This window comes from Acinonyx jubatus, chromosome B4 (assembly GCF_027475565.1).
Source record: "Acinonyx jubatus isolate Ajub_Pintada_27869175 chromosome B4, VMU_Ajub_asm_v1.0, whole genome shotgun sequence".
NCBI lineage: Eukaryota > Metazoa > Chordata > Mammalia > Carnivora > Felidae > Acinonyx > Acinonyx jubatus.
Window position 1 is genome coordinate 44221082 of NC_069387.1, and position 72089 is coordinate 44293170.

Sequence of the window (72089 nt, forward strand, 5' to 3'; positions counted from 1 at the left end):
TGCATCATAAAATTGTTTAAAATGAGCAGGAGCAGAGGGGAAAGGTATAAAACAGCACCAGCTGGGCAGTAAACTTACCCATAGGGTTTTAAAAAGACATTACCTAATGGTTGTCGTTAGAGTAAAAACGATGCCTTCCCCCCTTCCCTGAATTTGCATCAGTTTGCCAATCACACGCGCACACACACACACACACACACACACACACACACAAATCGGAAAGAGATAAAAAAAAAAAATACTACCTGATTGCCTTGAGGGAATCAGAACTTGGATAATGTTTTTCCATAAAATACTTTCTTATACCTTTGAATATTGTCATTTTGTGTCTATTACCAACTTTTTTTTTTTTAACTTGCAAGGCAATCCAAGGTTCTTGAACTATCCACTTCCCCTTACTTGCCATTTCTGAAACAGGCCAAAGTATGCTCCCTCCCTGCGGTCTTTACATCTGCTCTCTGCCTGGATTCTTCTCCCTAGATATTCAAAAGGTTACTGCTCTCCTGCCTCACGAAACCATTTTCATATTCTCTCATTATTTAGAGACCTCCCCGTTTAAAATAAAGGTGCCTCCGGGAATTACGCCAATCCTTATCCCTTTCTGGTGTTTTTTTTCTTTTACACTATTTATTGCCACCTGACATTCTATTTCATGTTTACGTATTGGTTTATTCCCTGTATCGCTAAAATGCAAGCTCGTGGAGATTAGAATCTCTTGTTGGTTTGTTCCCTCCCAGCCATTAGAATAGTGCTTGGCACAAACCTGGGGCTCCAAATGTACCTGATGTAAAGGATCCGTAATTTGTGCAGTGTATCTAAGAAGTAATTGCATAGCACTGATTGACATAGTGTAACATTTCTCAACTTGAAGGCACCATATTCCCCTGCGGGAAGAAATCTGTAATGCGGTTGGAAAGAGCCCCTCTTCCTCTCTTCTGAAAGACCTACAAACATACAACACAGCAGCTGGGTGTTGAAAACCTCAGGCTGGGAGTTCAAGGTTAGAACTGCCCATTCCTTCATTTATATAAAGAAAACTGTTAACCTAAATGCCATCAGGTCACCTCAATGAAGATTACTCAAGAGACAGAGTACCAAACAAAGCACGCCTACTGCCAAACCCCAACGTGAACTTGTTCATTCCCGGCTGTACATTCAAGGAGGAATCTCACGATCTCAAGCTCATTTGCCTACATTTACCAAATGGCACTAACGCACCTTTCCATTTGGCGGAGTTTACTATTACATGAGTCAAGTCGGGGGTGAAAGGGCGGGCCTACGCCAGCCGACTCCATCTTGTTCTGTGTCCTTCACCTAGACCACGCCTCCTCCCCTTGAGTAACCTCCCGCTCGCTCACCCGTTCAAACTTCCTGATCAAAACACACCCGGAGACCTGCGTAACAGGACTCCGACCCTTCCCCAGCCAATCGGCTGAGGCCACAGCTGTTACCTCACCAACTGCCCCTAGGCCCCAATAAAACCTTTGTGCTTTTGAAACTCGCTCTCTCCCCCCCAGGATCTCACCGCTGCGTCGTCGGTGCAGGTAGGGGATTGAGCTCAAGCTAGCTCGAATAAAGGCTCTTTTGCTTTTGCATCGGATTCGGCTCCCTAGTGGTCTTTGGGGATCATGAATTCTGGGCATAACAGGGGGAAGACAAAACATATGCCAAGACAGGAAAACGTACTCCAATTATACATCATTTCCTTTCAAGGGTAAAAATTTTATTTTTGAGGAACTCCATACTGCACATTTTTAGCAAGTCACGTAAGAAAGCAAAAATGTTATCCTCCCCTCATCCTAGAAATAAATAAGGGCATAAAATTTCTTTTTAAATCACGACACTTGGAAGTTTAGCACCAGCATCCAAAATGAACAAAAAAGGGGAAAAAAAAGCATTTACTATATATTTCAGATTTCTTTGGTTGGGGTTCTCCCCATGTGGTATTAATATTTCTTCTTTCAATTTATATTACCAAAACAGTAAAAACCAGGAAAAAAAATATAAACCTAGTGGTTGCTGAAACTGGGGAGGTTGCTCTCTCGTCTTGTGTGCAGGCATTCCCGGATCTCAGCTGGCTAGGAAACTTGGCTGACATTTTCCTTTCATAGTTGTCTGTTTCATAAAGAATAGTAAACGTTCTAATGTCCACATCTTGGTCATGACTCTTCCACGTTATTGCTTGCATGTCTCTTTGGTGTTGGTAAGGTCACAGTCTGCTCTGTGCTTTCTTTTTCTAATGGTCATTAATTTCCTTAGGTCACCTGGAAAAAAAATGAAACCAAACTCAGAGTGACAAAATGACCAAGAGTTTAAGAATAAAAAGGCAAAAAGTATGCTTTTCATGTAATTCAGGAGACAGTATTTCAGAAGGTCTACACATAATCTATTCTCGCATCTACAGATCTATAACCCTACACATTTAATACAACATTTGTGTAAACCAGAACATTCAGTACATAGTAAAAATTTTATAGAATTATATGAAAGCGGGTGTCTGAGGGGCTCAATCGGTTAGGCATCTGACTCTTGACTTCGGCTCAGGTCATGATGTCACAGTTCACGAGACTGAGCCCCGAATCAGGCTAACAGCGCAGAGCCTGCTTGGGATTCTCTCTCTCTCACCCTCTCTCTCCACCCCTCCCCTGCTCATGTGCACTCTCTCTCTCTCCAACATTTCTTTTAAAATTATATAAAAGAAAATTACCATCAGGACGCCTTTTCAAATAAATGATACTACGGCATCCATAATTCTTCATAATTATTTTGGTGGTTGCACAATATCTCCTAACGTGAACAAACCCAACACTGAGCCACTTCCCAACGTTAGACAAATTATAAATAGTACAAATATTTGTTGCCCTGTATTTTGGATTATTCCCTTAGAAGCAATACCCAGAAATAACGTTACTAAGTAGAAGGTTATAGCCAAATGACTGATACATATTTCTAAGTCAGTTCATGCAAGCAAATTTAAATAGGGAGTTTATTTCTATGATACTGTCCACACAACCTAGAGATAAAACTGAATATTCCCAGCACAGCAATGTCAACCTGATGGAAGGCTGTGAGTTTTACAGTCTCTTTTAACTAAAAGCATATTCTTTATTTAATGCAAAGGACAACAACCAACAAATATTCAAAAATTTAAGCCCCAGGAGTTAGTGGGTGAAAAACCCAGAAAGAAAACAACTATGGCTTATAAATTCCTTTAGGAGTGGCTCTACAATTGGGTCAGTCTAGTTCTATTTCTATCTCTATACTGAAAGTTTCCAAGACCTTTACCAAGAAAACAGAAACGCAGGAAACATCAATAAAGACAAGCTAACCTTTATGGGGAGGTTATGCTTCACCACGCCCTGATTAAGCACCTTACACATGTTATCTCACTAAATCTTTGCAACAACACTTGGTGAGTAAGTCTAGTTGGTATCCCTGTTTTACCAGCAGCAGACATTGCTGGGGCAGGGAATAAACAAACTGCTTAGTATCACCCAGCAAATGAGTAGTGGCTCCCGCACTGAGTACATAAACCTCTTGGCTCTCGCTCATTATACTGCACGGCCTCAAAATCAATTATGTTAGTTATCAAAGGGAGAAGGAAGAAAAAAATACTCTAGTTTATTCTGTAGATCAGTCTCCTGTTCAAACTGGCCACTAGGTGTCACAAAAGTAAAACTTTCAAAAGTTAAGAGGTATTAATATTAAAAATTATGTCTATAGAGAAAAAAAATGACCATCAATAACTGTCAAATGCTTATGCCCCCCAAAACCTAGCAAAGTAAGGTCAAATCCCATATTTAACCACTAAAACTGCTCTTTCTCCGGAGTCCTAAAGGAGATGACGGCTGATCCAGATGAACCACAGAACTGGCTCAGACTGAAATCAACAATACTTAAAATATCAGGGGCGCCTGGGTGACTCAGTGGGTTAAGCGTCCGACTCACGTCATTAAGCTCAGGTCATGATCTCATGGCTCGTGAGTTCGAGGCCCGTGCCAGGCTCTGTGCCGACAGCTCAGAGCCTGGAGCCTGCTTTGGATTCTGTGTCTGCCTCTTTCTCTCCCCTTCTCTCGCTCATGCTGATTCTCTCTCTCAAAAATGAATAAACATTAAAAAAAAAAAAAAAAATCAACTCAAGGCCCGGGCTGCCCGAGCTCTTACCTGCTGATGGTGAAGGTGCCTGGGGAGCCTGGTGTTACTCGGCACTGCTCTGCTCGGTGGCTGGAGCGGGGTTCTCAGATGGCGCTTCGCCTGCCTTGGTCTAAGTAAGCCACGAAACAAAACCACAGTCCGGAAATTAATCGACCCGGATGACAATGGAAAGTTCAAGACTAAAAGGTCTCAAAAGTTGGAATCTTCCTGCTTACGAAGAGAAATCACTCTGCAAAAGTAACTATTCTTAAGTGGGAGTCAAAATTTAGTATCAGAGAAGAACGGCCAATAAATGGCAACTAAACACCACCACTCTCCGCAACAAAGTCTCTGATACACAATTGCTTTTAATACTTGCTTAGAGAGAGCATCCTCTCTGTAAATGCTGTCCTACGTTCGGAGAGCCTTCAACATTTTAATTCTGAATCTCCATTAGTATGCATAATCCTTTCAGAGAATGATAACTAGTTGAACTCAAATGTTTGTTTATGTTATGTACAGGGCATTCTTTCTCCATAATATATAGACACATAGATCTTAACTAAAATATTAAAAATATTATATTATCTTTCATATACAGATTATATAATAGAATACCTATAAATGCTATATACATATTACCTTAATATATAAATAGTAGACATTTATATGATTTGTAAATATAAATACATATGTAATATAATGATAACATAAAATGTTATATGATTGCCAGTTGGCAGGTTATCAAACCACACTTAGGATGGAATACTAAATAAAGTTTGACGTGATTAAGGATGATGTGGCAACATCCCCTTCCGGCTGGTTGGATTTACCTCTTTGCCATCTTGTGAAGGAGCATTAGGAGGACGGGGGCGACGCCTGTAGTTGTATGGGCGCCGGTATCCACGGCGAGCAGATGGCTGGTTTGAACCATTGGCCGCTTGTTGGTTCTCTTTATCTTCAGCCTCTCCAACAGCTGGGGCAGGTCGGGGGCGAGGAGGGCCTCTAGAGCAGAGAATGCAAAAGAAAAGAGAACAGTGCAACAGGACAGGGGGCCGCAAGAATAATCTTTACTTTTGAAGTTTAAGAAATCAAGTGATTGGTATCTATTGCTAGAATACACAGGCTTGGGGCGCCTGGGTGGCTCAGTCGGTTAAGCCTCCCTATTTTGGCTCAGGTCATGATCTCACGGTTCGTGGGTTCGAGCCCCATATCAGGTTCTGTGCTGACGGCTCAGAGCCTGGAGCCTGCTTCGGATTCTGTGTCTCCCTCTCTCTCTGCCCCTCCCCCGCTCACACTTTTTCTTTCAAAAATAAACACTAAACAAACAAAAGAAAAAGAATTATACACAGGCTACTGCAGCAAATGGAGCAGAGATTTTGTGGAAAAAAGCCTATTTTTCCACCATTTTCCCTCTTCATCTGAATACCCATTTGTAGTGAATAAACACACTCTGGACACATATCATGGTCCTGCCAGGCACTTGACAGGCACAGATAGTAAAATCATAAAAGAAGAGTGGCTCCTGGTACCTGCCCTCCATGAACTGAGTTTAGTGGAGCCTGGAGGGATTAAACACGGAAGGAACTCTAACATTACTTCGTGCCAGAGTCTGTGCTGGTATGTTTTTGGGTTAAACATTTAATTTCAATGCTAATTCTGTACATTGGATTTCTAGTGAGAAAAATCAAGAGGTGTTGAGAGGTTAAGTATTTGGTTGGACCGTAGAGAAATGCTGCTTTTTACAGGTCGAAAAAAGTCAAATGTAACTTTCCCAAGATCACACAGCCAGGGATTGACCGGGATGGAACCACTGTCTCCTGTTTTTGTTAAGGCATTTCTGTGAAACCTCTTATTTTGGAAGTTCTTAGTATTTAATCATTAAGAGTCATTATGTCTACAACTGGAATGAATCCTGTGAGGAAAAGGACACAGACTGGCATAAATCCTTTCCCAAAATAATATATTCTCCTTTCAATAAACCCATGTTGCCAAACCTCCAGGTGGTATAAATATCGATCAGGAGTGAAGGTCTACTTTCTTCACTTACATCAAGGACCAGGAAAAGGAATAGGAAGGCTTATGATACAAAGAGCTTTAAAAGGTTCTGAGGGAGTCGAGCTCAATTCAGTTTTCACAAGGCATGAAGCACAAAAACCTACTCCTTCACTAATATGAATACCATTGGTGGTGTAGTAACAGTATCTAATATTTACTGAGGGCTTACTATATATATCCCAGGTACCGTTAGCTTAGATTCGTTAGTATTTTTAAAAACTGTAAAATATTCCTTAATGTCCATTTTTATAGACCTGGTAAGTAAGTCTTAAGAGTCCAGGAACCTCCCAAAGGAGACACAGCTACTAACTTCAAGGTGGGAACGGACACACAATTTGATCTGTAGCCTGACTTAACCCCCAGACTGCCTTGGTGATGGGACTATTCAGTACCCCACATGCTGGCTGGCACTCACTTCCTCCTTTCTCTGGCATGGCCACTGAACAATGACCCATCAATTAATTTTCTGTTTGTTTCATTCAATAGAACAAAAAAATTAATATTCATCTATATACCATATCACAGCTAACCCATACAAACCAATGGTTTTGCACAAGAATACCAAAATATTTTGTTAAATAGGGGGGACATGTCCCATGGCCGTTGGAAAACACACTGCAGAGTCCCTCTAATCCTTAGACCTCCAGTCGAAGCAGCCACTTCTTCCAATGGATCTTCCAATAATAGATCCGTACAATAGGCCCCCAACAGTCTCATCCATTATGCTGTCTCTCTCAAGTCCTTCAACTGGCTGTTAGGGAGCAATGTCACATACCTCCGGTACCTTGGGCGGTAAGTTGGGTTTCGATGAACCGGTCCCTGAAGTTGTGTTCCCTCTGGGACTCCCTCCTTCATCTCTCCAATTTCACCAGCCTACAAGAAGGCAGTCAGAGCCAAAAGTCAATGTCATACGACCAGACAGAAGAGACACAGAGCACACAGTTGCATTCAGATTTTTTTTTTTAATGTTTCCTTATTTTTGAGAAAGACAGAGCGTGAGTGGGGGAGGGGCAGAGGATGAGGGAGGCACAGAATCCGAAGCAGGCTCCAGGCTCTGAGCTGTCAGCGCAGAGCCCGACGCAGGGCTCGAACCCACGAACCACGAGACCATGACCTGAGCCGAAGTCGGACACTTAGACGACTGAACCACCCAGGTGCCCCATCAGATTTTTTTTTTTTAAGTAAAAAGTAAAATGCTTCATAATAAAGCTGAGAACCCTCAACTTTAACAGTGAACTGTTCAATGATTTAGATCTTTGTGAATGACAGGAAAGAAAAACTTACTTCTACTACAACAGTCTTTTGTGTGTCACAGAGCTCTTAGTCTTATTTGATAATACTAATTTAAACACTTTGAAATGTTTCATTCATCTCTTACCATGAAAAAAAAGAAAAAAGGACCCATTATTATAAAAGAAAAGAGAATGAGGGGCCCCTGGGTGGCTCAGTCAGTTAAGCGTCTTGACTTCGGCTCAGGTCATGATCTCGCGGTTTGTGGGTTCGAGCCCCACATCAGGCTCTGTGCTGACGTCTCAGAGCCTGGAGCTGCTTTGGATTCTGTGTCTCGCTCTCTCTCTCTGCCCCTCCCCTGCTCATGCTCTGTCTCTCTGTCTCAAAAATAAATACAACATTAAAAAAGGGGGGGGGGGCGGCGCCTGGGTGGCTCAGTCGGCTCGGCGTCCGACCTCGGCTCAGGTCATGATCTCATGGTTCGTGGGTTCGAGCCCTGCATCGCGCTCTGCGATGACAGCTCAGAGCCTGGAGCCTGCTTCGGATTCTGTGTCTCCCTCTCTCTCTGACCCTCCCCCGTTCATGCTCTGTCTCTGTCTCAAAAATAAACGTTAAAAAAAAAATTTTTTTTAAATAAAAAAAAAAGAAAGAAAGAAAGAGAATGATATGCTACATTTGAGCAATGAGAATCTCTTCCCCCTTTCAAACTCAGATCCACTAATTCTATGAACAGAGTATCCCTTCAACCATTAATGGTTTCTACATATAAACGTTTTCCCACACCTCTTAACACCTTCGCTTCTGACTGCTTCCTTCCATCTCTTTGCATTTAATTATAATCTTTTAAAAAATAAAATCATACTTCCTTGATGATAAACTTATTTCAAACTGGGGGTACAAAATTTATTTACTGTGGAACTTCCAAAGGAAAAGACAACTAAAAACAAACAAGAAAACCCACCAAACATCTCCAAAATTCTTTGTAACACAGCCACATCTTAACCTTTTTTTCTCAACACTAACATCTTTTACTTCTCCATGTTACACTAGGAAAAGAAAAGCCAACGGCAAAGGATTTCCACATTCTTTCACTCTCAAATCTACCCACCTACGTGTTTGCTGTCATTTTCTTCACTCTCCTAACCCTGGGTAAGTGGTCTATGCTCATATCCAAAGCCAACCCCTCTCTCACCTCCTAGAACACTTAAACTCTCTATCCCTCCTCCCCTTCACTGTATACTTTTCCCCCCTTCTCTACTCCATCATTTCCATCCAGGTGCATAAACATGCTGAAAGGGCACCCATCTTTTGCAATTCTTACAATATAATCACAAACTTACAAAACAGTTGGAAGTACAAGATCTAATCCTCAGGCCCGGTTCAAGTATCACCAGTTGTCCCAGTAATGTCCCTGATGGCCAAGACCCATTCAGAACCATGCCTTGAATTTAGCTCTTTGCCTGAAACAGTTCTTCGACATTTCCTTGGCTTTTGTGACCTTGACGCTGTTAAAAATTAGAGGCCAGTTATTTTATACGCTATCCTTCAGTTTGGGGGTTGTTTGGTGTTTCCTCATGATTTAGCTCCTGTGTATCTGGCAGGGAAGCCATAAAAGTCACACCGCACCCTTCGCATCGCATCCCGTTGGGCGGCAGATGGTTTCAATTTGTGCCGTTACTGACAACGTTCAAGTTCAGAAGTAGTTAAGGTAGTATCTGGCAAGCCTACTCTGCTGTACGTTTACTCTTCTCCTCTTTGTAATTAGTGAGGATTTGGAGCAGTACGTTCAAAGTGTGTAAATGTTTCATTCCTCATCAAGTTCTCAATATATCCATTTATGTATTTATATCTGCATAGACTCATGGTTTTCTATTTTATTCAATGAGTTATAATCTTGTTACTATCATTACTGGCCAATGGGAACCCTTTCAAACTGGCTCCTGTCCCTCTGACATGTCTCCAACATTCTTTGAGTACTTTCTTGCATTTTGGCACAACAAGATGTTCCGGGCTCATATTGTACTTTCTCTGGCCCAGCTCTGAAATCAGCCACTTCTCCAAGAGAGCTTCTTTTTATTGGAGAATGGTATTTAGAAACAAAACACTGGAGGACAGGTATGCTCAATGTTATTAAGGAATCACTGATTTCAGGCCATTTCTGGAGACAGAAATAAGGAACACACATATACAAATACGTATATGCACACACACAGCATGAGTTCCACATATATAAACGTGGGTATATGTGTGTGCACATAGAGCATACTTGATCTGTCCACCTATAACGGCTTTCACAAAGTTGTTGGTGAAGAGAGGGCTTGGGAGGCCAGGAGAAAACTCACTACATCTCAAAATCAAACAAAAACAAAAACCCTGCTCTGACCCCATAGCCTCCTCCCAGCTACTGCCCCATTTGAGTTCCTTTACAGACAGACGAAAGGAAAACCACCACCACTAACTAACCACCAAAGAAACCTCCTCAAAGGAGAATACGAGACCTCTTCTCCCTCTCTTGAACTCATGCTAATCAGACTTTTGCCCTTACCGGACCACTAACTCCCAAGTTACCAACAACAGGAATCCACTCGCAGTCTAACTCCCTCATTTCCTCCTCAGTATTTGACACGGCATCTCCTTCTGGAAATATGTTCTCCCTATCTGCTCCATCTCATCATCCCAGACTCTTCATCTTCCTCATCTTGGAGGAAGCTGGTGTGCCCAGGACTCAGTCCTAGGATCAGTGTTCCACCTACACCCACTTTGGAGTTCATCCCATCCTGCGCCAGACCTTTCAAACTCACACCTGGTCTCGTCTGCCCTCCTCAGGCTCTCTTCGGCCTCTGTCCCTGCCCTTCCCTCGGCCATTCGTGGCTTCTCCCAGGACCTAAAAGACTCGCTCCCTCGCTTCACGTAGGTCTCTTCTCAAACATGAGCCCAAAGACTTTGTAGCCACCTTATCTAAAATTACACCTTCCTAACCCGAGCCGCATATTCCCTCTTGGCTGTGTTTTATTTTTCTGCCTACTTACTTCACATCTCCACTTGGAGGTAAAATTTAACGTGGGGGGGGGGGAGGACAGGGGTCGCGGTGGGGGGGCAGAGGGGGAGGGAAGATCTCCAGATGGTTTTCACCTTTCCCCTAAACCCAATCTTTATTGTTTTCCCGTATTTGCTTAAATCAAAAACCACAGGGGTATCTTTTACACCTCACACCACACATTCACTCCATCATCAGATGCCGTCACGTCTAGGTTTAAAATATTGCCAGAATGTGACCACTGAGCACACCCCCACTGCTAGTACCCTCATCCACGGCAGGACCATCTCCGCACAGGGGATTATAGCAGCCGGTCTCTCCCACGTCCACTGCTGCCTCCTGTGGTCTAGCTTCCATAAATAGTCCGATGGGCTCCTAAATATGTCTTCCCTGTTGAGATCCCTTCACTGGCTTCTCATCACATTTGGAGTAGGTCAGCAGTCCTTATCAGTCTACCAGACATGCTCTATCTGCTCTAAGACATCGCCCTAATCTCATGTCCTACCCCCCTGGGCCTCGCCCACACTGTCACCACAGGAGCCTCCCTTTAGTTCTCTGAACAGGCCAAGCTGCTGCTTCCTCAGGAACCTTGATCCACAAAAAGCAGACAGGAAAAGCAATTAGCATGTGTGAAGGGCTAGAGTTTACTAGAACTGTGGAACGGGAAGAGCATTAGCAGAGGCTGAGTTTGAATCCAGTTCTACAACTTTCTGCCGCAGGACCTTAGGTACAAGTTGCCCATTTTTTAGAATAGGCAAATCTCTTCATTTGTGACAACACCAACAAAAATATGGAAACCACTGCCAATTTCATAAAGCTACAGGGAAGACTGAACGAGAACGGATTTCAAACGTCTGCCACTTCGTCAGTGCCAAATAATTCATGCTCCCTTTTCTCTATCATACAGTTCTTTTCTCAGAGACGGCAAAATGTTGCTATTAGTTCAGTAATCGATTCGACTTAATTTCCAAGCGGAAATTAAATTCAAATTAAGCTAGATAGGTATTATCTTTGAAAAACCAGAAGTCGTGTGGTCACTGATGTATCATGCTATATCATGTCCTTTGTACAGAAGGGAAATTCTATTGGTCTGTATATAATCATTTTTTTCCCCTGTTGTGTCAGTTTCGGTTTTTATACAGTAAAAAATGTTTCCAAAGACTTTTCTATTTGACCTCAATATTTAACATCCTAGAGATCTCACTATACTTTTAAACCATTAGCCTAGCTATTATGGAAGAGAGTTTTAGGGATTTTCATTTGATGCTCTTGATTGCCTTAAGCAGACTTCTTTAGTGTCTGAACATCCAAGCATGGGATGTATTAGAAAGATTCTAAAAATACTGAAGGAATCTAAGGACAGCTTTTATTTCATATATGGAATGGGTAAGATAGTCAGCTCAAGTTAAAACAACTCCATGTGATTATCAGAATAAGCACATGTTTTTCAAAACTAGTTTTCAACCAGCTTCTGTAAACGATGTTCTACATAGCACTGAAGAATCCCTTTGCTCTGAACCTTCAATTCCTAAGGTAAAATATACTTTATTTTAAACCACATAGAAAAGAATCGTGTTCTCAAAAAAAGATACGTGTGGATGTGCAAAATACTAAGAAAGATTATTTCAGGAAAGTACTACTAATGCCCTAAAAATAAATGTGTATTACAATCTCCCTGACTCTTCCTGTTCTCATTTCCTAGAAGCCCAGAGTGCTGCCCTAAAGAAACCTACTATGCCCCATGTACCCAGTCTCTCCATATATGCAAGTCTACTCGTTATTTTTAGCACATTCGTCAGGGACAGCTGTTAAAGAGTAGAAGAGAAATAACAAGAAGCAATGTAGAAAGAACATAGTCATGCATGATGGGATAAGAGATGGGTAGCAAAGAACAGACTGAACATAATGTTCAGTCAAAACACTTCGTGGAAAAACAGAAAACAAAAACCAAGGACACTAAGAGGAAAAAGTTATAGCTAGTGGTAACAAAAAATCATGTCCTATGCCAAGTTTTCCAAGTTTCTTGGGGAACTGCAGAGTTGTTACAACGTTTATCGATTATAGGTCAGGTTCACAATAGCTCTGTCAGTATTTTTCAGCAAAAAAAGGAGAGTAATAACTCATCAACAATCCCCATCTACAACAGCTTTTCTTACTAACACTATCTCATGCAAATTAAAAACTCTATAGATTTCCTCTATCCTAAGACACCAAGCTAAATATCTTCGCCTTTGATTTAATCACCACGACCCCATGGAAGAGGCATGTTATTATGCCCGTTCAATGGATGAGAATTAACTCAGTTTTTGCAAAAGCTCACAGACTCAAGTTGGCAGAGACAAGATTCAAATCCAAGTCTGCTGACTTCAGAGTTCAAAGTCTTAAAACGCATAACCACCTGTCTCTCTACTTTAAACTGTCCCGTGTTCCCCAGGGTGCCCAATTACGGGCATGGCTCCTGTGGTAATGCTTTTGAAAATGTCACTAGAATGGCTGCTCCGAAAGAGCAGACTAAAGGCCTCGCCTCACAGCTTTTGGAGCATCAGGAAGCCACAAGCAAGGTCTGATTTCCGGCGGCTGGTGTTGGAGGAGGAGGAGGAGGAAGAGGAAGGACGGAGGGGTGAGGACGGCTGAAGAAAAGTCCCAGGTGCAATTTTACCTGCATTCTGTTGGGATGGGGAAAGACCCGTGAGCGACGGTCAAAGGTCTGTCCCACGTGGTAAGGCGGGAACCGCCTCCGGTACTGAGGGCGATACTGGGGGCGGCGCAGCTGACTCCGGGCCCCAGAGAACTGCCCGTCAGTGGCAGGGGGGTCAAATCCTTCACTGCTGCCGCTCCCTTCCTCCTCCTCCTCCCCAGCGTACTAGCAAGCAAAGAAACAGAGATTCAGAAGAAGTTTCAGCAAGGACAGAACCAAAGAATACTGCTCAGGATGAATATCACCAAAGGAAAAACAAAATCTCCCCCAAAGGGAATAATTCCCTCTATTATACGGACAAAATGCATTTAACCCAGGTTATCGTGTGATTACCTGGGATAAACTACATTAAGATTAAAGTAGATCTGGGCAGATAAAATATTAAGAAGCAGAAAAGCAAAAGCAATCAATCTATAATGAATTGACGAGTCATCTCATTAGAATTGGTGAATAACGGTGGGGCTGGGGAGGGTGTCTGGGTGGCTCGGTTGAGCGCCCTGCTCCTGACTTTGGCTCAGGTCATGATCCCAGAGTCCTGAGATTGAGCCCCACGTAAGTCTCTGTGCTGAGTGTGGAGCCTGCCTCACGTTCTCCCTCCCTTCCTCCCTCCCCCTCTGGTCTCTCTCTCCCTCTGTTCCTCTCCCCCACGCATGCTCTCACTCTCTCTCTCTCAAAAAAAGAATTGGTGAATCATCAGTTGAACAACCAAAGAAAACATGTACAAGGTTGTTAACAGTTTAATAGCCCCAGCTAATGTGTGTCTCCCAACATCTGCCATCCAATGGGGCAGAGTCAGGGCAAAGCAAGAAAAAAAACATTGTGTGGTGTTAACAGTTTTGTCCTAAGAGTCCTACCTTCCTAGAGCCGTTCTCAAAGTGTGGCTGGGGTCTCCAAAAACCTTTCAGAGGCGGAGGGCAGGTACCCAGTTCAAACGATTCTCATAATGGTGCAAGGATACTATTTGCCCTTTCCACTCTTATTCTCTCATGGGTATATGGAGGCTCCAAACAGCCACAGGGACACAGAGCCTCTTAGCTGACTGAATGCAGAAGGAGATACGAAAGCCCAGCTGGCTTCTATTAAACCAAGTAGAGACCTGCAAAAATATGAAGCAACACCACTCTTCTCACTCAATTTAAAAACCTAGCTTTCAGGGGCGCCTAGGTGGCTCCGTCGGTTAAGTGTCTGACTTGAGCGCAGGTCATGATCTCACGGTCCGTGGGTTTGAGCCCTGCATTGGGCTGTGCTGCTTCAGATCCTCTGTCCCTCTCTCTGCCCCTCCCCTGCTCTCTTTCTCTCAGAAATGAACATTAAAAATATCAAAAAATAAATAAAAATAAAAGCCTAGTCTTCATTAAAAATGTTATTTATATTTATGTGTAATGAGCTTATTTACAACCAATTAAATATCTCTTAAATGTCTGCTCTAATTGCTAACAGATATAAACACAATAAAACCTCTGGGATCATCGATAATAATTAAATATACAAATGGGTCCAAAAACCAGTAAGTTTGAGAACCACTGACTTACAGCATGATTTTCTTTATAGGCTTTGGAATAAAGTTTTAATGGCACTTTTATAGTAGTAAGTAATAGATACAGGCAGTTTCTAAATATAGGCCTTATTAACAAAGGAAACTACCGACCCCACATTTTTTCCTACATTTAAGCTACTATATATCACATACTAATATTTTATATAAAAACATAAATAGCCAAACGTCCCTCAAAGAATTTATTTCAAATTTTACACTAAAGGATATAGATATGCGAATACAAAAGGCAATCAAGGGAAGTAATTATAGTTTTCAAAAATGAATAAATTAAAAACTAATAAAATAATGACCCATTTCTTTTGGGGGTGAGGGTATTTAAGATTTAGAACACTCCAGAATCAGCCACACGGGCAACTAAATTCCCCAAAGGTGAAAGTTTCAGCTATCGCCTCCAGTAATTTCAGAAAAATCCAGCCATTGTATACTTCATAAAACCTGTACCAGCTACAATCTACAACTACGTAACACATATTAGCATAAAAAAGTAAAAAAGAAACATTAGCATAGAAATCATACACCAAAATAGTAAGTGTGAGACTGCATTATTCTTCTTTTTAGGCTATTCTATACCTTTTTGAGTTTTAAACAGCCAAATCTTTCATTAATTATCTTTCCAAATAGGAATAATGGCACCACCCTTGCCAAACATGCTCTTGAGAGATAGTCAATAAGCTGTCAGGATGTCAGGACATCCCAATTAAAAAAAAAAACAAAAACAAAAACAAAAACAAAAACAAAAACAAAAACAAAAACAACCACCTTCATTTACACGTACTTTCAGAATTTTGAAAGTTTTCTTTCTAAGTAGCTTTCACACGCAGGACTTTGCAATTTCCAGCTGAGGAGGACCACTTTTACTTCTGAATTCACGTAATAATCAAAATCCAGTTGCCCCTTGAACAACGAGAAGGTTAGGGGCACCAACGCTGTCAAAAACCCATGTGTTCGAACTCCCCCAAAACCTAACAACTAAAAGCCTGCTGTTTCCTGGAAGCCTACTGACAACATACAGTCAATTAACACCTATTTTGTATGTTACGTGTATGATACACTGTATTCTTACAGCAAATTAAGCCACAGAAAAGACAATGTTATTCAGAAAATCATAAGGAAAATACATTTATATTCATGTACTGTATTTACCAAAAAACACCTGCTGTCAGTGGACCCACACAATTCAAACACGTGTTATTCAAGGGTCGACTGCCATCACAACCAGAGTTCTGTGAATGTGATGAACTTGGAAAAGTTAACATGCTATATAATAAATGCTACAGTAGCTCATTCCTACTCGCCACCTCCAGCACAGGTTTTTATTAACAATCAAACAGGAGGGGCGCCTGGGTGGCTCAGTCGGTTAAGCGTCCGACTTCAGCTCAGGTCATGATCTCGCAGTCTGTGGGTTCGAGCCCCGCGTCGGGCTCTGTGCCGACAGCCTGGAGCCTGGAGCCTGTTTCGGATTCTGTGTCTCCCTCTTTCTCTGACCCTCCCTGTTCATGCTCTCTGTCTCTGTCTCAAAAATAAATAAATGTTAAAAAAAAACAAAGAACAAAAAACAATCAAACAGGATAAGGGGGGCACCTGGATGGCTCGTCGGTTAAGCGTCCAACTCCGTTCAGGTCATGATCCCAGGGTTGTGGGATCCAGCCCCACCTTGGACTCCCCACGTTGGACTCTTCACTGACTGTGGAGCCTGCTTAAAATTCTCTCTCCCTCTTCCCCGTCCCCACGCATGTGTGTGTGCTCTCTCAAAAATAAATAAACTTTAAAAAAAAAATCAGTAAGATAAGCAAAACATGGGTATGAAAAATACAAAATTAGATGAGGGGATGGGAAGAAGGGTGAAATAGGTGATGAGGATGAAGGAGGGCACTTGTCACAATGAGCACACGGTGATGTATGCATCTGTTGGATTACTAGATGATATACCTGAAACATGTTAATGTAACACCTATGTTAACTAACGGGAATCAAAATAGAAACTTAGAATAAAAATAAACTAGCAATAAAAGAAAAAAAGAAAAATACAGAAAGAAAAATAAGAGGTCATCAGGTAGCTGATAAAAAACCAATCTGGAGGGCGGGGGGGTGGGGGGGGGCGCGCCTGGGTGGCTCAGTGGGTTAAACATCCGACTCTTGATTTCAGCTCACATCATGATCTCACAATTCATGAGATCAAACCCCGTGTCAGGTTCTTCCCTGACAGGATGGAGCCTGCTTGGGATTTCTGTCTCCCTCTCTCTCTGCCCCTCCCCGACTCATTTGCATGTGTGCGCACTCTCTCTCTCAAAAGTAAATAAACAAACATTAAAAAAAATCAACTTAGGCAGGGTGTGAAGATGACAGAATGAAGAGGGAAAGCATTAAGGTAAGTGGAAAGATATAAATCTATCAAAGCATAATAATAAATCATTCTCATTTTGCAGACTTTCTTTTCTGGTGACATTTTTCAAAAGGTTTCCTCGGATGATACGCAAAGTCATAGTCTAGGGCTCACAAAGCATCTCAAGTCTTATTCTGTAAGTGCCAATCCCAAGTACTAATTCTAGAAACCTCAAAAAATGACTCAAATTTAAGAGGCTCCTCATGACTACAAATGAATGGGATTCTTTTTGGGTGCCTTGAGCGTGCTTCAAACTGAGCCTTCTAAGTAAGCTCCAGACAGACCCGGTTGTAAACCCTTTCGCCTGGATTGTTACCAATCTAGAGAACTAAACATATGGAGTATCACTTACTGCTTCTTTACTTTAAAATAATGGGAAAATGCTACACTGAATAAACCAGCTACTTAATCGAGGTAAATTAATACTTCTGCGGTCAGTGCTGGGTTTTTTTGCCTATTCCTGAGCTATCCCCCATTCTCCTTGCCAACCAAACACTTCTTTTCTTAGAGGTCAACAGTGCTCATGCCAAGAGATGAACCGCTTTGGGCCAATCATGGAAATCCCGTTCCCCTTTGCCAGTGAATGTCACATGACCAGGTTCTGGCCAGATAAAAGAGCCAAATAAAGAGAAAGCCCTTTTGACAACCCTGGCACAGCCTATCTTAATTAAGCCCTCCCTCTTAAAAGATAGTTGTCTGTTACTTGCAGCCAAATACATACAAACGGATACAACTTCTGAATGGCAAGTTTCCAAAGAGACCCGCGGCTGTGGATGAATTCTGGGTACTACAAATTTCCCTTCCCAAACCAAATCATTCTGTGCCTCCGGGAGGAGATACATTTATCTGCTGCAGGTATGTATACTTCGTTTTACACGTGAAAACTCTTTCGGGCACTGAGACAACATACATTACGGGGAGGCCCACGGCGTCTGCCATAGTAGCCACGTCGGTAACGGCGCCGATCAGCAGCGTAACGGCTCCCTTCCACGGGAACGCCATCCGGTCCAGTCACATTGGCTGCTTCTGCACCCTGAGAAAGAAGACAAACACAGACGGCCTCAAAATCAAAAGAAGCTAACTCAACTAACCCCTTTCACCCATGCCCCCCATAAAAAACCAGCCTGGGACAGTGAGAATGTTAAAGCTGGCAGAACGTACCCACAATTCCTACCATGATCTCAAATACACACCCAAGTCTTAATAAGATCAGCAAGGTGCTTGGTGTCCTGATTATAAATGTAGTTTCTTTGCTCACACAACCTAAACTCTCCCTTCTTGTTTGGTTATGCTAACTTCAAAAACGGTATGTACCTCTTTAAAGAACACACACCGGTAAATGTAATGCGATTGTGAAAGAAGTAATGCTAGACCAGGAAGAATATTTCTCCATGGGAAAAAAATTAGATGTTATCATCCTAGAACAACGCTGAAACCTAGATTATTCTAAGAGGCACTAAGAGAACAGCTCTTCATGGGCTCGAGTGGCTCTGTCCAGCACTGAGCTATTGAGAGGGAAACTTCTCCCATCTCGGCAGCAACAGAAGAGTCCTGGATTGAGTAAGACATCGTTTCCACCAATGTGGTGCCGCTTTAGACCGTCTTAGTATCCTTCAAACACACTCAGCGTTCTTAATCTCTTACGGACAAAGAGATAAAATAATGCTTCAAAAACATAAAAAAAAAATCAGACAAGAGAGATTCAAAAGAATATATTTCACATTCAACATCTATTTGTAAAACCTCAAGTTCTGAAAACATATGAAGGTGAAATTAACCTGGCAATACAAAATTTTAAGAGTTGGATGGGATAACAGAGATCATTACAGGTCAGCATTTGCTGGTGGAGGATTTGAAACTCCAGGTTTGCAACACAGCTGAGGGATCACATTAGTAAAGAAATCATTTAAGTTTCTGTATTAAATAAATGTGCAGCCTGGGTGGTTCAGTCGGTTAAGCATCTGACTCTTGATTTTGGCTCAGGTCATGATCTCTTTCTGCACTTTCATCGTGGAGCCTGCTTGGGATATTCCCTCCGTCTCTCCCCCCACCCCCCACCCCACCCCACTCGTGCTCTTTCAAAATAAATAGATAAACTTAAAAAAAAGATATCTTTTTCCCCAAAGCAACTTTTATCTGTTTGTAATACTATAAGTGTTATGGGGCACCTGGCTGGCTCAGTCTGTGGAGCATTTGACTCTTGATCTCAAGGTCATGAGTTGGAGCCCCATGATGGGTGCAGGGATTAAAAAAATACTATAAAATTTTAATCTACACTGGAATATACATTTGGTACCGAAATAAAATACGTCCTTTAACTTTTGAAAAATTAGCTTCTCCCTCTATAACTAAATAGGGCTCTTCATCATTTATTAAGTGAGAAATTACAACCTCCTTTTATAATCAATCAAAGAACATTTATAGCGGTATTCAGTAATCAAAAATTTTCTACTTAAAAGTCACTTCTGTCAAAAATCCAAAATAAGGTTAATTCATAAGGGGCTGAGAGACCACTCACTATGCAAGAAAACCGTATGCTAGCACACTTCGATACCCAGCCACGATAGTCTCACCTTCTCCCCCTCAACCACATCAAACTCTACAGTTTCTCCATCTCCTACACTGCGCAGGTACTTCCGTGGGTTGTTCTTCTTGATGGCAGTCTGTCAAGAGAACAGAAAATTCTAAATGAAGAGTATGTCAATATTGGCCACAGATTTCATCTCGCAAGTTTACTGCATACAAGTTTATTGCTTTTTGAAATTACTCTCCCACTCACCTGGATCTTCAAAACAGTAATAAAAAACGAAACAAAACAGAACAAAAACACGGTAAAACTATGTTCCGCGTTTTCTTAATTTGTGGTATCCTTTGAAATTCATCTTGGTAGGTGGATTCAACGGGATGTGCAGTTAGTACCCACCTCCGTTACAGCCTGATCATGAAATTGGAAATATTAGTTCCCTCAAGCTATTAGGCATCTAAGATTTAGACTGTACCTCTATGGGTGAGGGGAAAGGGGGGATGCCTTCATGAAGTCCTGCTTAACACACATGTATTTTTTATTTTATTTATTTTTCTTTTTAGGTGGAGAAACTATCTACAGACAAGAGAATCTCAAAAAGAATTTTAAAAGGAGCGAAGGAGAGGAGGGATGATGAAGACTAGAGAAAAGGAATTTTAAAATGCCAGGGGGGATAAATACACCTGATGGAACACACAAAATTACCTCAGGAACGAAACATTACTGATAATCATAATCTGGCCTCTTCTCCCCCTTCTTCCATTTTATGGAGAAGGAAAACAATGAAGCTGGTAAGGGATTTTGCTGAAGACATAAAGATACAGCCTGCGGGGGGGGGGGGGGGGGGGGGTAGGCAGGGTGGGTAGGGGGAATCCATATCCCTGCACTGTATCCATATGATATTTATCCAATACTTTCCCCATCACACCATTTGTATCTCACTCATCCCTACACATTCTGTGATAATACATTAAAAGTTTAATGGAGATGCTCTGCTGCATGAAACACCTGCACCTCAGTATCTGCGTATGAAAAGGCCTCCCCTTTTCGGTCAGTGTTGGGGAGAATAATTCCTGCAAAGAATTTCCATTTCTTTAGCTGGTATCTCTAAATAGTTAAAGGGGCTCTGAGTTTCTATGGAACTAGGTCAACCTTATTTTATAAAGCGATTAGGCATGTGTAATCCAGCCCTTCCCTTACTCTGAGTGGGAGGGAGGAGGGAAAAAAAAGGAGCCAATGCCACAGAGACCTCACCCACGGAGGAAGAAAGGCGGCTCAGGGCAGGATATCGGTGTGCAGTTAGCACATTCAGCCATTCCAAAAACAGCCCCTCCCTGCCGGCTCGTTCCCTTTTTCCTGTTCAACGGGGCAGGCCTCAACACATGGAGGTGACTCACCACGCAACCTCATGGGGGCTGGAATCAGGTCATAGACTCGCAGGCTAATGATGCTGGCCACCAGGACACAAACTTGTGAGGTCCCTATAATGTAGCTGTCAAACACAGACTGCTTAACCCCAAAGGTCTACCTATTAACCTCTAGGTATGAGAAGCAACACTTTCTTTCAGTCTGTTTTAACTTTAAAGGTCACTGGGTCTCAACAACAACAACAAAAAATCTCAAATTATCTAGGCACAACCGAAATACATCCAGTCAAGCAGAAACGTAAACAGCAGAAACCACAATAGAGAGCTTAATCTTAGATATTACTCTCCCCAGTCACCACTCCCACCCCAATTCGCCCACAACCCAAAACAGAAGGAAACAAAACCAAAGAAAACCAGATGCTGCTTCACAGAACCCTGCAGGTAGGTACTGGTCTTAGTACCTGACTCTGTATTTTCCTGTTACACACTAAGCTCCCCACAGACTTGAGACAATTGGCTGGAAATTAAATAAATATACAAAAAGAACAACGAGGGCAGACATCTCTTCTTTTAACCTGTATTGTAAAACAAGTCCAGGCTGCATAATGAAATAAAGAGCATCCTAGGCCAGGAATGTAAAGAAAGACAAAGACATCAATAGCCAAGAAGCCCATGGTTCCCATATTTTACCCATCTCCTATATCTCCGAATCCAAAGGGATGTGGACCTTTTGACCCAGACATGTGCTAACCATGCCTCATTTTTACAGGAGTGAGGATTATCCTGGGCATTGGGGAGTTTTCTCATGTCCTGGCTACACACACCCTAACCATCTGCCTTGCTGCGCTATTTACTTCAAGTCAGAGCCACTCGGGGAGAAGAGCTTTAACCAACACCCACCCAGGCAAAAGCCACATCAGTTCCAGCCAAACACGGAAGGGGAACCACAAAATCAGGAAAACAAGATGGTAACACGGGTACAGAGTTCTGCTAAGGAGTCAAAGGCTTTAAAAATTAGCAACTGGTCTGAGTATTACTTCGTTCGACTGCAAAAATAAAAGGCTAAAATGATGGGACAGAAGAGTTTATCTGCCGATCTTAAAATGTGCAAGTGTGCTCTCTTGCCAGAATAAAACCGTGCAAAACGTTTAGAGTGGAATGATGGTTTACAGGACTTCATCTTGGAAAAGGGACACGAGCAGATCACAGACACCCATCTCTTCACACAGCAAACGTAGCATTTATTATCCCTCTTACCTGATGTACAAATACATCTTCTTTGGTGTCATTTCTGTTAGAAGACAAAAAGTTCACAAATGAAAGTACTAGATATGGGGAAAAACTTAAAAGAACAGATGTTTTATGAGTTTAGATCCCAAGACCTCAAAAAAGGCAACATACATCTTTGTTTCTCCTCAACTTAACTCAGAAGCCCAGAATCGGTCCCTGGTAAAAACTTCCAAACCTGCAAGATCCCCGTCATACTCCTCCATATTACCACAGTGCTTAGATCCAAGTGTACGGAATCTACAGAAACATCCCTTCCCTCTCATCGCCTCCTAAATCACGTGGAATGTAATCAGAGCCCGAGATTTCCTTCCCAGTAAAAAGCAAAGCAAGACAGTAAAAGGACAGGGCACAGCTGTGAACTAGGCTCTCCTTACACTGAAACCTAAAACAGCACCCTCCCCACCACCCTGCCCTAACTCACCCCACCCCCCCACCAAATCAGATAAGGAAGAAATTAAGGAATCTTTAAAGGGGGGGGGGGAGGGGCAAAGCGAATGACTGTATCACGTAAAAACATCACCAGACTGCCAACAGTCCACAGCTGCGTTCTCCTTCTATAAGGTTAGAAGCTACCGTCGTTTAAAGAAAACACTATATTTTCTACGCAGGACTTGGGCCAGACCTGGGTTACAGATCTAGCTCAATTACTCACTAGTTGTGTGACCCTGGGGAAGTTGCTTAACCAGTCTAAGACTCCATTTCTCCATCTGTGAAATTACAGATAGGGTCTCAATTGTCCTAAGGCCCTTCCCATGTCTCTTTTATCTCCCTCACCTTCAATTTTCTTTTAATGACTGGATGTTTAAAAACATGTCATTTATCCATACTCTGGAAGTGTATTTTAATTAATATTTAATAACCACTAGCTTAGAAAGGAGAATGGTCACAGTGCTTACAAATCTTAAAACTTACTCCAGCCATCAACTGAAAACAAAATGAACAAAAAAACTTACATAAGCCATTTAAAAAGTCTGGTCAAGGATCTATAAACTGCTGGTGCCACAAAACAAGCATGAATTTAAAACACATACGGAGATACAAGCACGTACCGATTTATGAATCCATATCCATTTCTGACGTTGAACCATTTAACAGTGCCAAGGACTTTGGTGGCTAAAATAAGATTAAGCAGATAAATTAGTATCTGACCTACAAAGAGATAAAGCTCATATCGCTAAGGTCTTGATAGCATTATATAAAGCCTAAACATACCCGAGGAAACCATTAAAGGCTTAATTCTAAAATATATTAGGAAAAGAAAATGGAGCAAGGGAAGACACCATAGGAAAATGCTTTCCAGAAGCCTACAGCTTTCTTCCTCGTTAAATGTTTCAGTACCGTCATAAGGAGTGGTCGGAAAGTCTATACATTTCTGCAATAACTCAAATTGAAAGACATCACGGAAAAAACAAACAACGTTCTTTACGATTAAAGTTTTCGCATGGAAAAGTTTTGCCGGTGCCAAAGAAGGGTCTAATGAAATGAGAATGTAGACAGACGAACAAGGTCAAGTACCAATGACCCTAACACATCACTTTTGCACTCTGAGATTAGGCAAACTTTAGTAAGTGAAATAGTAGCTCCCTGTTACTAGCTAATCTACAAAGACGTAAAGTAGCTTGTCCAGCCGCCAGATGGGGGCCTATCAGAGGAGTCAAGAGTAATAATAGAACTGATGCTGTCTCAACCCGTTCTGTACTCACCACCCCAAGACAGGAGGTAACAGGCCTTTCCAAACCATAGTGATGAATTTGGGCTTCTGTTTCATTGTTTACCCTGCTCCCTGCAGTTGGGGAGAGTCAAGCTCATCCTTTTTTGGGTGTTTTGGGTTTTGTTTTTGTTTTTACAAAATCTCCCTCTTTAACTTGAATGTCTCTACTTTCCATCGCTGAGTAGGGCCCTTTCTGTACCATGCCAGACTTCAACAGAATTGAAGAGAAGGTATCTAAATGAACAGGATGGTCCTAGAACTTGTACTTTGTACATTCATATTTATGTCAGCCGTCGAGTATGATTTGAGAAGACTCCTTTGAATCACTTGTGAATGTCAAATTCAGAACCTCTAGGAAATGCCTATGTCTAAATTCAGGAAATGCATAAAGCGATTATCAAGACTCAATGAAACAGGAAATCTGACAATACAGTACCTAACAACAACAACAACAAAAAAAACGCTTAGAAGAGAATGAAAGCAACAGCATTAACTGTTACTAGGGCTGCTTCTCTATGACATACAAACTTTATAACTTCCAAGGATAAACAATGAGGATTCAGTTTTCAAATTTAAGACTAAACTAGTAATTAGGACTCGTTTTGTTGTGGACAGAGCCAGTTCTGAGTTTCGCTATATTGATATGCTTAAGGAAGTATTTTAGCTCTCTTTATAAAAAGAAAAAAAAAAAGTTAAGAAAAAAAACCCAGCTCTATCTATGCCTCCAAAGTCATTCAGAGCCCATCACTGACTGAGCAATCTCCAGCTCTAATTCCAAGTGAGGAAGATCTTTCCAACGAAGAGACTGAACCTTTGGAATGTTTGGTTTTAAACCATTTAATTAGAAATTAGAAGGTCAAGGAAGAAAGAAAAAAAAATTATGTTTTAGATCTAAATGTACACAGAGGAGCCCATTTTTGATAAACCATAGGCTTTTATGTCACACTTTTAAGTTATTTCAAGTGATAGAGTTTTTGTGCCTCCTGTCATTTGCCCCAAAATTAATGACCTAGGACACTATAAAGACAGGAACTCTTAAAGGAATAATCTTGATTAGAAAGGCAATACTAACAGAACAGCAAAAAAAAGATGAAAAATGGTTTTCAAGTCTAACTTCAAACCAGGCTGAAGGCTATTTTGACTCCTCAGTGTAGGTTTTTAAATTTTCCTAAATCCACCAACACTCCCAACAATTTCACAGGGTCAAACACATTCATGCACACTTCTTGCTTTAAAACCATACCCTCACGTCACATACACAAGGAGGAAGGGGGGACAGAGGAAGACCATATGGCTTCCATAATGTTTATTAGAAGGAAAGTTTTCTTTCACCCGGGGAAACCACTTTCTCCGGCCTATGGCTATCCACTGAGGCTAAGGGCTGTTTGTAGGAACTCAAATGAAGACTCCAAAACCAGAATTCCATTTCAGTCAGCACTGTGCCTGGCACATTTTAGGCACCCCTGTGTTTGCCTGGCAGAGGGAAGGAGATGGCAGGACACTCTGGGCAGGGACAGCCAGTGTTGAAATGTCATGTAGAAGGCCATCCTTCATTTTAAGAGTTGGGAGTTACAGCAGAAAGATACAAGACCTCCAGACTCATCACCTGGGATGCGGGAGAGGCTTAATAGCAGTTGGTGGTTAAGAGAATTAATTTCTCTGTTCCTTTCATCTTTCAAGATGCCTGCTTTAGTTTAAAATCCAGCAGTTCAGTTGAGATCCAGAAGGGTACAAGGATCAAGGGAAAACCTGCAAAAGTTCCTGTCCACAAAATAAGTTACCGTTAAGAGTATATCTTAACTCTGCTTTGGAAAGCGGGAGGCTGTCTCACTCTGCACAGAAGTGCTCCCAGAAACATTTGTTGGAAACAATAATCAGAATACTGACTAGACTGAAGTACCCCTTTAGTCCAGCAAAATAAGAGCAAGTTGTGTTTTTTTGTTTTTTTTTAATTACTATTATTTATTTTTTCTGAGAGAGAGAGAGCTGGCGCGCGCAGGGGAGGGGCTGAGAGGGAGAGAGAAAGAATCCCAAGCAGGTTCCAGGCTGTCAGTGCATAGGAGGGCAAGTTTCTCTCTTAACCTACACAGGTTAGTTTTAGCATGCCGCTCCCCAGCAACTGAGAAAAAGCCCCGGGAAAAAAAAAAAACAAGCAAACCGGCCTCTCAAGGTAGGGAACATGGAACTGTTGTATTACACGCTGTTCACATTATTTGCTTTCCTTCCCACGAAATTGGGCAGGCAAAGCTCAGATCAAACCCGCCCCGCCCCAAACACTGGAAATGTCTCCGAAGCATCCGACACCATCTCTTAACTTTCCTGTTTAAAAGAGCGACTGACATAGACACGCACCCTTTGGAGGGTTTCTTCACCACCCACCTGCTTCATAAACCCGCTTAAGGCCTCACAGGGCGTTCCAGAAAGGCTGAAAACGCTGAAGCAAGACGACGAAGCCAACAAGGACCACAGAAAACCATTCGAAGGCTCTGCCCGCACAAACCTGAACGAGACCTCTTCCCACCTGCTCTGCTAAGTTACAAGTCCCAAGATAAGGGTGTTCTGAACAAACGTCATACCCGCGCTATCGACCAAGTTTTTTCAGCTGCTGCACCGAGCGCGTTCCCACAGTCCGGGAAGGAGAATACGCGTGAGCGATTGGTGAGCGCAGCAGTGGGCACGGGGAGGGAGGAGGACGTGGGACCGAGACCCAAGTTTCCCGGAGAGGATTGCAACACCCCTTCGCCGGCATGTGGCCGACAGAAGCATGGCGTCTTTCCCGTGCCCATGTGGGAAGGGCGTCAGGGACAGACACCTGAGCCTTCTCAGCAAGAAGCCTTTCCACCTTGCCCTGCCCGTCCCCCGGCCCCCACTTCCCCCGCTTCCCCCCCCGGGGGAAATCCTCCCCTCACCCCCGATCCCCAGCGAGGGCTCCACGGCGCCCGTCCCACGTGTCTGTCCCTCCCCTCCATCCACGGCCATCCCTGCCCTGCGTCCTCGTTCCCAGACCGCCGCTCCTTTCCTCTTTGGACCGAGGTAGCCCCCCCACTACGGGAAGGTGCCACAGTGCCTGCGCCTAAGGTGACAAAAGTCAAGACCCCAGCTCGCCGGCCCGGGACCGGGAGAGGCGCGCACCGGGCGGGGAGGAGCGCAGGGCGGCGCGCGCGCACCCGGGAGCCCCACAGGGCGGGCGGGCTGCGGCCCCGGGCGCTGGGGACCCCCTGCTGTCACTCCGGCGCCCCCGGTGGGAAACTCGGCGGGCGCTGCCCGCACGTGCCCGGCCGCCCGCCCCACTCGGAGCGGTCCCCACCCTCCGGGGCCTGACTCACCGAGAACTTTTTTCTCCGCGTCTTCACTGCCGGCGGGGGCTGAAGAGGCGGGGGCCGCGGTGCCCGTGGCTGCGGGGGCCGCGTCCCCACCGGGGTTTCCTGCGACGAGGGCGGCGGGCGCCGGGGCCGCGGCCTGGGGCGCGCCGCTGCCCACCGGGCTCTTGGGCGCGGGGTCCTGGGGGGCCGCGGCGGCCGCCTCCGCCGGAGCCTGCGGGAGAGTGGTGCTGGTGGAGGTGGTGGTGGTGGCCTCGCCCGCCTCGCTCATGCCGCCTCCTCTGCTCTCACTCGGGCACCTCGGTGGCGGTTGGTCGGCGGTTGGCGCGGCTGGAGGTCGCGGCGGCCGGGGCTCGCTCTCTGGGAGGCCGGTGGCGGCTCTCGCGGCGCAGGCGGCGGCGGCCGAGGTGGGGTCTCGCGGCGGAGGCGGCTCGAGCTCTCGGGCTGCGCGCTCGCTCTTGGGCTCCTCGCTCGATCTTACTGCCCCAAAAATGGCCCCGCACAAGTTTTTCTAGGCGGCGCACCGGCCGGGGAGGGAAGAGGGTGGGGAAAGTTGGCCTCGGAGTTGGGCACGACTCTCATTAGCATTTAAAGGCGCCCGATGCCCTTTCCGAGCCACCAATCCGCCCGGGACGAGAGCGCAGGGGCCGAGTCGAGGAGTCCAGGAAAGCCAGGCTAACTCCGCGCCTTGCACGGCAGCCTGGACTTTTCCGAGGAGCACGCGCCGCCGGCCCTTTGTTGGAGCCGGGCAGCGGGGCCCCGCCCCGGCAGCATCTTGACGCCTGAAACTGACCCCTGCGCGAAGGAAAACGCGGCTTCCAAGTTTCGCGGCGCTTCTCGTCCCCCAAACCCTTGCTTTTAAGCCCTTGCTGTGTATTCGTCCGACGTTTACGAAGCACCAGGAACCATTTCCGACACGACAATACAGAACTGAACCAAAAAAACTCTGCTTGGCCGTTTACCCCTGGAGAATAGCTTAGGGATAATTGCACCTGCAATCCCCAGGTGAGGAAACTGAGGTGCAAACGTCAGAGAATCGGTGTCCATATCAGAGCGTACCCCAATTTCATGGCGATAAGTAACGAGCCGCTGAAATGTGTTTAATACTATACTTGGGGAAGACTGAATAAATTCACATCCTACCGTCTGTTCCAATTGCATCTCTCAGCTGGCGAAAGCTTAAGCAACTGAGCCCTCTTAGTCTCAGGGATGAGAGGTACGGAGAAACAGATCACCCAATAAACGATATTTCCAGTTTGAGGAGTCCCCCCTGGCTTTTAGAGAATCAGGCTAAACACACGGCCAGAGGGACAATGACCTGGACCCAGCGCCTATTTGGAATTTAGGAGTATTTCGTGTTCTGGGCCTATAGGATGCAGGCACACCTAGGTCTACATTCTAGTACTGCTCTTTCTTGAGGGAGTTTACTAGGACTAGGTATGCAGAGTGCATTTCCTCCTTTGAGGGAATTTCTCAAAGGCACTCTGGGAAGTAGTTGAGATTATCCTATGTAACTCTCATGTCTAGTCCAACAAAAGCTCATTTTCTTCAGTTCCTAATCTCCTGAATCGTTTACCAATGGTTCCCCCCCGGAATTGTCTGTTTTGTGGCTACATCAAGAGGGTTGCTGGCGAGTATGATTCGCCATTGTATCCCCGAGGGCTAACACAGTGCCTAGAATAGAGCTAGAACACAGGGAATGTTTACTAAATGAAAACAAACAAAAAGACCAAATTTTCCCAAACCTATCAACACGTGCATTATCCATAATTGTGAAAATACCCTGCCTTGTTTCTTTCTTACTCCATTCATGAAAAAAATACAAATTAAAGAAAATGAATTCTTAGAAAAATAGCAGAATATGGAATTTTTTACTTTTCCATGTACTGCTATATTTAAAAAATTACAAACATCTAAATGTTAGATTCATATTTTAGTTTGACTTCAGTAAGTAGCATTCGGTATTGTTAATGCGCGTGTTTGAAAAAATCCTGGTCAAATACTAAGCATGACTAAAGTATTTCTTAATTTTTTTTTTAATTTTTTTTTTTTCAACGTTTATTTTTTGGGACAGAGAGAGACAGAGCATGAACGGGGGAGGGGCAGAGAGAGAGGGAGACACAGAATCGGAAGGCAGAGAGAGAGGGAGACACAGAATCGGAAACAGGCTCCAGGCTCTGAGCCATCAGCCCAGAGCCCGACGCGGGGCTCAAACTCACGGACCGCGAGATCGTGACCTGGCTGAAGTCGGACGCTTAACCGACTACGCCACCCAGGCGCCCCTAGTATTTCTTAATTTTAAAGACTCTAGTCTTTAAGTCACAAGGAGGACTTATTCTGGCGAAGACTGGCCATTGACTTCCTTACCCCACAAAATGATTATCATTGCCATTTACCATGTAGAAATGGATTGCAAGAAAAAAGATGAGAGGGCTTGAGCTCTTCAAACTCCAATCTAATTCATCCTAAAGCCCTTTCTTAAAATATATGCAAGTATCCCCAACTTGCAAAGGTTCATGTTAAGCCATTTGCCTTCTACGAAAGACGTACATTAGTACCTGTTTTCACTAACAGGAAGAAATCCAAAGAGGATTTCGCTTCTGTGAAAGAAGGTGAAAAGCAAAGATAGTATTCAGCGCTTGTTTTGCACAAGTCATTGTAGAGGCAGAACGCACCCCAAGCAGGGAGAGTGGTCCTGCTAAGCTCCTTCCCTGAAAACTGTACTCAGCATCTCGGTATTAGGTTGCCATAGCTTTGAATTGTTTCTGTGAGCATCTGTGTTTTGTCTTGATTTATTTTGTGCATCTGTTAGCAAGATGTGTCCTAAGGTATCATAAAAGCCCAAGAGAGGCTGTTTTTTGGGTCTAGGAATGCTCAAAAAGTTTTCCGTATAAATAAAGGATAATTGTGTCTTCACTTTACGCCATTTTGCTTTCATAGAAACACTCTACATTCTGATAGCAGGGGAAACCTGTATATGTATATTCACCCCTGGAAAATACTTCCTAATGAACAGGTATGGTCTCCAACCTCTGAAGATTGGATACGTACTTACAGATGCATCCTGGGATTTCCTAGAATTCTGTGCGGGCATGGCTCCCAAAACTGCTCATCATTTTCATCCAAGGAAAGCAGTGAGCAGCTGGTAATTCTTGGTATTGTGCTAAATAAATCTAGAGAGAATGATTTAGAACAAACAAGCTCTATGTTGTTTTAATAATCATAACTAGAGAGGGGTGCGGGGTGGCTCAGTCAGTTAAGTGTCTGACTTCAGCTCAGGTCATAATCTCGCGGCTCATGGGTTCGATCCCCACATCGGGCTCTGTGCTGACAGCTCAGAGCTGGAGCCTGCTTTGAATTCCCTCTCTCTCTCTCTCTCTCTCTCTCTCTCTCTCTCCCCCTCTCTCAAAAATAAAATAAAACTTTTAAAAAAAATTTTAAATAGCCATAACTAGAGACCAGCTTGGTTCAGATGCACATAATCTTTCATTCCCTCACTCACTTGTTAATTCCCATACTCACTTAGCACATATTTTCTAAGCACACACTATGACAGACAAAGTGCTACATTATGAGTTTCCAGTGTTGACCAAAATGAAGTTTACACTAAGGTTTTCTTTCATGTGATATTAAATAATTTCTTTCACTATCATTTCCTTTGTAAGAAAATGTCATTTTTTTTTAATTTGAGAATAAGTGGAACAAACAAAAACTGAATTGTGATCTAATTGTTGACAGCAATCATTTTTAAGCAATGACTGTCTCGATCATGAAAATAAAAGCCACTCTGTTCCTAGTATGAAGGGCATTAGAACTTCCACAACTTTCGGAAGGGCTGAAGGGTTGGGGGGGTGAGAGGGAAAATCCGAGAGGCTCCATTGAAGATCTCAGAATCCAGCCTGAAAGCCACTGATTCTTGGGAACTCTTGCAAAGTCACTGGAGTCACAAGATCTCTAGGAGGTGCTTAACCATTCAAGGCTACAGCCAGGTTTGGGGAGACGTAAAGCTTACGCAATTTAGACAGCTCTCTTTAAGAAAAAAATAATGAACGCGAATTTGCTAAAGCCACCCTCAGTATCTTAGAATGGGCCCATGCAAGAAAGGAGCCCTTCGGTCTTGACTTTACTAGCTTCAAAGTGTGTCCACCCATACTACCTGTCTTAATCAGCAACATAGATGCTGGAGTTCAAGTTTAGGTGTAAGCAGCTTTAAACTTCCATCTGTCCATGCATCTTCCTGTAACTAACTTTGGAAAACAGTGGCATCCTTCTCTTCTGCCTTCTCAGTCTTGAACTAAATCTTGAACTAGTCTCATTGACAGATTCCAACCTGGAACCATTCAGAGAAGGAAATTCTGGGAAATGTAGTTCCTGCCTTTGAAAAGGCTCAGAATAATGCTGGGTTGCCAAGAGACTATCCCGCATATCACCCTAGGGAAGAAAATACGATCAATTGACTAAAGGAGATTAAGGAGAGTTTAAGCCATTCAAGGAACTAGAGCTTTAAAGTATGTAAGCATTGATATATTAGCACATCTGACACCAGAAAAACAGTGAAGTGCTCATCTAAACCTGATGAGGGGGGGAAATGGTCAGTTTGGAATAAAAAAGTAGATGAATCAGAGAGCAAAGATTCTTCTTTTTTTTAATTTTTATTCATTTTTTGAGAGACAGAGAGAGACACAACATGAGCAGAAGAGGGGCAGAGAGCGAGGGAGACACAGAATCCGAAGCAGGCTCCAGGCTCCGAGCTGTCAGCACAGAGCCCGATGCGGGGCTCAAACCCACAAACGGTGAGATCATGACCTGAGCTGAAGTTGGCCATTTAACCAGCTGAGTCACCCAGGCTCTCTGAGAGCAAAGATTCTTCTTGGTCTCCAGCAGTGTTCTCCTTCCAGGGGAGGAGATACCCTGACTCCCTTTGGCATTCACTAATACCTTCATACATTTACTGACTGTTCCCATTAGGAGCTAGGGTGCAAATCAAGACCACAAGGGCCCCTGTATTCAAGGAGCTGTTGGGCTAGACCAGCACTGTACCACTGAAATATAATTTGAGCCCCAAATATGAGGCATGTATATTTTTTAAGTTTTCTGGCAGCCACACACACACACAAAAAGCAAGTAAAAAGAAACATTAGATTGATGTTAATACGTTTTACTTAACCTGATATATCCAAAATATGTATTTTTATTTCAACATTTAACCAACATAACATTATTAATTCTCTATTTTACTCTTTTTTCCCCCCTTTGTTACTGTCTTCAAACTATGGTGTGTATTTTAAACTCAAAGCACGTCTCAATTTGGACTTGCCTCAGTTAAAGTACTCAGGGTGGGGGTGCCCAGGTGGCTCAGTTGGTTAATCATCCAACTTTGGCTCAGGTCATGATCCCACAATTTGTGAGTTCAAGCCCCGCAAGGGGCTGTCTGCTGTCTCCCTTTCTCTGCCCCCACCACAAAAGAAATAAATTGACATTTAAAAAAACAATAAAGTACTCAGTGTAGTTAGCAGATACAAGTATTCTAGGCAAGGAGAAGTTTTTCTTTTTTTTTTTTTAAGTTTATTTATTTAACTTTTGTAATCTCTACACCCAATGTGAGGCTCAAACTCATGACCCTGAGATCAAGAGTTGCATGCTTTTCTGACCGAGCCAACCAGGTGCCCCTAGACAAGGAGAAGGTTAGCCTGAATAATTCTCCAGAAGGCTAGTATAAAAAAATCCTGGCCTTGAACTCTGGATCATGCATCTGTCTGTGGTAACCCATTAAGATAATGTTACCTATCAGGCTCCCTTGAGCTTCCTTATGACATAGAATACCCAAAGAATTTACGTGAACTATAACTTCATGATTCTGAATAGTTCTATGACAGTGTCACTGATAAGTTCTAGAGCACGTAAATAAAGTTAATTTACAAGATCCTTTCCTTGCCACCACTGCTCTTGTAAACATGCACTTTTATCTTTTTTTTAATGTTTATTTATTTTTGAGAGAGAGAGAGAGAGAGAGAGAGAGATCATGAATGGGGGGGAGGAGCAGAGACAGGGGGACAGAGGATCTGAAGCGGGCTCTGTGTTGACAACAGTGAGCCTGATGTGGGGCTTGAACTCATGAACCAGGAGATCATGACCTGAGCCAAAGTCAGACACTCAACTGACTGATCCATCCAGGCACCCCTGCACTCTTCTTTTAAAATATATATTGTCATACCAAGGTGAAGATATAGTCTAGGATTTCTTCTTTTTCATTAAGAGAACTAAGGGTAAGGTAGGGAATTGCCTTTACCCTCTCCTAAGGGAAACTGGACTTAGGATTTGGAAAATGTTGCTCCTCTAGATCTGAGATTATTGAGAGGGGAGAAGCAATTACTGAGAAATGGAAAAAGCAAGTTTAAAAAAACCTGATTATTTCAACATACTTTTTTATATAAAAAATACTTTTTTTAATAAAAAACTTACTTTTTCATAAAAGTAAGTTTACTTACAACATAGCCTTTTTGTATAAAAGTGACAGCTTCTCAAAGACTTTGTTGCATTTGTTTGCTTCTGTTGTTTTTTTCTAAACTACTCTTTAATTATTGGGATAGATTCTTAATGTTTCTCTAAAGATTAGCAAATTGGTATACTTTTGGTTGAAGAACTTAAACAGATCGTCTGATAAATAAGAACTGGAAATAAATATTAGAAAGTATTCATTTCAGGGGCGCCTGGGTGGCTCAGTCAGTTAAGCATCTGACTTTGACTCAGGTCATGTTCTCACAGTTCGTGAGTTCGAGCCCCACGTTGGGCTCTGTGCTGACAGCTCAGAGCCTGGAGCCTGCCTCAGCTTCTATGTCTCTGTCTCTCTCTCTCTGCCCCTCCCAGGCTCATGCTCTGTCTCTCTCTCTGTCTCTCTCTCTCTCAAAAATAAATAAACATTAAAAAAAAATTTTTTTAAGAAATTAATCATTTCAACCCCACTCATTTTACAAATGAGAATCAGAGGTATTAACCAACTTTCTCAAACTAATTCACCTAGTAAGTGGTAAAACTAAAATCAAAACCTGAGTCTCTTTACACTAGTCAAGTACTCTTTCTACTACACAATTCTGGTTGAAAAAAAAAATCTCCATTGCTCTGACACTGGGGCTAATGGTGTTTCAACTCTCCTCTTTGATTAAGAATTAGAATCTGGTAAAATGTAAGAAGCATGCATAGAAATCTGTAAACACTCTGAATTCACCTCAGAAACGGAATCAGCTTGGGGCACCTGGGTGGCTTAATCGGTTAAGCCTGCGACTTCGGCTCAGGTCATGATCTCGCGGTCCGTGAGTTCAAACCCCACGTCAAGCTCTGTGCTGACAGCTCAGAGCCTGGAGCCTGCTTCAGATTCTCCGTCTCCCTCTCTCTCTGACCCTCCCTGCTCATCCTCTGTCACTCTCTCTCTCTCAAAATAAATAAAGATTTGGGGCGCCTTGGTGGCGCAGTCGGTTAAGCGTCCGACTTCAGCCAGGTCACTATCTCGCGGTCCGTGGGTTCGAGCCCCGCGTCAGGCTCTGGGCTGATGGCTCAGAGCCTGGAGCCTGTTTCCGATTCTGTGTCTCCCTCTCTCTCTGCCCCTCCCCGCTCTCTCTCTCTGTCCCAAAAATAAATAAACGTTGAAAAAAAAATTTTTTAATAAAAAAAAAATAAATAAAGATTTAAAAAATTAAAAAAAAAAAAAAAAGAAATGGAATCAACTACTGGGGTACCTGACTAGCTCAGTCGGTAGACCATACAACTCTTGATGTCCCCGTTTCAAGCCCCCATGCTGGGCGTGGAACTTACTTTAAAAAAAAAAAAAAAAAACTCAACTGAGAAGGCTCTCTGGCCACTAGAAGATGTGCATCTTTCCAGTGGGAACCCCTAGAGAGGAAACCAAACAGCTGTGTGCAATTTTAATTTATAGCGTTTGGAACTAACTCCCTAAAACAATGCATGAAATATATTCTCGTCTTCCTGAAAAAGCTTTCTTCTGTCTCTTTCCACACAGATTACTTTTCTTTTTTTCCTGTTTTAATGACTTCCTCCATTCCTTTTCATCTTCTTCATTACTTCCCTTTATATCTTTACTTGTTCAAGAGCAACACAAAAAATAAAAAAACAAAACATAGCAAAAACAAAAAAATGTATGTCATTCAGAAATTAAGTCTCATGGCCATGGCTCAAGCTTGCACTCTCTCTCAAAATGAATAAATAAACTTTTAAAAAATGAATAAACAGGGGCGCCTGGGTGGCGCAGTCGGTTAAGCGTCCGACTTCAGCCAGGTCACGATCTCGCGGTCCGTGAGTTCGAGCCCCGCGTCGGGCTCTGGGCTGATGGCTCAGAGCCTGGAGCCTGTTTCCGATTCTGTGTCTCCCTCTCTCTCTGCCCCTCCCCCGTTCATGCTCTGTCTCTCTCTGTCCCAAAAATAAATAAACGTTGAAAAAAAAATTTAAAAAAAAATGAATAAACATAAAAAAATTTTAAAAAGAAAGAAATGAAGTCTCATGGGATATCTAATCTAAACTCTTGTCTAGGAGACCTAATACCTTATGGTTTTTTGTTTTGGGGTTGTTGTTGTTTTGTTTTGTTTTTGGGGGGGGTGTTTTTTGTTTGTTTTTGGTTTTGTTTTTTTGTTGGTGGTGGTTTGTTTTTGTTTTTGGTTTTGGTGTTGGTTTTTGGTAGATATGACAGTTCTGGGAAATAAATCCTCAACCAGTAAAAGAAAAAAAGGGAAAGTACCCTATAGATCTCTTCCTCAGTTTTTGCTTTTCAAAACCCCTTCTCCTCTCCTTTTTAATTTAAATTCTTCCTCTTGGTCAGACGCCATTAGCATCTGTAACTGCTCCCTGTAATGATCTATTTCATTTTTGTTATTTGTTTGTTTTAAATTTATTTATTTATTTTGAGAGAGGCAGAGAGAGAGAGAGAGAGAGAGCACATGTGTTCCCGCACACCCACAAGGTAGGGAGGGGAAAAGACAGAGAGAGAGAGAGAGAGAGAGAATCCCAAGCAGGCTCCATGATGTCAGGATGTCAGCACAGAACCTGACTCATGGCTCAGTCTCACAAAGAGTGAGACATTGGCCTGAGCCAAAATCAAGAGTCAGACGCATAACCAACTTCACCACCCAGGTATCCCAGATCAATTTCATTTTTGGAGACACCAGCTTAATTTTACTGTGATACTCCCCCAACGTGGGAATTTTGGTATAGAGAACAAGAACGAGAAGATTTGTGAGGGTACGAAAAAAACTAGGGACACCTGGATGGCTCAGTCGGTTAAGAACCAACTCTTGCTTTCAACTAGGGTTATGATCTCACAGTCGTGAGATTGAGCCCCGCATCAAGCTCCACACTAAACATGGACCCTGCTTGGGATTCTCTCTCCTCTCTCTCTGCCCCTTCCCCACTTGTGCATGCACCTGCACACACACACTCTCTCTCTCAAAACAAAACAAAACAAAAATGATAAAAACCTAGCTTGTAATGAAACCACAAGAGAGGAAGACTAGTCACGCACCATCAGACTTTTGACTTCCATATGATAAGTTCACAGTGTTAAAGAAGAAAAAAAAAAACATGTCTATACACAAAATTACCATGAAGGAGCAATGTTTGCTAGTGTAGATCTGAGCGTATACTTATTTTGATATTATGAACTAAACTTATAAGCAAGGAGAGTAATAGCTACCTCTTCCAAACATTTAGATCTCTAGAAATCTGACTGCACCCTGAGCAAACTGCTTCTAGTCCTCTGCTTTCTTTTCCTTTTTCAGGTAATCTCTGTAGCCAAAGTAGAGCCCAAACTCATAACCACGAGATCAAGAGTGCTCTTGATGCTCTACCAACCGAGCCAGCCAGGCACCCCATCTAGTCTCCTTCTTTTAATTCTGCCTTTACCTGAATTCTTTGCATCCATCACTATTCGTCTTAGTCTTTTATTCAGCGTAGGATGTGGGGGAATGTGAACTTGAGCTACAACAAAGAGTTGAGTGATGGCGTGAAGTGTGGGCAGAGCACACACTCCAGAGAGGACTTCTGTTCCAGTCAAATCCAGGTGATAAAACACCAGTTAAGCACTTCCCTATAGGCCTTTCACAACAAGTCAAGATTCTATCTAACCACCAGCTTCCTGCCCACAAAGGTTGTCTTTAGAACCTTCCCAAGTAGGGACCACCTCAAAGTCGTTTTGTCACATGATTAAATTTGAACAAAAATAAGTACAGTAAAACCTTGGATTGTAAGTTGTTCTGAGAGAGTTCTGCAAGACGAGCAAACATTTCTAACAAATTTTAACTTGATAAACGAGTGATGTCTTGCAACGGGAGTAGTACATGATGCTGAAAGCCACATGATCACAACCGAGCCAATAGTTCTCGATATTTGCTTTGATATACAAGTGCTTTGGATTACAAGCATGTTTCCGGAAAGAATTATGCTTGCAAACCAAGGTTTTACCCTATTATGACAGGATAACTGTGTCCTAACTAGATAGTATTTTACTATAATATACAATTACATACAAGCTTATTGCAAATTTCCAGAAACACATCCACCTAATACTGTTTTGCTTTGAGTCATGAAATATATTGTCAAAAATAGTTTTCATAAAATAATTTTAACTTTATTTGTATTCCTGGTTAAGCAACTTACAGTGATTTTCAACATCTTGGCTTTCAATCTAGTTTCTTCTTCTCTTTGGCTTTTTATGCCATTTAACATGGAAAGGAGTATTAAGTAAACAAGTGGTTTCATTGGTAAAGATGGAGTAATTTTAGAGTTTTTTAAGATGAAAGCTGAAGTTTTAGAATGTAAAGTTATACCACGCTAGGAGTCCCCACAGTGAGAGTTACATGGAAAATGAAAAAAAAAAAAAAAAACAACTCAGTGTTATGAAGTATCAATAGAAAAAACTTAAATTCAGCTAGGCTAATTTTAAAAATATATATATATTGCAAGAATTAAGTGGAGAGGTTTTGTTTGTTTTCTGAGGAAGTTACTTTTGTTTTGGCCGTGGTTGGGGGTGATAATTTGTGTGTATGTGTTTATATGTATTATAGTAATTATTATTTTGCCATTGTGAAGAAAAAAAAACACTGCTAAGCTAAAAACATGTCTTTGAGATGATTGTCAATATGAAGAAGTATGTTATAGTAAAGGCATATGTTATGCTGTTTGTCTATGGCTATGCCTATTTTCCTGTATCTTAATTCTAGGACTTTCTATTCAGATTCAACGTTCATAATCTATAAGTATAATGAAATTAAATGTTGTCCTAAAGCTAAAGAATTGAACTGGACTTTTATTTTATTTTATTTTATTTTATTTTATTTTATTTTATTTTATTTTTTAAGTAGGCTCCACACCCAGCGTGGAACCCAACACAGGGCCTGAACTCACCACTCTGAGATCAAGACCTGGGCTAAGATCAAGAGTTGGATGCTTAAGCAAATGAGCCAGTTAGTTGCCCCAGAACCTGACTTTTAAAGGAACCCATTATCAGGTCCTATGAAAGAAGAATAATGGCATTTTATTTGTATTTCATTAAAGTATAAAAATACTAGGCAGTTATTTTTTTTTTTAATCTCTAACAAGAGTAAACCAAAGAACACAAGTGAAGTTGTACCAAGAAGGATCTCGGTTTCATGGTATCTAACCCTGAGATGTTGAGAAATTTCATCATGTGACAAAATGACTTTGAGGTGTTCCTGTTTGGCAGGGTTCTAAAGACAATCTTTGTGGGCAAGAGGTTGTTTGGGAGTTGGATAGAGTCTTGACTTCTGTGAAGGGCCCATGGAGATGTGCTTAATTGGCATTTTATTACCCAGATTTATTACCCAGACAGGAGCAGGAATCTGCTTGGAAGGTAATGTACACTTCACTCCATCACTCAACTCTCATTACTCTCATCACTCGTTATAACTCAGGAAATAAGGTTCATTATGGCTGCTCAACAAGTAGGACTGGGCACACCTTAGCCTTAGTTTCTGATCTCAATGTATTCTGGTCCCTTAAGATTAGTTGGCACTTTCTCGACCTCTGTCACGACGGACACTCGTAAGCAAGCTATACATACCTCCAAAAATAGGCCACAGTGTTGTTTGAAATACAAGTCTGTCAAGAAGATGCTGAATTGGGATTATTGATGGCTATTCCTCCAGATGGGGACCAAATTCATATTGAGTGTCAGTTTTGTGATCAGGATCCCTCCTATTCCCCACTCAGACAAAAACTGGAAAGAAGAGACAAAAATACTCCCAGGTAGAGACTTTTTATTCCCTTCAGTGGACCTTTCCCTTTCCCTTTTTTTTTTTTTTTTTTTTTTTGGCCCTTTTCCATTCTTATAATTTCGTTTGGTCTTGCCTCTAGTCCAGGTCATTTTTTTAATCCATCACATTCTCAGATATTTCTTTCGTTTGTAATCTGTAGCAGTGATGGTGGCACAATTACTTGAATACTATTAGGAAGCATCACTTATTCGGTATAGACCATAGTCTAGGAACTCAACAGTGGCCTCATCTTCATCATTTCTAATCCCTGCACCAGCTCCATAAGGTTGGTATTGTTATCCTAATTTTACAGATGAAGAAACCAAAACTGAAGAGCGGTCGTAGACCTAGTGGGTCAGAGAACAGAGACTCAAACTCACGTCTTCCAGGGTCTAAAGCCAGACCCATCTCTTCAACTCTGCGGTGATGCTCCTTCAAGCTCTTATCCGTGTCGCTTGTGTGAGGCTACCAGCTCCAGAAAGTAATCTGATGTTCATTTGGAGAGGCAAGTTTGTTTGAAAGTCATAGTTGAAGCCATGTCACTATATGATTACTTTTATCATCCCATATGCCTCCATTTCTATCAAACTCAGAGGCTCAGACACGTGAAAGTGAGGAGAGAGAGAGAATACATGGGAAGTGAAATAAGTGACTAGGCCATGGCTGTTTTTTCGGTCTTTTTATATACTGATTTCCTTTATTTACATATTTTTTTCTGGTTTCTGTCTTACATGGTAGGATTAATCTCAATTTCCCCTTCGGCTCTAGTACCCCAACACGATTTTAATTTCCAGCATGATTTATGTAAATCAAGCTGCATGTTACTTACGTTGCAATGGAAGAATCAGAGAGAATTCTGACAAACTGGGTTTGTTTCTGTGATATTTTTCTTCCTTGTTCCAAGAAGAAAGCCAAGATTTTGGTAGTTAGCGGTCTGCAAGACTGACAACAGAAGCTGTCTCGGGAAGCCCTCTCTTTATATTGTAAAAACCCAAATCCGCTAAAGATAATGTGGGAAGGTGTTTCCACTGGAAGGGGAAAAGAGCTAGTATACTTGTAAAAAGATATGTAAAAGCAGGAGCCAAGGCAAGCAGATTCTCAAGCCTGGGAAAGGGACAATAGTGTGCTGTGGGTAGCTGGCACTGGGACCTTCCCCCTCTAGTGCCCTCTGGAAGGACTTGGCAGTGTGGTAGCCTTCTGTAGGGTGAGCACATTTGGGTAGCATCATTTTCATCTGTGTTCTCAACTCTGGTAAAAACTCCCAAGATTGGTACAACTCAGCCAAAAGGAGGGTTGGACGTTCTGGCAAACTTGGACAATGCCCATCCCAGCAGCAACCAGGAAGACAATGTAGACTAAAGTTTGCTTTGTGTAATAAAGGTCTTGGGTGGGACGGACATGAGTGAGGAGGGGAGGCAGGTTAACGGATGAACTTCTGTGTGAATTCCACTAATGACGGAATCTCTTACAACTTTGATGGGATAGGTCCTTCAGATAAGATTACTTGTATTTTTGTTTATCCCTTGGATCTATTCTCCACCTTTCTTTTCCCTGTTCTGTGCCCAAGGGGGCTAACCTTTCTGGGCAGCTTCTATAGACTTCTTTGCCCCTGGATTCCAGTTGTGTCCAGCCATTGGGAGGCACTGGCAGGAGATCAGAGGAAGAGAGGAAAATGAATTGGGGTATTTATTTCCAAGGATCCCTCCTTATGGGGTGACAGTCTCTTTACTGAAGGCAGCAGATCCCATCTGGTGGCTCTCTGGGTTGGATTCTGGCAACCATTCCTTCCCCTTACTCCCTCAAGCTTAAGATCTTTAGAAACTTCCCCATTCTTGTTAGCCCAGGGTGAGGGCAGCGTTGGGGTGGGGGTGGGGGTGCAGGTGGAGATTCTGAAATATTTCTAATTGATTTCCCTTAATCCTACCTAAACATTTTAAGTAGTTTCTTTGTTAAATCTTTCTCAATTACTTTTTATCATGCCATCTTTTAAAAAAAAATTTTTTTTTAGCATTTATTCATTTTTGAAAGACAGAGAGACAGAGCACAAATGGGGGAGGGGCAGAGAGAGAGGGAGACATAGAAACAGAAGCAGGCTCCAGGCTCCAGGCTGTCAGCACAGAGCCTTAGGCGAGGCTCAAACTCAGACTGATCATGACCTGAGCCGAAGTCAGCTGCTTAACTGACTGAACCACCCAGGCGCCCCATTTCTACCAGAACACTTGATAATGTGTTAGGTGACTTCCCCCCCATACCTAAATATGTGGACTCATAATCCTTATATGTTGCTTCCCCCAGCCCCTGAATTATCTTGTACAGTCCATATCAGAGCTATGATAGATTATAGCCCCTTGCACTGAAGCCAGATTATTTTGAAGTTTTAGCAGTGAAAGTCCCACATCCTGGGCAATGCCTCAGTCCCAGTAAAATCAGGTACTTGACCAACCAACTTATTACTTTGGTAATATACTCAGAAGTATAATATACTCTGTGTATACCAAGTATTCTCTGGTGTATACTCAGAAATCCTTTGGGATTTATGTCTCGCGGGCTATAAGGAGTCAGAGTTTGAAAATTACTACACAATTCTATATATAAGATTGTCCAGAAAACGATGAAGGAAATTAGGATGAATGCAACTCTGCCCAACGATTGTTTCAAGATTTTCATTTCAGAAAAAAAATTATTAAAAATTAAACCACTGCTTGAAGATTGAGGAGCTGTATTGTCAGAATCCCGGATACAAGGTGAAAATTATTCTCCAAGCCCGGGCCTGCCATTTGAGGCATGGTTTACCATGTTGGAGCAGATGAGAGAGCTAAGGAAAGGCCAGTTGGCTTGTGACGGGAATGATTACCAGAAACTGAGAGTGTTTTGAGGAGATACAATTTCTATCCCAAGAGAAAAGACAGTTGTACCCTTGATAGAGCTAATATTGAGCTGGCAGGAAGAACATGATCTATGGAATGTCTCATAAGGTCAATCTGAGGACGGCACAAGTGCTCTGAATTAATGTGTCAGTGACTGTGGTTGAAGGTGCGAGAACTGGTTTCAGGGTCTTCAATCCAGAGAATGTGGTAGGCAAACCTCTTAAGTGTTGCCAGAAAGTTAGGGAAAGCCGGCTATATTTAAAGTTAAGTTTGCAGACTGTTGTAAAGGAACCTGCCGTCGAAGCCTGAGGAAAAAGTGGAGCTGACCTACTTCACACAAGTGTGGGCCAGAGAAAAGATGGGCATCTTTCTTGTGCAAAGTTTAACCTGACTAAACTCACTCCTTTTCCAAACGTCTCCCAGAGAGTGAGGCTGGTGAAAAAAGAGGGAATAAGAGAAAGCTGTTTCCTTCCACAGCAGGGAGGTGGAGTTCAAGAACATGGGTCCTTTTCAGTTGATTGGCCCAACCCATGCAAGTGTAGATGGGCAATTAAGATGGCAGTTAAGGTCTCTGAATGCCAGCCACTTTCCAGAGTTTTAGATAAGCAGAGGTGATTACCTTTCTCCAGAACAAGCTTCTTCTTCTGAGAACAAGCTTCTGTGATGAGTGAATCCTGGCGCTCCCACCAAACTGCCACAGACTTGAAGCTGCCATCAATATGGCAGCCTGAGGCACCCACAGAGAGCCTGTGCCTGGAAAAGGGTGGACCCCACAATGAGACCAGCATTGGCCAGCATGCTAGTATTACGAATGGAGATCTGGCGCCATATTTCCCAGATTTTAATCTTACGAGCTATGGGACTTTAGAAAAGCTTACACCTTCTCTCTTACATTTCCTTATCTGAAAAACGGGGATAATAATAGTACTTATTTCATAAAGTTGTTGTGATGATTAAATGAGATACGATATATAAAAGTCTTAAAATGGAAATGTCACATGGAAAGTATTCCGTGAGTGTCTATTCTCCTCTTCATCAGAAGGCACACATTCATAAGATAGCTGTTTCTAGTTTAGGGTGTACACTCATTGTTTTTTTATTGTGCTTTTGAGGAAGATGAGTGCTCCATGATGGTATACACACTGAGTGCTTTTGAAGGAAAGGCTGAGATGTGCTTTGAAGTTCCCAAGGGAGCGCCAAAGGGGCCACTGTCATCTCAGGAGAGGCCACGCTCAATTGGCACCTCTTTTGCTTGACTCACCCTCCCTTTATGATCTTCTTTATGTGCCCTGTGAGTCAAATAACACCCGCTCCACACAGTCTTCTCAGAAAATGGCTTATTAAGGGAGGTCTGGGTGGCTCAGTTAGTTATGTGTCTGACTTGGGCTCAGGTCATGGTCTCACAGTTCGTGAGTTCGAGCCCCACGTCGGGCTCCATGCTGCCAGCTCGGAGCCTGGGGCCTGCTTCGCATTCTGTGTCTCCTCTCTCTCTGTTCCTCCCCCACCCATGCTCTCTCTCTCAAAATAAAGAAATAAACATTTAAAAAAGAGAGTGTGGGTTACAGAGCATTAGTCATATTTTTAAAAAAGAAAGAAAGAAAATGGGTTATTAGTTGTTATCAGAAAATTTTTCTCCACTAGAGAACTTCCTGTGTTTTATGTGGGAAATTTATTAAATGTGAATTTGAAAAAAGAGAGGTGCAATCTAAACCCTCATCAGATAATGAATGAAGGTCAAGGATAAATGAAGGAAATGGAGTGATATACCACCTTCCACTCTCCTCAGGCATTTATGAATGTGAGCAGGAGATTCTGACCAAAAGGGTGAGAGGAAAAGGAGGGAGACAGTGCCTCTCAGGGTGAGGAGGCTTGGCTGAAGATTTGATTTGGGTGAGCTACTCACATTTCTTCTCACCAATAAACCCCATGTGCTTCTGCCCTAAGCCCCTGGTAAATTGATTAAGCAAGACCATTAGATTGAAGTGACTTTAGTGCCTTAGTAACCTGCATAAGCAAACCAAAATCTAAGCTTGTAATGCCTAAAGTTTACGAAATTAAAACCTAAGAACAACAAATGACCAATAGCCAACTAGGTTTTCTCAAATAATGCGACCACTAAACCTATAGCCAATCAATTTTCTGGCCTTGCTCCTGTCTTCTCTATAAAATCCTTTCTCTTATTTCCTGTTGGTGGGGTTGCTCCTAAGCACTTCTGGTGTGGCCCTGGCCAATTTGAGTCAATTTTTGCTCAAATAAACTCTTTTTTTTTTTTAATGTTTATTTATTTTTGAGAGAGAGAGAGAGAGAGAGAGTGAGTGCGTGGAGGAAGGGCAGAGAGAGAGAGGGAGACACAGAATCTGAAGCAGGCTCTAGGCTCTGAGTTGTCAGCATAGAACCCATGAACGGTGAGCTCGACCCACAAACGAACACACAGAACGGTGCAGAGCTTGAACCCACGAACGGTGAGATCATGACCTGAGCCAAAAACAAGAGTCAGATGCTTAGCCAACTGAGCCACCCAGGTCCCCCTCAAATAAACTCTTAAAATTGCTAATATGCCTCTGTTTATCTTTTTATAATTCTGGTGTCAGTAGTGTGATTCCCTTCCCACACTCTTGCCCACCCTTGGGAGCGATGAGCAATATGCAGGCAAAGGTATTCACAGAGATCATACTGGTCACTGCTTTCTTGTTGCATCTGAGAGTCACAAGTAAGTCCCTGTCAGATATATGAACTCTGTAGCTTTTTATTATTATTATTTGAGAGAGAGAGAAAGAGAGAGAGAAAGAGAGAGCATAAGCTGGGGAGAGGGGCAGAGGAAAAGAGAGAATGTTAAGCAGACTCCATGCTTAGTGCAGAGCCCAACATGGGGCTCGATCCCATAACATTGGATCATGACGTGAGCCAAAATCAAGACTCTGACACTCAACCAACTGAGCCAACCAGGTTCCCCAAGCTCTCTAGCTTTTGCATTATGAGCTCCCAGACTTTGAGCATTTCTCTACTAGATTGGATCCAACTTAAACCAGACTAGGTCTGACCAAAACCAGACTGGTCCAGTGTGCGACCTCAGGTAAATAAAATTTTATTTTAAGGAGAAAAAAGAGAGAGAGAGAGAGAGAGAGAGAGAGCAAGGGTTGCTGCTTCCAACTCCAAAGAGCCTAGGACTCCAGCTAATTATAAGTATAAAAATTATAAATCTAGAACTTTTGTTTGTCTGGACAACTGGGTTAACCTTGTGAAAGATAATCTTGAATTACAGTGGACAAAGTGGGAGACTTTTATTTTTTTCCTCTCCAGCCCCACAATGGGAGACTTTTAACCTAGATAAGCTTATCCATTTATAAGGTGCCCTAGAGAAAAAGGAGCCTCAGCCAAGAACTCAGAAGGGTAGAGGAAAAATTACTTTTCCTCCACCACAGTTTCTGATGATGCAGATGGGACCTGCTGGGTCACCCCACTGCTTCAGGAGATCCTGCATATGGGATCCTGGGAAAACTAGTAGAAGCTGGCAAAGGGCAAGAATTCTTACCAAAGTCAGCTTTCTGGATCTCTGTAGTGTCTGGTCAAGAGAAGAAGGTAAAATTTCACTTGTCTCTTCCTCTCCAAATTCAGGCCTTATGTATTTTGTTTTTTCAGTGCCCATTGGTGATCAATCCTTTCCCTTCCAAGGACAGCTATCATTTTCTTGTTTGTCTCTTTTTGTGTCCTGAGAACTTGGATTTCCTTCTGTTGGGGCATGCAGTTGCTAGCTTTTGTACGTGCAGGTTTGAGGTCCCAAGAATATGGCGGGATAGAAATGTGGGTTTCACCCCATTTGTAGTAGTGTCCTACTGATTGTTGCCAGCTTTCATGGAAAATTGTCCAGGTCTTTCTTTCTTTTGGTTATCTTTGTGAGTGGTTCTGGATCTTGGGAGGGCTACATCTTTTGCACCCTCTTTGGGGATGCCGCTTATGTCTGTGATTAAGCCATAAAGGCTTATTGGTTTTGGTTTTGAGTCATTTTAAAGTATACCTTTGGTTTAAAAGAAAAATGAAAAAAAAATAATTTCTAAAAGGAGTTCAATACAGCTGGGACCATTTACTGTTTGTTCTGGCTAAAATTTGATAATAATGAGATATTTGAAAGGATTTTTTTTAATGTCTATTTATTTATTTTGAGAGGGAGAGGAAGAGCGAGGGGGAGAGAGTATCCCAAGCAGGCACCACACTCAACGCAGAGCACGAAGCAGGGCTTGATCTCACAAACCATGAGATTATGACATGAGCAGAAGTCAGGAGTCGGACACTTAACGGACTGAGCCACCCAGGCACCCCGAAAGGATTTTTTTAATGAGCTCTGTGGTCAAAAGTTGGTCAACTTGGAAGCTGATATTCAGAGCCTGGCAGGAACTTTTTTTAAGGCCTCCTCTGGTAAGCTAACATGGAACAGTGTACTCAGAAGGAAAGAAAACATCCTGAAGGCATTGTGGAAGGATTTACTAAAACATTCCAAAGACCTGCAGCTCTAAATCTCTTGGTTTCCATCTTAGTTGGAAATCCTCTCCTTGATGTAAAGAAACAATTTGGATGGGTGGGTCAGCCCCTTCATAACTTTCAGGTTGCAACCAAATTCTCTGAGGAATTAAAACAAACAAAAAAAAAACAAACAAAAAAACTGTACTTGTTTTTACAATAATAGAAATGCAACACTGAAAGCAATTCAAAGCCTACCAATTCTTTTTAACAGTCCCCAAACCTTCCCTATTCATCTCCAAAGGCTTGTAGATATTGTAAAAGATCCAGACATTGGAAATAAAATACCTTCTTGGAGGAAACTTCCATCCTTTCTCTGTGCCTTTGAGATGTAAATTTTTGACCCAGTCTTCTCTAGGAACCCAAAGCCGTCTCTTTGAAATGCAAACTTCAGAGAGATAACTCTTATCAGAAGGGGGGTGGGGGGAAGAAGTATTTGGAAATTAGGCGAATGAAATAATCTTGAAAGTCTTCTTCATAAATATTAGTAGAAAGCTTAAGCTAAATGAGCAAGTAAACCTAACTCATTCCTTCTGCCAGAAACACAGTTTGGATCTCTTCTTTTATAAACTAATGATTTTTGCATTACTGCACCTGTCTCGTGGCTAAAATTTTTAAATATAAGCTATAAAATATGTTTGTGTCTGTCTGCATGTTTATGTATGTGTAGATTTGTGATTTTTCTACCTGAGGACAGCATATCTTCAGAGTTATTGACATTAAATACAATGTAGATGTACAACGTCTGTCCTACCTGGATCACTAAAAGTCTAATTCGCTCTTGTTATCTCATTACAGAATTTGTCAGCAAGAAGAATAACTTAAGAAGATAGCTGTTTAATGTCTTGTGACATTTTCATGAGTAATCTAAATGTAATAGTTTACGTGGGTGGCTCAGTCAGTTAAGTGTCTGACTTGGCTCAGGTCATGATCTCACAGTTTGTGGGTTCGAGGTCTGAGTCAGGCTCTGTGCTGACAGCTCAGAGCCTGGAGCCTGCTTCGGATTCTGTGTCTCACTCTCCCTCTGCCCCTTCCCCACTCGCGCTCTATCTCTCTCTCTCTTAAAAATAAATGAATATTAAAAAAAAAAATTCAATGTAATTGTTTACAAGTCATTTCCAAAATCTTTTTGGTAACTTGAAATCTTAAAGCGATACTGTTAGGTTAAATGATGGATGCTCATTGAATATCTAGATCATTTCCAAATACAATAAAATTTTGAAAAGATTAATTACTGAACCATAGGTCTATCTACTTTCGGCTTCTTATTAGAAAGAAATGAAAGATGTTTGGTTCCATTAGTAAAAATGGCTGAGTCACACTGAAATATTTACTATGAAGAAGAATGTACTTCTAGAAATCATGAAAAATATTTATAAATTTGCCAATCCAAAGAATGCAGGAATAACGAATAGTCCATAACTGCTTATTTCTTAGCTTTCACTAGAAATTAAGGTTTCTAAGGGTTAAGAATTCTGATCAATGTATGTAATTTAAAATACTGGAAGTAATGCAGGGTAAAAGAGACTGTAGGAAAAGTAGGTAAGGAAAGTAAAATGTGTTTTCAGGCTAAGGAAAGGTATGCAAGGCATGCTTTCGTTCAGAGAAAAAGTGAGTCATTTTGTCCTAAAGTAGAATGACTAGTTGTTCCAAACTGAGAAAGGAAAAATATAGGACAAAATCTGAATGGATGCAAAAACATTGTAGAAAGTTTGTGGAAAAGGGAATCCTGGAAAAGAAATTTTACGTGTGGTCCAACTGGCCGTGATCGGAATGGATTTATTCAAGTTTTTAAAGAATGAGCCTTAGGGGCGCCTGGGTGGCTCAGTGGGTTAAGCATCTGACTTCAGCTCAGGTCACAATCTTACAGTTCGTGGATTCAAGCCTCACATGGGGCTCTGTGCTGACAGCTCAGAGCCTGGAGCCTGCTTCATATTCTGTGTCTCCCTCTCTCTCTGCCCACCCCCCACTCACACTCTATTTCTCTGTGTCTCTCAAAATAAATAAATTAAATAATAAATTAATAAATAAATAAATAATGTTAAAAACATTGGGGATCAGATCTAGGCCTTCTTAAAAAAAGAAAGAAAGAAGTGATGATATAAATACACAGGACAAACTCGTGGTAAACAGAGGGGAGAGGAGTACAGAAATGAACAAAATAGGTGAAGGGGATGAAGAGGTAACAAACTTCCAGTTACAAAATAAATAAGTCACAGGGCTGACACAGTATGGGGAATATAGTCAATAATAATGTACTAACTTTGTATGGTGACCAGATGGTAACCACACCTATCGTGGTGAGCATTTCACAACGTATATAAGTGTTGAATCATTATGTTGTTGAATCATTATGTTGTGCCCCTGAAACTAATACAACATTGTATGGCAACTGAACTTCAATTCCAAATTTTAAAAATTTAAAGATATTACTATTAAAGAAAAAAGAAGTGATAAGAAGGATCATAAACTTTCTTAGCTTATAGGTGTAGGGGTATTTGTTACTAAGAAAGGTATTCTAGAAGTTGAAGTTCATGGAAATTTGTCAATACCTCTTTGTCCAATTAATGCCCTTAAATTATTGTATACCATGGAAAATAACTAAGTTTCCTTATTAGATGAAGTCTCACCAGATCTTTAACCAGGGCTGTTTTTAAAGTCTTTTTGTCACTAACGGACAGTTACTGTTTTGCCTCGATAATTTTGTAAAAGTGCTTTATCTTTAGAGTGATTTGTGGAAAGACCTCGAATACGTACTCCATGATACGTGGAGTTTCTGATATTTTGAGATCGTGTCACTGGACTGGGCGAGAATTGTCAGAACTCTGATGGAAAAACCAGATTCAGGCAGAACAGGAATTAATAGCATGAGATTTAGTGAGCTGATGAGGATAATCATAATTTTTAATGACTTTATGTTGGAAACATTGCTGGCTCTTTAATATTTTGGTTTTCCAAGTTTGAGGAAACTCTTTTCTCTTCAGCTATCTATGACTTACAGCAGTTTCATAAAGTATACCTTTATAAACAGAATGGAAACATTTATTTTTTTCTCCCTACATGTTCCCTCCAGAATTTGGGTTACCTCTGTTAGAAATAGGGGTGCCTGCAGAGACAAAAATTATGTTTCAATGGAAAACTATAGCATAACCACGTAAGCATGAAATTCTATTCTTATTCATTGTCTTTGAGGTTTTGTTATCTGCCTGTAAATTAGACTGCATCCTGAACTTTTCTGGTTTCTTCAAATACATGTCTATGACTCTCTAAGCTAACATTTTCAATTTCCTCCCACCCTTCTGACTTAGAATCACTGGCAACAAAGACTACCCTGGAACTTCTTTGGAAGGGAGCCTCCAAAACACCATACCAGGTCACTACCTCGTTGGCAGCCAAACTTCAGGGTCTTAACTTGTGTACACATCTCCGAACCTAAAAAGAGCTCCCGCAGACTCTTAGATCTGCACACCTGCTGGTGATCTAAAATAAAGATTACTTAGGAAGGTTCCTCCCCAGAAGCAGACAGCATCTTAGGGTAGATAGTTCTTCAAGGATTACAATAAGATTGCTTCCTGGCTGGCCAAGGAGGAATCCGTGCCATAGCAAATAAGAACAGAAAAAACAAATTCATTCCCAGACCTGATGTCGTAACCTACTAGTTTCTATTGTGGGTTAGTTCCCACTAGTCTCTGATGGAGACTGAGAGGGGTGCTAATATCAAGTTTTGGCTTAATCTCTCGTGGATGAGAAGATGACCAAAAGGGGGGTTGGTATCAATTAATTCATTAAACCAGGAGGCTATTAGACTGTGGTTATTTTAATGGCTAGTAGACAGCATAAGCAAATCAGAAAGTCCTTTTTATTCACATGCTGTCACATCTCCGTGCATTTTTACAGATTGTGTCATCTATCTGGAATACACTTTCCCCTCCTGCACACCTGAGAACTGTCATTATTCCTTCAAGACTGCGTTCTTGACTTTCTTACGAGGCCTTCCTTAGCTTCTCCACGCATCTTCTGAAATCGCCAGATTGTGCGCTTCTGGAAATCTGATTCTTGGTCTCCCTTAACATACTGTCTCTGCAGCACCAGCAGTGACTGACTAAAAACAGGCACCAAAAGAATGATGAGCAAAGAAATGATCAGTCTCGAGAAAAATCACAATCTAGTCGGGGATAAGAGAAAACAAGTAGCATTTAATATAGAAAGTTGGGCATGAAAAAGCAAAAAAAAAAAAAAAAAAAAAAAAAAAAGTGACCTAAAGTGCTGTGGGGATTTAGAGGCTGAGAAAAAATCCGGGAATAAGGCAAAGCATGAAGGAAATGACGTTAGATAATATTTGGCTGAGAGCGGTGGCTTCTATCATTGGTCAGATATCTATCTCCTCATGAAGGGAGAGTAAGGGAGAATGAAAATGCATTTTTATAATTCATAATTCATATCCTTTATATCATTGACAAGACAATACAGACTGGTTATGCTGTCAAAATGGCTCTTTTGTGTTGCATATTCAGAGAGGATGAGCCATGGTGTGGTAGACGTTCAGGGTCACATTCTCCCCGCCCCCCCCCCCCCCCACCGGAACCGAATCTAATAGCAGAAAGACTAAAGGGTTATTGGAGCAATGCAGGAGAAAAAAGGAAGACTAGATCATGAAAAGTAAATTTTTCCCATGTCTTCTTTTTGCCTAACTGGGTCTGCCAACGAGGTCTTAAAGGAATAAGATATCGAAGTAGCAAACATTGCTCAGAGAGAGAAAAGCTAAGGGCTAGGCTTGGAAACGGACTAAATGAGGAAGTCATTCTCCCGTGGGAACCTCTGGATCCTGGCATAGCCAGGGAACCCAAGATGAGAAAGCTAAGGGGGATGGAAAAGCTTATCTTTGTAGGAAGGCAAGCATTTGGCCTCAAACTATTGGGGCTCTGACCTTGAATTTTTGCCTATGTGATCGGGGGACTGTTTTCTTGTTTGCAAAGTGATAATGATGATGGTTATGATGATGATGGAGTCTCGAGGGGCTCTTGTGAGGACTAGAGAAGCTAGGGTACCTTGCGGACTGACTTGCACATAATTGTACTCTAATGTATGGTGGCTATTGGTTTTGAATGCTTACTATGTCCTAGAAATTTTAATGTATGTTACCTGAAAATGTCTTCAACATTCACTTTTTAAATATATTTTTAAATAATTTTTTGATGTTTATTTATTTTTGAAAGAGAGAGACAAAGCATGAACAAGGGAGGGGCAGAGAGAGAGGGAGACACAGAATCCAAAGCAGGCTCCAGGCTCTGAGCTGTCAGCACAGAGCCCGATGCAGGGTTTGAATTCACCAGTAGACATCATGACCTAAGCCAGAGTTGGTCACTTAACCAACTGAGCCATCCAGGCTCCCCTTAAGTGTTATCTCTACTTGGTCTGTTATTAAAGCACACTACATTTTTACACTTCATTTTTCAAATGGGCAGACTGGGGTAGAGATGTTATAACTTCAGAATTTTCTAATTTGGGCCTAACTTTAAGTATCCTGAAAAAATATCCAAATCTTGGCCCTAAGTTACGATTTGTTAGTTATCACCATCAGCATGAGGGGAGATACGGACATATTATATAACTTAAAATTTCATCCTAATGTCCTTTCTAATTTCCTGGAAAGGTATTTAGCCACATGGAACACATTTTCTGGGGCATTTGCCCCCCTCAGAGCATCCTTCTGTGATAATCATTACCCTTGTTTGTGCTTGACTCTACAGCAATAGTCATTCCGTGTTGAATTCTTTCTCAGAGGTTAGGAATCTGATTCAAAGAGGTGGGAAAGTCTCTGCTAGTCACTGGAGCTGAGGATGTGTGAATATAAGAGCTATGGGGCCTAGAGAAGCAGAGAAAGCAAGTTACTTGCAAGAGGCAATAGCCCAGACATGTCAAGAAAATCATGTACGAGGGAACATGGAGAGAAAGAATAAGTATGAGCAATTGCCATAGTTCCTATGAAGACTAACACCAAGCATTTATTATAAATTTTGACATATTTTTTAGACTTCATTTATTTATTTTGAGAGAGAGGGAGATAGAGAGGAGTGGGGAGAGCATGAGCAGGGGAGGGGCAGAGAGAGAGGGAGAGAGAATCCCAGGCAGGCTTCCTGCTGCCAGTGCAGAGCCCGATGCAGGGCTTGAACTCACGAACCATGAGATCATGACCTGAGCTGAAATCAAGAGTCCGATGCTCAAATGACTAAGCCACCCAGGAGCCCCTTGACATAATAATTTGATTATGATTCTAATCGGTGGTTTGATAATGATTCCACTTTTTTGCATCACCTAAAGGAGCTTCTTGTCTTTGGGATCTTTGAAATGCACCTCTATTCCATTGAAAACACATCCTTCCTTTTTCCTTTAACTAAGTTTGTTTCTTCCTGCCTAGCTTCTTCTGCAAAATAAGGACGAGGATTGTGAAGTCTCCTTTGCTTGACTGTGAACATCGCAGAAAGTCTAGGCGTGAGTTGGTTCTGCTGGGTGGTCACCACCCTGTTTTGTGCTCAGCCTTTGTTCTCCCAGCTTCCCTGGCCTTGCTGACATCATAAAAACAGGGGAAGAGAAATCTGTAAACATTAACCATTGAAGAAACTTGTTTCTTAGAATTCAACTCTGAATTCACTTTTACTCCAGGGTTATTGCCACCCTGTGGATTTCTTGGGTAATGAAACAGTCTGAGAAATTAAAAGGGGAATTGCTGTTACTGTAATTCAGTAAATCCCAGGTATCGGTGGGAGCGCCCTCTGCTGAGCATTGGAGGAATGAGCACACTCAGCCTTCCATTTGGGTTTGTAAAGGTGGATACCGTGCAGCGCGGTGCCCGGAATGAAATGATTAATTTAAATACTCCCTCCTCCCCAGTTTAAATATAAACTCTTAATCCTAAATAATTTGAATTTCAAAGCTGGCTACTAGTAAATTCAGGAAGAGCAGTTTAGGCTTCCTGTTTTCCAACTGAACATAGTTTCCACTTACACAATTGGATAATAGATGCTTGTATACACAATTAGCAGATAGTTATTTGTCATTATATATTTATTTTGGAGGCAGCAGTTAATTGATGAATTAATTAATTTGCCTTGTAGCACTGAACTTACATGTGATCCTGCTCTCTTCCAGTTGTTTTCTGGGAGCTGCCAAATTTCTTTCTTTAGAAGCATTGTCTTATCGCCTTTTTTATTTTTATTTTTATTTTTTTTTGGTGAAACTTTGGGGTGATGGTTTAAGAGCCTGTCCCTATTCGCTGAAGTTTCCTCGCAAATTTCCACTTCTGTGCATTCCTCCTGCATTCTGAGACATCCCTCCTCTTCTCTGAAGCTAATGCAAGGCACAATTCAAGTTCCACTACTTTTGAGACTTTCAGGCCACAGTAGCGAGTGCTGTCTCTTTTGAGGGCTCATATCAAAAAAAATTTTTTTTACATTTATTTTTGAGAGACAGGGTGAGACAGAGAGCGAGTGGAGGAGGGGCAGAGAGAGAAGGAGACACAGAATCTGAAGCAGGCTCCAGGCTCTGAACAAGGGTTCAGCACAGAACCTGGTGCCGGGGCTTGAACCCATGGACTGTGAGATCACGACCTGAGCCGAAGTCGGACACTTGACGGTCTGAGCCACCTGGCCACCCCAAAACTAAAAATATTTTAAAAATAAATTCTCAGGTTGAGGTTTGAGGACGAAATGTTGTAAACATGTTTGAAGACTGATTTGTGACTATGAATTCTCAGCGAAGATTATTTTTCTTCTCTCCCCTCATTTCCAAGGCGGAAACCTGTACGTTTGTTGTTCTTTTTTCTGAGGAGAGGAGTGGTTTGTTGTTTTAATTTGTTTGTTTATTTGTAGTTGACCCTCACAATGAGAGGGTAAACTTTTTATGTTCCAGGCGCATGTGTGTGTGGAGGGGTTCATTTCCATTAATTCTCCTCCAACATGAATATTGCTTGTTCAACATTAGTGAACTTGAATGAGTGCTTGATTTTGTGTCTGTCCTTTTTTCTCATGGGCTCTTCTCTGGCTGAGCAGATAGCCTGAGGGAGGATCTCAATTTCAGGCTTTCCTTCCCTCTGTGGATTACTGCTTTTGTTTCATTGGTTAAATCTCTGAGCATTTCCTTTGATTTGCCAGCTCAGGATTGCACTGAAATTTTTTTTTTTTTTTCAAATTGTATCTAGAATTCCTACTTCTTTGAATTGGGATGGTTCACAGACTAATTCTATCCTGCTATTGGGCTGAGATTTCACTGAATTTATGGAAGAATTCAGGAAGACTTAATATCTTTACAATAATTTATTTTTGTCTTTTTTTAAATGTTCATTTATTTTCGAGAGAGGGAGTGTGAGTGGGGGAGGGGCAGAGAGAGAGGAAGACAGAGGATCCCAAGCAGGCTCCGGGCTCTCAGAGCAGAGCCCCACAAGGGGCTGGAACTTGAGCTCAGGAACTCTGAAATCGTGACCTGAGCTGAAGTTGGACGCTTATCCGACTGAGCCACCCAGGCACCCCCTGTTTTTGTCATTCTTAAAACATGGCTTATCATTTCATTTATTTCCATTTTCATTAAGTCCTTCAGTAGCTTTTCTGTTTTTCTTTTAAAACTTTTACACTAAGGGTTTGTAATTCTTTTCTTCTCAAGCTTGCATTTTTTGATTAGTTACTGCTGTATAAATAGCCAATACTTACTTAGTACTTAGTACGTGCCAGGCGTTATTTTAAATCCTTTAGTAATCTTCTACCTGGAAAATTTGTATATTACATTGAATTTTCCTGTCATTTGACTACTCTTGCATTTCCAGGAAAAGCAATGATATCACCTACAATTAAGGCCTCTTCCCTTGCTTTCTTTTCAATGTCTGCGCCTTTTATTTGTTTAATCATATTTTTCTTACTGCTGTTTTAGGCAGTGCCTCTCTTTAATGAAATTGGTTTTTTCCCTGTGTGTGTTGTTAGTCTTGATTGTAGGCCTGCATTTGCTTTTGAGAATTCCTCTTCCCCCTCCCACCTCCTCACCCCCCCCCCCCCCCCCCCCACTGTGGACACTTTTCAAATTCGCTGTTGTCTGCCTCCAATGGCGGAATGGAGACCACTGGAATCTCCTAGTGAAGCATCTTCCTGTTATTCCTATGAGGATTTTTCTATTCCTTTTGACTGTTGCCAGCCACCTGGAACCTGTAATGACTCTGTGACCCAGTTATTCATACTGGCTTCTTCAGTCTGGAAGCGGATGCTGAACTATTTACTTCTTGACTCTGCGTGCGTGTGTGTGTGTGTGTGTGTGTGTGTGTGTGTGTGTAATGTTTATGTTTGCACAGGAATTGTGGTATCAGGGCCGACCTGCCCGACTGCTTCACATTCCATCTCTATTGCAGTCACCATAATGATTGCCCTTGGCTCCCTTGTTGTCCTTATTTTTAATAATTCCGAGTAAGAAAAGTCTTTATAACTAATCTCACCCATATCTGCCGTTTTCTCTGGTGTCTGTCTTTGTACCAAATTTCCTTCCACTATTCAGTCCTGTCGATTTCTACCTTAAAAAAAATTTTTTTTTACGTTTATTCATTTTTGAGAGACAGAGAGAGACAGAGCATGAGCAGGGAAGGGGCAGAGAGAGAGGGAGACACCGAATCCGAAGCAGGCTCCAGGCTCCGAGCTGTCAGCACAGAGCCCGACGCGGGGCTCGAACTCACAAACTGTGAGATCATGACCTGAGCCGAACGAAGTCAGACGCTCAACTGACTGAGCCACCCAGGCGCCCCCAATTTATACTTTTTAGACATATATAAACACTTCTGCTTTCCTGATGACATTCTTTCTTTCTTCCAGTATGGTTAAGGATTTATTCCTTATTTTTAAGTTAATTTTTCAGGATTTGTTGTCAGGTGAAGTTTGCTGCATTTGCCCATTCTGTTACTACTACTGACTTACTAATAATTAATACCCACTTATAATTTTTTTTCTCTTCTAGTTATTTCTTATTGGCTCAACCGTTAGGAAAACACATTAACAATACCAGTAATGAAAGGATATTTGTATCCAGCAATCTCTGATCAACACATAGATCAGAGAAATACTGTACTGAGTAAAACTGAATAATTATCATAGGTCATTCTATGTAAATTGAGATCATCTTGCACGTTCCAAATCATTTACAAATTTTATCACCAAATTTTCTCCATAAGTCTTAGATAATTATTACAGTTTCTCAAGTTGAGAAAAACACGTCCAAGGATGAGCTGAGATTCACACTATTCGTATGCAGCAGAGAAAGATTCAATGCCCACCATAATACACTTGTTAAAAGCACAACAACATCTATAGCCAGACAGTCTGGGTTCAGATTTTGCCTCAATTACAGACAAGCTTCATCACCTTTGAAATCTATCTAATTTTCCCAACTCTTAGTTTCGCATCTGCAAAACGTTATTAACCGTGGTACTGTCCTCCAAATATTTTAGTGAGGATTAGATTTCAAGAGCTTAGAACTGTCCAAAGCACATCATACGCACCCAATAAACAGTAATTATTGTTATTGTGATTGTTTCTACTGTTTTGAACTCACATCCCACATCTTTCACTACCTTCTATCAGTATAGGTAAGATTGATTTTAAAGGTCCTTGTGAATTTAGGGATAAGGTCAGAAAGAAAACAAGTGGAACTCTCCAAAGGTGCAAATCTCCACAAACACAGCATATAAATATCGTCTATTTGCAGTGGTGATAGCTTAACCTGGTGCTTCCTAGATGCTAGATAATACAAAATGTGTCAGGAAAACAGTGTTGAACAAGACAGATTCTCCCCTCTCATGCAGCTCACACACCAGAAGAGGAGGGACGTGGTAAAAAATGATTCTACGAGGGGTGCCGGCTTGGTCCTGTCAGAAGAGCACGCAACTCTGCATCTCTGGGTTGTGAGTTCAAGCCCCATGTTGGGTGTAGAGATTACTTAAAAACAAAACCTTTAAAAAAATGATTAGACTAAAACAAAGCCATTACAGTTGTACTAAGGCCTTTAATGCAAGAAATCACATACTGCTCCAAAGGCAGAAGTACTCAGGTTCAATTACAGCGACTAGAATTTTCTCTTCCCAAAGGCATGTCCATAAAATAGCTGCCTTTTAAACTGTCAAAAAATGTCATGGCAGAATATCCATGGTTTCTACTAAACGTGTCAAACACAAAACTTTATTATTTTCATCTTTGCTATTCAGGTGAGGGAAACAAAGAATCTGACTGGCAAAAAGATCAGGTCTTTGGACAAGTGTTCCCTATTGCAAAAAGAAGGACAGGAATTTTGTTTGCTTTTGTTGTTCTGAGGTGCTGGAGAGAGATGACTGAAACAGGGCACACGGGCATGAGTGGGTCCATGGACTATAAGCAGTGTATTAGGAAATTGCTATGCTCTGAACGGTTGTGTCCCCTCCAATTCATATCTTGAAATCCGAACCCCAAAGATGATGGTATTAGGAGGTGAGGTCCGAGGGGGATGCTGAGGTCATGAGGGAACCTTTGTGAGCGCGATCGGTATTCTTCAAAACAAATTTTTTTTAAGTTTATTTATTTATTTTGAGAGAGAGGCAGAGAGAGCGAGCGGTTTAGGGGCAGAGAGAGAGGGAGAGAGAGAATCCCGAGCAGGCTCCGCACTGCCAGCACAGAGCCCAAGGTGGGGCTCGAGCTGACAAACCACGAATTCATGACCTGAGCCGAAACCAAGAGTCGGACACTTAATGGAGTGAGCCCCCCAGGTGCCCTGCGATTCGTGTTCTTATAAGAGACCCTTCAGAGATCCCTGACCTTTCCCCCTCCCAACACGTGAGCACATAGGGAGAGGTTGGCAGTCTGCAGTCCAGGGGAAACCCTTTGCCCAACCATGCTGTCACCTTGACCTTGGACTTCTAGCCACCAGAACTGTGAGAAATAGATGTCTGTTGTCTATAAGTTACCCAGTCTGTGATACGTGGTTACAGCAGCCTGAATGGACTAAGACAAATCAAAAATTAAAACTGCCTCTGCACTTGCATGGCTCAGTCAGTTGAGTGTCAGACTCCTGATTTTGGCTCAGGTCATGATCCCAGGGTCATGGGACTGAGAGCCCTGTAGTGAGCATGGAGCCTGCTTAAGATTCTCCCTTTCTCTCCCTCTGCCCCTCTCCCCTGCTCTCATGCATGTGCTCTCTCTCTAGTACAAAACAAACAAACAAAAAAACGTTCCTGTGTATTGATCAGAGATCACTGAGTGTTAAAATTCTTTCATTACTTGTGTCATTGCTCTGTTCTATTCCCAGGTGAGCCAATAATAGCCTCCAGGTTCTAATGATTTGTCAATATATAAATATATATAAAACATAATAATATATAAATATGTTTATAAATAATATATAACAATATATTAATATACTCATATTGTTTATATATTAATATATAAATATATAGTTAATATATAAATATTTAAATTATATATTAATGTTTATAATATACTCATATTGTTTATATATTGATATTCAAATATATAATTAATATATAAGTATTTAAATCATATATATTAATATTTATAACACACTCATATTGTTTATATATTAATATATAAATATATAATTAATATATAAATATTTAAATCATATATAATATTTATAACATACTCATATTGTTTATATATTAATATATAAATATATAGTTAATATATAAATATTAATCACATATATTAATATTTATAATGTGCTCATGTTGTTTATATATTAATATATAAATATATAGCTAATATATAAATATTTAAATCATATATATTAATATTTATGTGATAAATATAATTAATACTTGATGTATAAATAATATATAAAATTATCAAATATATACTGACTACCCACATGTTCTAGACACATTCTAGGCATTTGGGGGCATATTAGGGAGCAAAGTAGGCAAAGATATCTGACCTTGGGTACTTTAAATAAGTCATTAGAGGGGCAGCTCTTCCTACCATGGGTCCTGTCTCCATGCTTTAAGAAAATCACCTTCTTGCACCACAAAAAATTGAATGAACGAATGAATGAATGAATGAATGGATAAATAAATAAATAAATAAATAAATGATATAAAATACCCTTTGTTCTCAACCCACCCTGTCTTTGTGGAGAGAGATGAGGGACCCTGTTTCTGATGATAGAAGTGAGGGGGAAAATAATAATAAAAAGAAAAGAACTGAGGGCAAACTAAAGACATCTGAGCTCCAGTCAAGGTGAGAGACCCCTGTAATGTTCCTCTTGCTTGTCTCCGTGAGGTTTGCTGGCCTGAGAGATATTTTCACAGTTGACCCTAACAAGCAAGTACACTGTGGGCTCATTTGCAGTCAGAAATGTTCCAGCAGTCCCTAGCCATGCCAAGCATCACAGGCCAGCCCTCTCTCCAGGCAGAGGATTAGGGCATGTGGAGAGGGTGGGTGATGTTTCCAGAGCAGTGTTACAGAGTGATGGGAGCTGAAGCCAGTAAGGTGGATAAAGAAGGGAAAGGTTGTTAAAAAAGCGTTCCTAGAAGACAGAGTGAGATTTGGTGGGTTTATTCTTTTTGTGTTTTTTTAATGTTTATTTATTTTGGAGAGACCGCGTGAGTGGGGGAGGGGCAAAGAGAAGGAGACACAGAATAGGAAGCAGGCTCCGGGCTCTGAGCTGTCAGCACAGAGTCTGACTTGGGGCTTGAACCCGCAAACCGTGAGATCAGGACCTCTAAAGGCTAGATTTCTAGTGTTCCATTTTCTTTTCTTTCTTTTTTTTCTTTCAGATTTGCCTCTATTTTTTTTTCCTCAAGCATGCCTTTGTTTTGTTTTGTTTTTGTTTTTGTTTTTGTTTTTGTTTTTGTTTTTGTTTTTTACATCCAAGTCAGTTAGCATATTGTACAATAATGATTTCAGGAGTAGAACCCAGTGATTCATCCCCTACATATAACACTCAATGTTCATTCCAACAAATGTCCTTCTCAATGCCCTTTCCCACTTAGCCCATCCCCCTACCCACAACCCTTCCAGCAACCCTCAGTTTGTTCTCTATATTTAAGGGTCTTTTATGTTTTGTCCTCCTCCCTGTTGTTACATTATTTTTGTTTCCCTTTCCTTATCTTTATCTGTTTTGTATCTTAAATTCCACATATGAGTGAAGCCATATGATATATGTCTTTCTCTGACTAATTTCACTTAGCATAATACCCTCTGGTTCCATCCACGTAGTTGCAAATGGCAAGATTTCATTCTTTTTGATTGCCGAGTAATACTCCATTGTATACATATACCACATCTTCCTTATCCATTCATCCATCAGTGGACATTTGGGCTCTTTCCATACTTTGGCTATTGTTGATAGTGCTGCTATAAGCATGGGGGTGCATGTGTCCCTTTGAAACAGCACACCTGTATCCCTTGGATAAATACCTAGTAGGACAATTGCTGGGTCATAGGGTAGTTCTATTTTTAACTTTTTGAGGAACCTCCATACCCGTTTCCATACCGTTTTCCAGAGTGGTTGCATCAGTTTGTATTCCCTCCAGCAGTGCAGAAGACATCTTTTTCTCCGCATCCTCGCCAACATCTGTTGCCTGAGTTGTTAATTTTAGCCATTCTGGAAGGCAGCTATGCTCACCACTATACCACCAACGCTAATTTTAGCCATTCTGACTGGTGTGAGGTGGTGTCTCATTGTGGTTTTGATTTGTATTTCCCTGATGATGAGTGATGTTGAGCATTTTTTCATATGTCTGTTAGCCAGATGGATCTTTTCTTTGGAAAAGTATCTATTCATGTCTCTTGCCCATTTCTTCACTGGATTATTTGCTTTTTGGGTGTTGAGTGTGATAAGTTCTTTATAGACTGTGTTTTAAGTTTATTTACTTATAATTTTTACACCCAACACGGGGCTCAAACTCATGACCTGGAGATTAAGAGTCGCATGCTCTACCAACTGAGCCAGTCAGGCGCCCCTTCTCAAGCATATCTAACTTAACCATTTTAATTGAATTTCCTTGATGATTAATGACACTGAGCATGCAGCAAGATTCTTTCACGATGAGAGCTGGGACACCGAGGCTTTTCTTCCCGGAGAGCAGCTTTATTTGTCATGCTGGCATGGGCTTATTGGGTTCATAACCAAAAAACTGAGCCCCAAGTGCAGTGGGGTGGGGGGAGCCTTGTATGCGATTTCTATTTCTTTGTCTTCTCTATATGGTGACATGTAGTCTGATTGGACGCAGTCCAGGTTACAGAGTTGCGTCACCTACACATACGTGTATAGGAGTTGATCCTACCGCGTTGCCTTCCTTTGTTCTGAGGAGGCCTTCACCACATTCTTTAGGGAGGGGTCTACCACAAGCATTCTTTCTCACATTATTGGCCATTTGGATTCACTTTTTTGTGAAGTGTCTGTTCAAATCCTTCACCTATTATTATATGGGTTTTTTCACTTTTTCTTACTGATTTGGAGGAGGTTACGCTCTGGTTTCTCTTCAGATGGCATAAATCTTTGACCTTTTACTGATTTGGAGGAGGTTTCTCTAATTTCTGGATACAAAGCCTTCTCAAAGTCTTGGATGGCAAATATCTTCATTTCTTTCCTTTATGCTTAGCAGTTTGGGCCCTGTCTATTGATGTTTTATGATTTCTAAGTAACATTTCACAACTTTTCTCTGTATATATGCCAATTCCTAAAGAGCTGTGGACACTTAACAGTTTTTTCAATGAAAGACAGAGCACAGTTAATCAGCCAGTGTATTCAAGGAAGCACTCAGGGCAAAAGACCACCAAATCATCTATAGTAACACCTACTGCAAATTGGCAAAAATATGTATGGCACATAGAAAGAAAGCATTATTGGGAGTTGAGACCCAGGTCTTACTTCTAACTTTTCTCCAATAATGAATAATATGAAAGTGGAAAAGTGGAAAAGTCATTAAGATACTCTGGGCTTTGCTTCCCTTTCTTCATATTAAAATTAAAAATTTTGGAAAAAAATTCTTTGGTATTAAGTTTAACTTAATTATTTTATGATAAAATGTATTTTTATAAAGTTGATTTTAAAAGTTTATGTTTCAAAGGAGAACATGAAGAGCTACATCCAACTTGAGATAACTGGTCTCATTATATCATAGGTACATTTTTTTTTTTCTTGAGAGAGAGAGGGAAAGAGAGAATCCCAGTGCAGTGTTCAATGTGGGGATCAGTCCCATGAACTGTGAGATCATGACCTGAGCCAAAAACAAGAGTCAGAGCTTAACCAACTGAGTCAAGTGCCCCTGTCATAGGTACATTTATTCATATACAGCAGAAACAATATTGGTTTATAAACACAACCCAAGTGGTAGAAATCAGTTTAGAAGACACATGTTTGACTATCCATGGATAAAGTATGCTGTTCTTTCTCAAATTTGCACACCAGATGCAAATTCTACTCCTTGAAGGAGTATGATTTCAGGAGATGGAGCTTTAAGGGTTCAGATTTGAAATGGAAGATTCCCATTCCCACAAAAGTTCCTGTACCTCTTCCCCACCCAAAAGGTTTTCTCTTACAGTTAAGGCCCCTTTAAATTGGTCTTGGATAAATGGAGTACTAAGCTATGTTGGTGACTTTTCTCCTCCTTCTACTTCTGTTTTATGTATTCCCTTTATATTGCTTGGATGTTGACCTAAACTGGACTGCCCACATGCATGTCCACTGACCTTTGTCCCCCATCTGTCTTATATAAACCTAGAAATATTTGCAGCACTTTTGAGACAGTCTTTGAGACATTAGCCTGTGTCTTCCCGGTGTTGGCCTCACTGAAATAAATTCCTTATTTGTTTCACCTCCACCCATCTCTTTGCCTTTGGATTTTGTCAGTGACAAGTGTCCAAACCTGGTCTGTTTGGAACACCCGCAGCCAGGTGCTCTTGTACCCTTGGGCCCAGGTTACAATGTCAACATGATTCTTCGTTTAGCTGGAAGGATGTTAAAGGGCAGAGAAAAATTCTTCTTCCCCCACAGCTGCAATGTTATCTCCTTTAGGAGATAGTACCAATTCTTCTCTGCCAATGCTACCCTTACCCACAGCACGCTGTCATTATTTTCTTGGCTCCCATCTTTGTTTCCACTTTCTCACCGATTCAACTCCCCATTCACGCATCCCCGCCCCACATATACCTTATATGCTATTAGATGCCCAATAGATGGGAGCTAATCCTTTCTTTCATCCAGGCGTTAACACCAAAAGAAAGAATTCATGCATTCTAAGAAATATCACGTCACTATCATCATCTCCCTTATCACTAATCTTTATCAAACATTTATGATATGCCAGGATAAGCACTTTATATGTGTCATCTCACTCAATTCCCACAAAAATGTTATAAGTTAATTACTCCTGTTTCTCTTTCATAGACAAAAAGAATGAGGTTTAGAGAAGCTATGTTGCCCAGATTACACAACTAATAAGTGCTGAAGACAGATTTTGAAACCACATCTGACTTCAGGGCACAAAGCTAGCCCCTGTGTTCTCCTCCTTAGAACCAAAGGAGAGTTTCCTTTTTTGGGTGTACTCTCCCAACAAGCATTTTCTTAGTGCATATGAAATTGTTTTTGTTTTTTGTGGGTTTTTTTTTTTAATTTTCCATAGCCAATTGATAAAACAGCAGTTTCTATCCTTAGAACGTCTGCTTAGACTCCAAGTATGTGACACAAGCATGTCTTCAGAAAGCATTTAGTTCAGCTGGGTAGGTCTTTTTTTTTTTTTTTTTTTAAAGATTTAAAACATATTTTAAATTGAGATTATTATGTTGACATTTGTTTCTCATTCCACATCATCAACTCTTTAGTTTTCTTTTTAATTTTTTTAATGTTTATTTATTTTTGAGAGAGAGAGAGAGAGAGAGGGAGGGGAGAGGCAGAAAGAGAGGGAGACACAGAATCCAAAACAGGCTCCAGGCTCTGAGCTGCCAGCACAGAGCCTGACACAGGTCTCGAACTCAAAAACCATGAGATCGTGACCAGAGCCGAGGTCGGACGCTTAACCGACTGAGCCATCCAGGCACCCTAACTCTTTAGGTTTTAATGCTCAAGTTCAAAGGGACAATAAATGGAGGAGCCTAGTCCTGAGCTCACGGAAATCATCAGATTTGACCTTTCATGTTTGTGCAAGAAAGCCAATTTTTTATTTTAACTCCCTTATTCTCTTCCATGGAAGTTAGTTTGTCCTAAATTCCCTTCCAAGGTGCTATGGAAAGTGCCATCCCCCACCAAATGATTCTCTGGACCCTTCTACAAAGTCCAACTCCCCACTTGTAACATTTTTTGCTAAGGGACTCTGATGTCATACACTATTTTCACTTATTGATTCTCTATGAACTAAGTTAATTCTAAATTAGATATAGAATATTAATGCAGGTCTCTCCTTTGTAGACTTTTGCCCTGGCACTACTTAATTGATTCCTTTGGTCCTACTGACAAATTCAAAGATTCATCCTAAATTCTCTCCCAAAGTAGTTCCTGTGTCCTCCAGCAATTACATTTGCACTTTCTTAACCTTTCATTGTTTGTCATTCTGGTTACAGTTAAGGAAGACAGCGGAAGGCATGTTATCATTTGACAATTTAATAACATAGAACACAATGAGATTAGTGATAAATCCTATGGAGGAAATGTTCTGGTTGAAGCAACCCAATAAAAGAATGGAGGCCCTCCCTGAATAGCAGCCATAATATTATTTTTCTCTATGAACTTTATAAGTGAGAAACTCCAAATTTCTTGAGAAGAAAGAAGAGTATAACTATAATTTAAGGGTTCTTTCTTTCTTTCTTCTTCTTCTTCTTCTTCTTCTTCTTCTTCTTCTTCTTCTTCTTCTTCAACTATCCTGCTGCTTAAACTATCACAGCCTAGCAAAAGGTGTGAGACCAAGACTGGTAAGTCTGATATGCTGACCAGTATGGTACTTTGGAAGAGCAAACATATTAGCGACAAGACTGTCTCTCCTTAGTCATTATTCTTGCTGTCCTTTTTCCTAGAGCAAACAGAGAACAAGAAGTGACAGAATTAGATTCATTATCAGCCCCAATTCCAAAAGCAAAACTAACTAGCAATAATTTTTTCAGCAAATAATTTGTTTAACCATGATTTCACTTCATCTTTGTTCTTTAAGTCTGCTGACCCTTCTATCCATTTTTTTTAGGATGTCAATTATTCCAATCACTAGTACAGATGAACATTTCTGAAGTTTCTCTTATTGCCTCCCAAGAGTTGTGCCCTATTACTTTACTTACATGATACTGAAATTTTAGGGAGTGATTTGTTTTACTTTGAATAAAAGTATAATAGAATGAACCAATCAAAAGACCATCGTGACAATGATAATAAATTTTTACAGTCTTAAGTCATTAATTTGATGAAATACTATTGTTTTTAAACATAATTTTAGAAATACAGCCTTCTCCAGTCTATTAGCTTTAAGTTAAAAATGCATTTATATAGAAGATACAAAGGGAATATGTGGTATGGCCAATTGCTCTCAAGGAACAATCTTCTTTGTGAATAGGGCTTGAATATACTTAGTGAAGTAGAGTATTGGGGCACCTCCGTGGCTCAGTTGGTTAAGCGTCTGACTTTGGCTCAGGTCATGATCTTATGGCTTGTGAGTTCAAGCTCCACATCGGGCTCCGTGCTGACAGCTCAGAGCCTGGAGCCTGCTTTGGATTCTCTCTCTCTCTCTCTCTCTCTCTCTCTCTCTGCCCCTCCCCCTCTCACTCAAAAATAAACAAACATAAAAGAAAAAAGAGTATAAAGAAGTAATAAATTCAACATCTTACTGCAAGACTCTGATGTAAATAAGTGACCCACATCCTATGGATCTGGTGCACGAAGGCAGTTATTAAGTTTCTAGAATAAAATAAAAAGAGAGTGATTAAAAGGGGCAAGATGAAATGAGCAAAAACGGAGCATACTTGATTAAATGACCCTTTCATAGCTAGGTTTGCAGTGATTGTAGTGTGTGTGCTATCAGAATGAATATGAAAAAAAAAGTGGTTGGATCAAAGTGATAATAACTATCGTATCTTATTTGAATTGCTTTATCCTTATGCATGCCACCATTTATAAAAGTGGGTACGAGTTTTTTCACATAGAAACAATATAACAATTTAAAAGTTAACTTACAAGTTAACTTCAGGAGTTGCTACAAAGTATTCAACTAAGTGTTCATATTTTATACTTAGGTCTTGTAACCCATTGTTTGATTCTTAGGACTTTACCTCCTATCTTTTTTTGTACATTGCATTGTCTGTTTGGCCTTATATTTTGTCTCTAGTGTTATGTATTTCTCAAAAGGAAACCTAAAGTAGGAAGTTATGTTAAGAACAAAACAAAAAGACCACGAAAATTCTTGCAATTGATGTCTAAAAATACAGTGCATAAAAGCAGATGGTATTGAAGCTGTGCTAACAATGACCACAGTGTGGCATCCTAGCATCGTGCACCACGCCAGAAAACCACAGGTAGGAGCTTAGTGGCAGCAGAATGAAAACTAGCTCTAAAGACTCCAGAGGTTCCCTTCCAGGGAAGTCACAGGAGGAACCAGGGTTTAAGCTTCATGTTTGGCTTCCCACATTTGATTTTCCCTGACTCATATCTAGCTTTACTCTTCCATTGGCAGCCGCCTTTTGCTCCTAGTCAAACCTCCCTAATCCTCAAGTTAGCTATGGATCACTTCACGCTTTAACTTCTTGAACTAATATCCTTCATTTCTAGAATCCGCTTTGTAACAACTCAACAACCAATAGCAGTCTGGTTTCCAGGGCCAGCTCTCTATTAAAACTAGCTTTCAGGGGTGCCTGGCTGGTTCGGTCGGTTGAGTGTCAGACTCTTGGTTTCAGTTCAGGCCATGATCCCAGGGTTGTGGGGTTGAGCCCCGCATCAGGCTCTGTGCTGAGCATAGCGCCTACTTGAGACTCTCTCTCTCTCTCTCTCTCTCTCTCTCCCCCCTCCCCCCCCCCCCGCCCTTCTCCCCTACTCTCATGCTTTCTTTCCTTCAAAAAACAAACAAAACTAGCTTTCATTGAACCTCAAAATGAGTTTGTCTTTGACACTATTGTTCATCCTCTTCTTTTGGAAACTTTTTTCTATTCTGATGTGGTAACATTACTCTCTTCTAAGTTTTTTCTTCTTGTTAAGTTGTTTCTATTTCCTCGATTTTGCCAGCTCTTCCTCAGCCCCTTGCTTCCTACAGAATTTTGCAACCAAAAGGTCAATCAGCTACTAAGTCTTATTACAGAAACCCAGGGAATATGTTTTGTCAACGTTTTACTTCAAGTTCAAGGGACACAATCTAGCTTATACTGATTTCATAAAATATTGGGGTTTGGAGAGTGAACATCTTGTCCCCCAGTTCCATCCAAATTTTAATGTTTTATCCCCTGGGCTCAGAGCACAAGGCTCGGGCCCATCCACAGTCCTCTGTCTTTGTATTCCTTCACAGCAACCCCTTGTCTCTCCCTGTGTCTGATCTTGGGAGTGGGCAATCATTTTTTGCTTTTTTAGATTCTGCCATTGGATAAGGGAGAAAAAGGGCCTTGGATCCCACATAATGGGAGGGAGAAGGAACCCAATGTAATGTATTGTCTTAGGTCATATTCTTTAGAAGCCAGGCCTGAATTGAGAATGTTTTCAAAATATCTACTGAAGACTTCTCCGGGGGGTGGGGTGGGTGTGAGAAGCAGAGTAGGCAGGGAATAAAACTAATCAAGAAGGTGGTCTCACAATGGAAGCAAGCTTAGTCTGACCCCACAGAGGAAGCTCGGGAACACCAACTTCTCCACTGAGTTAGTCCCACCTGAGGTCAAGTACTCCAGCCTTTTGCACCTTCATGTCAGAGGGTTGTTGCTGAAGGCAATTATTTGGAGAAAAAGGCAGCTGTGAACGCTAGCAGCTACTCATATGGGGGCACCCGTCATAACAGGGTTCAGGGCTAGGCACCTACAATATTCACTGCCTCCTGCCTTCACATGGAGGCTCTGAGAATACATCATCCCTTTTCACTACAAAAATTAATGCTTGCTAACACACTAGGGCTAGACAAGTATCTGTCCTTGTCTGGTATTGAGTCACATTGAAAGACTCCATTTACATATGGAAAACGAGATGGGGCACCTAGGTGGCTCAGTTAAGTGTCTGACTTCAGCCCGGGTCATGATCTCACGGTTTGTGGGTTCAAGCCCCGTGTCGGACTCTGTGCTGACAGCTCGGAGCCTGGAGCCTGCTTCAGAATCTGTGTCTCCCTCTCTCTCTGCCCCTCCCCAACCCATGCTTTGTCTCTCTCTGTGTCTCAAAAATAAATAAACGTTAAAAAAATTTTTTTTAAAGTGTGGAAAACGAGAAGTAGCAACTCTTTAGAGGAGAAACCTGGCAATACCACCTTAACCAGGTGATCCAGTTAATATCATCAGCACAAAAACGTACTGCTACCATGTACCCCGGATATGATGCAAGCAGAAGAGCACTGTGGTATTCCTTCCAAATATCCATAACTCCAATCTAACCAGGAAAGCATCAGATAAACAGAATTTGAGAGGCATTCTGTAAAATACCTGACCCATACTCTTCTAAAGAATCCAGATCATGAAAGATAAGGAAAGACTAAGAAACTCACATATTAGGAGAGACAAAATGACAACTAAGTACAATGAACAATCTTGCACTGGATCATGGAACAGAAAGTCAATATTCGTGGAACATTCTAGAAAAATCTGAATAAAGTCTGTAGTTTGGTTAAGAGTATTCTACCAATGTTAACTTCTTAGTTTTGATAATTGTACTGTGGTTATGTAAGATGTTAACCTAAAGGGAGAATAAGGTGAAGGGTATACAGGCATGGTCTGTGCTATGCAACCATTCTGAAATCTAAGATTATTCCAAAATAAACATTTTTTTTAATCTTATTTTATTTCCTTTGACTCAGAAGTATGACTATTGGGACTACAGTGAAAAAAAGAATCTGCCATGTTATACGTGCATGAAAAAATGATGAAATAATATTCCTTATGGAAGTTGAAAGATCAATAACATAAAATAATATTTACATCATTTATAACTTCTATGCTGTATGTTTGGTGAGGTGAATTACCAGAACTAAGAAGACTGATGAAAAAAAATCTTAGTGTTATTAGTTATAATAGTAAGTTTAAGTCTTTTGTAAAGAGAATTTTAAGCTACTCCCAAACTTTAAATTTTCCAGTCATTACTGTCCATATCAAAAAAAAAAGTTATAGAGAAGAGAAAGTGAACTTTAACTTAATATTTATTAAATAATATTGTTTAATATTTGGTTGTTTCTATAATTCGATTTAATATTTAATATTAATATTTATAATATTTAATGATATTTAATATTTCGTTGATTCTTTAATTCTATTTATCTTCCTTTTTCTTTTAGAAAAGTCAATTTACACCATCAGAAAGTTTTATTTAATTTAAAATTTTATATGTATAAATAAATATAAATATAAAATACATACTTGTAAATATATATTTTACTCGTTTCTTTTGGGTCCAGTGTTTCCTATTCTATGGAACAATGACCAGCCAGGATTACCACTTTCATACATTAAATTTTGATTAAGTTTCATTTGACACTATAAAGTGTCAAAGTGCCAAAGAATCATCATGAAAGTTGAGAATGCTTACTGGCATTTATTAATTACTGATAATAAAATTGCATTTTATTATTTTAAATTTACTTACACTTTAACGAAAAAAAATCTATAGCCTAATGGACCACATAGAAAGCATTATTCCTGTTAGTCCTGGTGAAAGTTTGATTGGTGCTTCTTGAATGGTTCTGTGTGTGAATAGACAAGATGTATAGTGTGTAAAACTCCTGAAAAGAGCTGAGTTATATAGATTAATGCTTATAGAACTAGGGTAAAAGAATCAGATACTCAGGATTGCAAGGAACTTTTAGGGATCCCCTTTCCCGATTTCATTATTCTTTTTAGCAATTAATTCTTTGTTTGATATAGTATGTATTTTACGAATGTTTTCTTTTCGATTTCTATCTTACCCACTCTATGAAAGGAAGGACTTTTGTTTCATTGTCTTCACTACTCTATTGCCAGTGCTAACAATTCTAGCATATGCAGTAGGCACTCAATAAATATTTGTTAGAAATCAATAGTGAGTAAAGAAACGAATTAAAAGTCTCTATTGATCATCTCCAATTTGGATTTCCTACACCCCATTTTGAATAAGTGCACATGTGAACACTTCTGGTGATTAAACGAATGTGTATCTGTACAGAAATATTTTGTTAATCCTATGGGGAACTGTTGTAAGATTCTATTAAAATAGACAAACATAAGTTGCAATATCCTTCCCTCTTGTGTGAGCAATTTTTAACCTCCAATTTTTTTTCAAAGATATGTATTCCAAATATACACATGTATTCTAAATGTATACATATTCTGAGTATATGTTTTTCATATATATACATGAACATTCCAAATATATATTCCATATATACAAAAATACATCATACATATCAAAGTATCACAATAACCAAGTTGGTGTTGGTCTAACGGCCTGTTTACAATTATTTCTTAAATACACTTGTGTGGTACTTTCAGTATGTTTACCACATGATTTAAGGAGAGAAATGAGCTAACAGAGGAGCATAATTGAGGGGACTATGAGCATATCTTTGATTAAATTCCTTGTGCAAATACAGAGAAGGTAAACATTCTCACCGTTCCTTTTTTTCCCTTTACAGGTGAGGAAAAGCCAGGTATGTGTCTTGTACATACACAATCTTTTGAGACAAACCAACAGAGGGACAGTCAAGACTTGGGTCAAACCTGATTTAGACCCCATCCTGGCAAACAGAACCGCACTCTAAAAAACAATCAAATCTTTCCAAGCATTGTTCTGGGACTCTGTGCAACAGATAGTGATGCAAAGGTGCCATGAAAAGCTATGGTACCTCCGGGTGTAGCCTGAGGTGCACACGTCCTGTTATTGTGACCCTGTCATTCTCAATCCAGCTCCACAATCTAAGGCATAAGTATCAGGCAACATGACGCCCTCAGCAATTCTTTTATTCTTTCTTTTTTTTTTTTTTTTCAA

At 41.2% G+C, this 72089-nt stretch overlaps 1 protein-coding gene across 2 annotated transcripts; it reads right to left on the reverse strand.

Annotated features, from left to right (window-relative positions):
* Nucleotides 1–1691: 1691 nt before the first annotated feature.
* Nucleotides 1692–27809, reverse strand: YBX3 (Y-box binding protein 3). Of its 2 annotated transcripts, XM_027035571.2 has the most exons (10): nucleotides 27317–27809; nucleotides 23329–23392; nucleotides 22247–22280; nucleotides 19672–19761; nucleotides 18009–18131; nucleotides 13119–13322; nucleotides 6968–7065; nucleotides 4968–5139; nucleotides 4165–4264; nucleotides 1692–2264 (listed from the first exon to the last, which is right to left on the reverse strand). In XM_027035571.2, the coding sequence occupies exons 1-9, from the start codon at nucleotides 27579–27581 to the stop codon at nucleotides 4199–4201; spliced, it is 1116 nt and encodes a 371-aa protein (XP_026891372.1). In that variant the 5' UTR covers nucleotides 27582–27809; the 3' UTR covers nucleotides 1692–2264; nucleotides 4165–4198. The 2 variants fall into 2 exon arrangements, with proteins under 2 accessions (XP_026891372.1, XP_026891373.1); XM_027035572.2 differs by lacking the exon at nucleotides 13119–13322 and having other exon boundaries at nucleotides 27317–27806.
* Between the last annotated feature and the right edge of the window lie 44280 nt (nucleotides 27810–72089).

Bases quoted from the DNA above. Each gene is read 5' to 3' on its own strand.
- YBX3 (XM_027035571.2), bottom strand. From the start codon at position 27,581: ATGAGCGAGGCGGGCGAGGCCACCACCACCACCTCCACCAGCACCACT. The intron at 22,281-23,328 runs GTACGTGCTTGT...GTCTTCTAACAG, and splicing joins GGATATGGATTCATAAATCG to AAATGACACCAAAGAAGATG. The intron at 4,265-4,967 runs GTAAATCCAACC...TGGCTTACTTAG, and splicing joins CTTCACAAGATGGCAAAGAG to ACCAAGGCAGGCGAAGCGCC.